The sequence below is a fragment of the Gossypium hirsutum genome, chromosome A02 (genome assembly GCF_007990345.1).
Source record: "Gossypium hirsutum isolate 1008001.06 chromosome A02, Gossypium_hirsutum_v2.1, whole genome shotgun sequence".
In the NCBI taxonomy this organism is placed as follows: Eukaryota; Viridiplantae; Streptophyta; class Magnoliopsida; order Malvales; family Malvaceae; genus Gossypium; species Gossypium hirsutum.
The window spans coordinates 99,724,869-99,796,957 of NC_053425.1; the positions used below are offsets into that span (position 1 = coordinate 99,724,869).

The 72,089-nt window shown below is 33.4% G+C and overlaps 3 protein-coding genes and 1 non-coding gene across 10 annotated transcripts; 2 read left to right on the forward strand and 2 right to left on the reverse strand.

The window, feature by feature from the left end:
• The first annotated feature begins 13,007 nt into the window (after nucleotides 1-13,007).
• LOC107951653 (stress enhanced protein 2, chloroplastic) lies at nucleotides 13,008-14,324 on the forward strand. The gene is made up of 2 exons (XM_016886780.2): nucleotides 13,008-13,673; nucleotides 13,781-14,324. The coding sequence occupies exons 1-2, from the start codon at nucleotides 13,365-13,367 to the stop codon at nucleotides 14,051-14,053; spliced, it is 582 nt and encodes a 193-aa protein (XP_016742269.1). The 5' UTR covers nucleotides 13,008-13,364; the 3' UTR covers nucleotides 14,054-14,324.
• A 17,981-nt stretch (nucleotides 14,325-32,305) lies between these two features.
• Nucleotides 32,306-38,717, forward strand: LOC121210124 (4-alpha-glucanotransferase, chloroplastic/amyloplastic). 2 transcript variants are annotated; one of them, XM_041082244.1, is made up of 16 exons: nucleotides 32,306-33,022; nucleotides 33,133-33,183; nucleotides 33,538-33,626; nucleotides 33,719-33,779; nucleotides 33,853-33,931; nucleotides 34,871-35,007; nucleotides 35,115-35,273; nucleotides 35,365-35,441; nucleotides 35,902-36,041; nucleotides 36,132-36,163; nucleotides 36,245-36,319; nucleotides 37,061-37,133; nucleotides 37,253-37,341; nucleotides 37,900-37,944; nucleotides 38,024-38,176; nucleotides 38,446-38,717. In XM_041082244.1, exons 1-16 carry the CDS (start codon nucleotides 32,678-32,680, stop codon nucleotides 38,548-38,550), a joined length of 1,710 nt encoding a protein of 569 aa, XP_040938178.1. In that variant the 5' UTR covers nucleotides 32,306-32,677; the 3' UTR covers nucleotides 38,551-38,717. The 2 variants fall into 2 exon arrangements, with proteins under 2 accessions (XP_040938178.1, XP_040938182.1); XM_041082248.1 differs by lacking the exon at nucleotides 38,446-38,717 and having other exon boundaries at nucleotides 37,892-37,944.
• A 446-nt stretch (nucleotides 38,718-39,163) lies between these two features.
• On the reverse strand, nucleotides 39,164-43,028 carry LOC121203111 (uncharacterized). Of its 6 annotated transcripts, none has more exons than XM_041082260.1 (10): nucleotides 42,673-43,028; nucleotides 42,108-42,203; nucleotides 41,855-41,929; nucleotides 41,288-41,356; nucleotides 40,829-40,905; nucleotides 40,655-40,743; nucleotides 40,441-40,570; nucleotides 39,749-39,839; nucleotides 39,592-39,657; nucleotides 39,164-39,471 (listed from the first exon to the last, which is right to left on the reverse strand). In XM_041082260.1, exons 1-10 carry the CDS (start codon nucleotides 42,874-42,876, stop codon nucleotides 39,388-39,390), a joined length of 981 nt encoding a protein of 326 aa, XP_040938194.1. In that variant the 5' UTR covers nucleotides 42,877-43,028; the 3' UTR covers nucleotides 39,164-39,387. The 6 variants fall into 6 exon arrangements, with proteins under 6 accessions (XP_040938194.1, XP_040938187.1, XP_040938199.1 ...); XM_041082253.1 differs by having other exon boundaries at nucleotides 39,164-39,507; XM_041082265.1 differs by having other exon boundaries at nucleotides 39,782-39,839; nucleotides 42,673-43,023.
• Nucleotides 43,029-53,043: 10,015 nt separating this feature from the next.
• LOC121217618 (small nucleolar RNA R71) lies at nucleotides 53,044-53,150 on the reverse strand. Its single transcript, XR_005913774.1, has one exon. It is a non-coding gene; the product is annotated as a small nucleolar RNA R71 (small nucleolar RNA).
• Nucleotides 53,151-72,089: the final 18,939 nt, after the last annotated feature.

Genomic DNA, 72,089 nt, shown 5'->3' on the forward strand with positions numbered 1-72,089 from the left:
GGATATATGGATGAGGTAACCACGAATCTTTTCCATGGACTTAGTAAGAGGGTTACCTCTGTCCCTGCAATATTGGCAGAGACATTCAGGTCCTTAGGCCCATGTAGGAAAGCTGGCGCAGGCAGGTTTGTTGGTTGTGTACAATTGTTTCTAGCTTGGTTCTATAGTCATTTTCGGTTGATAGATAAGGTCGTTTGTCCAGTTTTCTTCGAGGATTACTCACCGCTGAAGGACATAGTCGCTTCTATTAGGAGAGTTGATATTCCAGAGGAGAATTGGATTGTACTACTTCAAAATCTTCAGTCGAAAGATGTTGAATGGAGAGCTCCGTGGATGATTCCTGGTGAGGTTCTTTACCGTTGCGGCAGTTTCAATTGGGTCCCTTTATTGGGAATTTAGGGTGCCATTGGTTATTCTCCTTTGCTCGTGTTAAGACAATTCGGTTTGAGGCAGTTCGTGCCAGCAACTCATGGGCTAACTCAAAGTGAGTTCACATATAGAGGAGCCGATTACAAGAAAAGGGTCGGTGAGATCTCTAGCGCTTGGAACAAGACGTGCCGATTGAAATGAGTAGCTATTGGCCCTGCTACGACTCCAGAATATGTTGAATGGAGAGGTAGAAGGATCAATGATAACATTCTTGAGCCAAATATGGAAGGAGCTCGACCGATGAAGGAATATCTGCAAGTGATGCCGTCGGAGTTAGAAATTATGAAGCAAGAATTTGAGAGGAAAAATATGGAGCTCGAGAAAAGGATAGCAAAGCTTGAAAAATAAAAGATGTACTTGAGTTTAGATATTGATGTCCAGAAGATAGAGGTTGAAAAAGAAAGAAAGGAAAAAAGGAAGATTGAGGAGGATAGAGATGACTTGAAGGAACACTACAAAAAGGCACAGGTATCCTTGAGAAGAGCGAAAGTAGGAGGATCTTTAGATCAGTTGCAGAAAGAGGTCCAAGAATGCAAGGCTAGAGCTAAGCACTGGGAGAAGAGGTTTCAGGAGATGCAATCGCGGAATTTGGCATTAGAAGAAGAGAATAAAGGATTGAAGTCTAAAGTAACTGAGCTTGGAAAATCCCTTCGTTGGCATCGCAACCATGATTCTACGGTCGAGTTAAAGGAGCTAAAGAGTAAAGTTGAAGATTTGGAAGCAGCATTACAGGAAGGTAAACTTCAGATCGAGCAACTCGAGACGCAAGGGGACTATCTAAAGGGAGAGCTTTATCAGTCTAGAGGACAGATTAGAGAAAAAGATCATGTCATGGAAGAAGCCATAGCTCAGATTCTAGAGGTTGCTAAATATGTGCAAGACTTGGCTGTACGAGCCGACGTGTTGAGTATGATGTGTGAGTCGTCGTCAGACATAGGAAGAGAGTTAGCCCTTTTATTAGATAGAGTTAAAACTTTGGGCATTAGGGCGAAAGCATACTTGTAATCCATTTATATGTAAAGATATTCTTTTTCTAAATAAAGTTTTCTAAATGAGATTGAATCGAGATTGATGCCTTTGCTGCATTCCTACATTTGCATTACATCATATTATATGCATTTAGGGTTATAGAAAGACTCTAATTAGTTAAAGTTTCTTTATAAAGGTAGAAAAGAAAACTAAAAATTACACATCCTTACGGCACTCGCACTAAAACTAAGAACATGGATCAAAGGTTTGAGCAGTTGCAAAAGGATATGCAAGAGCAGTTGCAAGAGCAGTTGGCTAAGATGCAGAATGAGATGAGGGAACAAATGATGGAAGCTCAGAGGAATATAATGGCCGAAATGGCTCAGTTACTGAAGGCCACTGATAAAGGAAAGGCTCTTATGGCCATCATTGAAGAGGAAAATGAGGGTCCTCCTTCAGGTTTTACACTGCCGCATGTATCATTGCAAACTGAGGCACCTCCTAGAAGGCCATCTACTACTGTGAGGCCTCAGCATGGGCCAATTGATGCTGGTGTCCATGTGAATTTCCCGATTGGTTCAGGACTTAATATGGGTGACAATCTTACTAATCCTCTTGTTCTCGATCTAGATATGGTGGAAAAGGAAGATTTGAAGGTCGAAGCTGCAAGGCAATTGGATGAACGCTGCAGATAGTTAGAAGAAAAGTTCAAGGCTTTGGAAGGCACTGGCAATAATCATGGGGTTGATGCCAAGGACTCAAGTCTGGTCCCAAACCTAGTATTACCTCACAAATTCAAAATGCCAGAATTTGAAAAGTACAATGGCACTACTTGCCCAGAGGCCCACATCACAATGTTTTGTAGAAGGATGACGGGGTATGTAAACAATGATCAGCTGTTGATCCATTGTTTTCAGGATAGTTTGATAGGAGCGGCAGCCAGATGGTACAATCAGTTGAGCCGGGCTAGAATAAGTTCATGGAGGGATCTTGCACAAGCCTTCATGCAACAGTACAATCATGTAACAGATATGACCCCTGACAGGATTACCCTGCAAAACATGGAGAAAAAGCCTAATGAGAATTTTAGGCAATATGCACAGAGGTGGAAAGAGGTAGCAATGCAGGTTCAACCACCACTGTTGGAGAAAGAGACCACTATGTTATTTATTAATACTCTAAAAGCTCTATTTATTACTCATATGATTGGAAGCACTACTAAAAGTTTTGCGGACATAGTTATGGCAAGAGAGATGATAGAGAATGCCATAAGAGGAGGAAGAATTGAGGGGGAATTAGTCAAAAGATCAGCCCCAAGAAGAAAAGACAATGAGGTGAACAATACAAGTGGTTTTAATTCAAAAGCAGTCACAGTTAGCTAGCCCAAAGTAGCCACAGTTGGGCAACAAGACTCTCAAAAGCAGGAATCCAACACTAGGCACGAGAGGATGCAATTTACACCTATACCTGTGACGTATAGGGAGCTCTATCAGAATCTATATGATGCGCATGCTATAGCCCCTTTCCACTTAAAACCATTACAACCTCCGTATCCTAAATGGTATGATGCAAATGCCAGATGTGAGTATCATGCTGGAATATCGGGGCGCTCAATCGAGAATTGTACTGGATTCAAGAAAGCCGTAGAGAGGTTGATCAAGAATGGGGTTTTGAAATTTGAGAGTACCCAAAATACTGAGAATCCTTTGCCGAACCATGACAATTAGGGAGTAAATGCCATTGGTGAAGCCGTTGAAAAAAGGGAAAAGAAAAATGTTGATGAGATAAGGATGCCTATGATGGTAATCTGGGAGGAGATGATGAAGAGAGGTATGTTGACCTCTAAAAATACGAAAGAAAGAACGTGAGACTACGGTGAGTTCCATTAAGATTATGAGGAATTCAAGACCTTGGTGCAATGCTTCATAGACAATAAAGAGCTACAGGTTTATGAAGGTAGCTCTAGTAAAAAGCAAGTTTGTGTGCTGGAAAATGAACAGCAACGAACCGGTAGACCAAGGATCATTATCTCCCTGCCAGGGAATAATGAAATGGGGACACCAGCAACGCCCAAGGTTATTATCCATACACCTACTCCTTTCCCTTACAAGGATAGCAAAAAAGTATATGGAGTTATGACTGTAGCGTGACGGTGCCGGGAGAAGGAAGCATAGCCAGTGCATCTAAGGATGTACGAGATGAAGGTTTCCATACGCGGAGTGGGAAGCGTTATGATAGGGGGGACGTCAGAGTGGAGCCCACAAAACTCAAGAATATTGAAATTGAGAAAAAGAGTGAAGTATTTGTTAACGAACCAGTGAGGGAGGAGGAAGCTAAGGAATTTCTAAAGTTCTTTAAGCATAGTGAGTACAGTGTGGTCGAGCAGTTGCGTAAGCAACCAGCACGCATATCGGTTTTAGCCTTACTGCTAAGCTCTGAAGTGCATCGGGAAGCGTTGTTGAAGGTACTCAACGAGACATATGTTACTCATGATATATCTGTCAATAAGTTGGACCGGTTGATAAATAACATCAATGCTGATAATTTCATTTACTTCAATGATGATGAAATCCCACCTGGGGGCATAGGGTCAACTAAGACTTTGCACATCGCCACTCGTTGCAAAGGATACACGCTTCCAAGTGTACTCGTTGATAATGGGTCCGCTTTGAACGTCCTTCCATTATCCACATTGAACAGATTACCCATTGACAGTTCGCACATGAAGATGTGTCATAATGTGGTAAGAGCCTTTGACGGAACTGAAAGGAAAGTAATGGGACGAATTGACATCCCTCTAGAGATTGGACCAAATACGTATGAAGTTGACTTCCTGGTAATGGATATCAAGCCCTCCTATAATTGTTTGTTAGGGAGACCATGGATACACTCGGTAGGAGCGGTGACTTCTTCACTGCACCAAAAATTGAAGTTGGTGACAGATGGACGCTTGATAACCATCAATGCAGAGGAGGACATCATAGCAGCCGTCACTAGTAAGCCTTCTTATGTGGAGACAAATGAGGAGGCTATTGAGTGTTCTTTTCGTTCCTTGGAAATTGTTAATGCTACCTTCATTTCGGAGGGAAGCGAGGTGCCGGTTCCCAGGATGTCTAGAGTAACAAGGATGGCCCTGTAAATAATGATGGGGAAAGGAGTATTGCCAGGAAAAGGACTAAGAAAACAGTTGCAAGGAGGGATTCAAGTACCAAAATTGGTGGAGAAGAAGGATCGCTTTGGTTTGGGTTTTAAGCCAGACCATAAACAAAAGAGACAGGAGATGGAAAAGCGTCAAGCAAGAAGGAATGCACGTTTGAACGGAGGAGAAGTAGAGTGGGAACTGATGACATTCCCACCTATATCCAAAACCTTTAAGTCAAGAGGGTTGCTAGTAGAAGAGAGTCATCAAATCAATGTTGTACATAATGAGTGGTTTGGACAAGAAAACCTTGAGGGTATTCACCCTTACGAACCGGGGAGCTCTCTGAACAATTAGACTGCGGAGGATCTTCCTGTAGTCTTTAGAAATTTTTCAGAGTAATTCTCGAAACATGTTTATTACTCTAGGGCCTAGGAGTAGTAAGATTACATTTGCGAAAATAGGCTTATGTTTATCTATTATTATTCAAATAAAATATAACTTTTACCAATTTAAAAGAGTATTGTCTCATTTTTATCAACCAATATTCTTTTAAATTCTAACAATTCTTATTCTTTTATTCATAGCACATAAACGATCATTCTCAAATTCATTCATTCTTTGTATATTCTTTCATACCCCTCACAGGTCTCTAGATATCAATGATATGAGCGCTAATACTGCCGCTCCTGATTTCTCTTGTGAGCAAGACATGTGTTTAGAGGAGTCTCAGGATTTTGAAGATGTTCAAGATCGTGACGTATCTCTCGATCTATTAAGAATGGTAAAACAGGAGGAGAAACAAATCATGCCAAATGAAAAAGAGGCAATAGAGAATATAGCCTTAGAGGAAGGGAAGTAGGTGAAAATTGGAACACTGATCGCTAATGACACAAGGCGTAGCTTGATTGAGTTGCTTCAGAATTCAAGGATATCTTTGCATGGTCTTATCAGGATATGCCCGGATTGAGTACTGACATTGTAGTACATCGTCTTCCGATAAGACAAAAATGTAGATCGGTCCAACAGAAGTTGCAAAGAATGCGGCCAGACATTGTCCTGAAAATAAAAGATGAGGTTAAGAAGCAGTTTGATGCAGGATTTATGCAAGAAGTGAAGTACTTTGAATGGGTAGCTAATATTGTACCAGCCCCTAAGAAAGATGGGAAAGTACGAATGTGCGTTGATTACAGAGATCTAAACAAAGCAAGCCCAAAGGATAATTTTCCTCTGCCACACATTGACACTTTAGTAGACAACACAGCGGGATATTCGTTGTTCTCCTTCATGGACGGCTTCTCAGGATACAATCAGATAAAGATGCATCCAGAGGATATGGATAAAACTACTTTCATAACATTGTGGGGCACCTTTTGTTATAAAGTGATGCCGTTTGGGTTGAAGAACGCAGGGGCAACATACCAACGAGCCATGGTAAACTTGTTTCATAACATGATGCATAAGGATATTGAGGTATACGTTGATGATATGATTGCCAAGTCGCGAACAGAAAAAGAACACATTGAGGTCTTGAGAGGATTGTTCTTAAGGTTGAGAAAATTTCAGTTGAAGCTCAATCCAGCAAAGTGCACTTTTGGAGCTAGATCGGGGAAGTTATTAGGCTTCGTAGTCAGTGAAAAGGGAATTGAAGTTGACTCAGACAAGGTCAGAGCCATACAGGAGTTGCCTCCACCACGTACTCAAAAAGAAGTTCGAGGATTCCTAGGAAGGTTGAATTACATTGCTCGGTTCATTTCACAATTGACTGAGAAATGTGATCCTATCTTTCGTCTCCTCAGAAAGCACAATCAATGTGCTTGGGATGAATAATGCCAGAATGCTTTCGAGAAAGTCAAGCAGTATTTGTTGAATGCTCCAGTGTTATCTCCGCCTAGTCCAGATAAACCGTTAATACTATACTTGTCAGTGTTCAGCAATTCTATGGGATGTGTGCTGGGTCAGCATGACGAGTCAGGGAAAAAGGAAAAGACAATTTATTATCTCAGTAAGAAATTCACTAGCTGTGAAATGAGATATTCCCCAATCGAAAAGTTGTGTTGTGCGTTGATTTGGACCACACGGAGATTAAGACAGTACATGCTATACCATACTACTTGGCTCATATCAAAATTAGATCCATTAAAAAACATGATGGAATCAACGGCTCTAAATGGTAGAATGGCGAGATGGTAAATTTTGCTTTCAGAGTTCGATATAGTCTATGTAAGTCAAAAGGCTATCAAAGGAAGTGCGGTGGCAGATTTCTTGGCCAGTAGAGCTTTGGAGGATTACGAGCCATTGAATTTTGATTTTCCAAATGAAGAGCTAATGTGTATAGCAGCAACTGAAGATTCGCCATGGAAGCTAAATTTTGATGGGGCTTCTAATGCAGTCGAAAATGAGATTGGGGCAGTCTTGGTATCCCCGAATGGCGACCATTACCCGTTCACGTGCAAGTTGGATTTTGACTGTACAAATAATATGGCTGAATACGAAGCATGCATCATAGGGCTCCAAGCGGCCATAGAAAGAGGCATAAAAACCCTAGAAGTATATGGAGATTCTGCGTTAGTAATCTATCAGCTAAGAGGTGAATGAGAGACAAGAGACCCTAAGTTGATCAATTATCGAATGGTAGTTTTGGGGTTACTAAGAGAGTTCGATGACATCACCTTCAACTATCTCCCACGAGATGAGAACCAGATGGCAGATGCTTTAGTGACCTTGGCTTCGATGATTAAGGCAAACAAAGAGGAAGAGATGAGACCAATTCAAATGAGTGTCTATGAATTTCCAGCTAGCTGTTGTAACCTTGAAGAGGAAGAAAAGGGTGACAATCCTTGGTATCAGGATATATTACGATATGTAAGAGATCGTAAATATCCAACACAGGCATCTGAAAATGACAAACGAACCCTGAAAATATTAGCTTGTGACTATGTTTTGGACGGGGATGTTCTGTACAAGAGAAAGAAAGACCAAGTACTTTTGAGATGTGTCAATGTTGTGGAAGCCAAGCTAATTCTAGAAGAGGTCCATGAAGGTGTATGTGGTACGCATGCAAATGGGTTCACGATGGCAAGACAAATCATGAGGTTTGGCTATTACTGGGCCACTATGGAAGGGGACTGTATCAATTATGCCAAAAAAAGCCATAATTGTCAGATTTATGGGGACAAAATTCATATACCACCCTCACCATTACATGTCATGACGTCTCCATGACCATTTTCTATGTGGGGCATGGATGTCATCGGACCAATATCGCCGAAAACTTCGAATGGGCATCAGTTTATTTTCGTAGTGATTGACTACTTTACAAAATGGGTAGAAGCTGCTTCTTACGCAAATGTTACCAAGTCAGCTGTAAGTCGATTTTTGAAGAAGGAAATCATTTGTCGGTATGGAATGCCTGAGAGGATCATATCCGACAACGCATTGAATTTGAACAACAAAATGATAGCAGAGGTTTGCGACCAGTTCAAAATCAAGCATCACAACTCTTCACCCTATCATCCAAAGATGAATGGGGCAGTGGAGGCTGCCAATAAGAACATTAAGAAAATAGTGGGAAAGATGACTGAGACTTATAGGGATTGGCATGAAAAGCTACCGTTTGCACTCTTGGCTTATCGAACGTCTGTTAGAACTTCTATTGGGGCAACTCCGTTCTCGTTAGTTTACGGGATGGAAGCAGTTTTACCTATTGAAGTAGAAATACCTTCTCTCCGAATTTTAACAGAGATAAGGTTAGATGAAGTTGAATGGGTTCAGTCTCGATATGACCAGCTAAACTTGATTGAGGAAAAGAGGCTGTAGGCTATCCGACATGGTCAGATGTACCAGAAGCGTATGATGCGAGCTTATGATAAAAAGGTTCGTCCAAGAGAATTCCGTAAGGGGGACCTTGTGCTAAAGAAAATCCTTCCCATTCAGAAGGACTTTAGAGGAAAATGGATGCCAAATTGGGAGGGGCCATACGTCGTGAAGAAGGCTTTTTCTGGTGGTGCATTGATTTTGACAGAAATGGATGGAAAAAGCCTATCCAATCCGGTGAATTCAAACTCAGTCAAAAAGTACTTTGTCGAAAAGCGAAAAGAATCCAAGGTGAAAACCCGCAAAGGGCGCCTTGAAAAACAAAATAGAGAGGCCAAGGTGAAAACCCACAAAGGGCACCTTGTGGCCAAAGGGATTTTGAGTTGAAAACCCGAAAGGGCAGCTCAAATTTTGAAGGGCATACAGCAACCTTGCTATATTTGACTTGACAGAGAGTGAGGCACAGTGTACATTGGGGCATCAACAAAGTACTTTGGATCTTTTAAATACATGTCGAACTCAAGAAAGGCTTCAGGGAACTAATGTATAGATGCTCAAGCGGCGATATTTAGAGCATCTGATTTTTATCCTGTTTGCTATCTTTAAATTCATTTCTTCTTAAAGATATGCTATCATTCTTATTTCCTTTGTACTGTTAACAATTCGAATCCAATTATTCTCAAAGATTTACTCATCTCCCGATATTTTATGTTGCATTGAAATAATGATAGATGAACTAAAATATTTTCACAAATGAAGTTTTTCACATTACTTTGGGACTTTCTAGATGATACAAGAAACTAAAACAGGACAATTGTTCGAGAAATTTTCGTAAGTAAGGAATGAAGGAACTCGAGGGATTTCTTTCTTCCAGTTCAAAAAGAAATGGATGACGCAATTCTTACAGACATCTTCAGTAGATCATAGCATTGGAGGAAGGCCTACAAGCTGAGTAAGAATAAAGTTTTGAGAAAGAGAAATGAAGGAATGAATAATGACACCTGAGATAGGGGTCATATTCACAGCACTTTGCATCATAACATGTTAAAGGCATTCGACTCATTTCAATTATAGCATACTTAGGCATAGGCACGTACTCATCTTACAGGTCATGAAGATCAAAGATTTCAACATGGCAGTCCTGTGCTTATGGGAAACAAATTGAAGACAGCAGATCTAGACTTCAGACATTTAAGCTGAAGCAGATCCAAGATGATTTGGTTTTCTTGTGTTTACAAGGAACAAATCGAGGACATAGCAGATTTGACTCTCAAATGTTCTCAAATATAGCAGATCTAACCTTCAGATGTTTATACTGAAGCAGATCCAAGATGATTTGGTATTCTTGTGTTTACAAGGAACAAATCGAGGACATAGCAAATTTGACTCTCAGACGTTCTCAAATATAGCAGATCTAACCTTCAGATGTTTATACTGAAGCAGATCCAAGATGATTTGGTATTCTTGTGTTTACAAGGAACAAATCGAGGACATAGCAAATTTGACTCTCAGACGTTCTCAAATACAACAGATCTAACCTTCAGATGTTTATACTGAAGCAGATCCAAGATGATTTGGTATTCTTGTGTTTATAAGAAACAAATCGGGGACATAGCAGATTTGACTCTCAGACGTTCTCAAATATAGCAGATCTAACCTTCAGATGTTTATACTGAAGCAGATCCAAGATGATTTGGTATTCTTGTGTCTACAAGGAACAAATCGAGGACATTGCAGATATGACTCTCAAATGTTCTCAAACAAACTCAAGATGATTTGGCATCTCTACAAATCGAAGAAGTAGATTCGGTGTCTCTGTGGAGAGCAGGTCGAAAATATCAGCAGGATAGTTATAAGAAGCAGATTGAAGATCATGGAACAGATCAAATTTGGGTCTTTCTATGAGTTTTTGCTTGATTCCTGTTACACAGCAATAAGTAAAGACGGGCAGCTGTAATAGCCCAAATTTGACTGTGCTTAAATAAAGAAAAGAAATTAGATAAATAAATAAATTAAACAGTCCAGGTTACAAAAGCCCATACTTGGTTACAACCCAATAGCCAAATCAGTACCTAAAACTACCCAGCAGGCCTACTACCCAAAACCCTAAAATAGTCCCGTAGCCCAAATACAACAGATCCAGCAGCCAAAACTTGACCCTACCTAGACCAGCCTAACTTAAACAGACCCACCCGAAGGCCCAAATAGCGGGAGCCCAAATGAGTTTCGGATAGGGTTAGAAACCCTAGCTCTTCTTCTCTTCAGCGCCGCAATGAAGTTCTGGAAGCTTCGAGTCATCCCAAGCGTCTCGACCCTTCGATGCATTCCGTTCCAGTAACACCATCAGCGCCGTGATTCCAAGATCCGCGATCGGTGCGCAGCAAGGTCATTGCCGGATCCCTCACTCGATTACTTGCAAGAAAAGGAAACAAACAACAGATACGCGAAAAAGCAGAGTAGAAAATGGCAAGGAAATCACAGCACATCAGTCAAAGATACAAAAAATCAGAGATTTCTTTCCTTATGTAACAAATCAATAGGCTATAAAAAAGCCTTTGTAACCCTTGTAACGATTACACAGATACGAAAATAAAAAAATGAATACAAACAGTTTCAAAGGTGATAATCGAGTGACTTGTTCTCTATTTTTTTTTTGCCCATATATATGAACTGTTTAGCAAAATACTAAGGGTATTTGAAAAGGAGAAGAACTACCTGTTTTGGATCTTAAGAGACGAGGATTTTAAACCCTCCGATCTTCGTATACAGTGGCCCTTAGGGCGGCGCCCACGCATGGCGTACGAAGGCCAGGACCGGAGCTCCCTTCCTCTCTCTCTTTCAGAGAGAATTTTTTAGTTTTTTTTTAAATCGAGGTTCAAAATGAATTTTAAGCTGAGAAGGTAGCTTATATAGCTTGAACGAAACGGCGTCGTTCTACGACCCCCAGGATCCGCGTGTTGACCCGATTATCCGGGGAGGATCTGCGCATTTTTTAAAATTGGGTTAATTTCCCAATCGGTCCTTCTACCCTTTTTGCGTTTACAATTAAACTTTATTTTATTTATGATTTGGCCCAATTATTTTATTTTAGTTTTAATTAGGCCCTGACAGTTGTTAAATTATACTCTGAGAAACGTGGCCGTTTTGGGAATAGGGTATTTTGCCCAGTGAGTCCCTCTAATTTTACGCGCATTTTAAATAGGGCCTCAATTCAGTTTTATTTCTTTAAAATTCGCCTTGTAATTTTGTTAAACTTTAAATTTAGTCCTATATTTATTATTCTATATATATATTTTTTATTATTTGTTTTATTTTAATTTTACTTTTATATTATATATTATAAAATTATTTTATTATAAGTATTATTTTAATTATATATTATTATTACTTATTATGTATTATTTTTCTTAAATATTATTTTACATCTCTTTTATATATTATTATATTTTCACATATATTATATTTATTAATTATATATATTGTTTTATATGTTACTTTATATTATATCTATTATTTTTCTTATATGTTTATATTACATTTTATTATATAATCTTTATTATGTTTTATTTTTATATTATTTATTATTATTTTTATATATGTTATGTATATCATGTATTGCAAATTATATTATTTATGTTTATATTATATATATTATTTTAAAAATGTAAATTATTATTAAATCATATTTTTAACTCACATTATATGCACATTTCATTTTTTTATTTATTCACTATACATATATTATTTCATTTTTTGCTTTATATGTATTATTCTTTTATCGTAGTATTCATTTTTTTATCTACCTAGTACGATAATATATTATTATGATTTATAATGTAATACAATTCTCCACACATCTTTAAAAAGACAAGGCTCCAAAATTTTCAAAAAATATAAATGCAATGCTTGATGTTTGGAAATTTCGAAAAAGTAGTGCCCTAACTTATTGGGTTGCAACTTTTCTCGTTAAGTTCGAATAGTCAAGTATCCTTCTAAGTTTTTAAAGGTTTTCAAAATATAAGTGACTATCTTGGAATTGAAAAGTAATATGTCCTAACTTACTGGATGTAGCATTTTGCTGTTTCGAGTTAGGAATTTCTAAAACGCTAACTTATAGCCAATACTTTGATACAAGTGAACCCAAATTTTCAAATACTTTAAAGAGGATCACATCTTAAGGTTTTTTAAATTTCCGGCATTAAAGACATTTGATAATCAATTAGGTACCAATTTTTGGGCGTTACGAGGGTGCTAATCCTTCCTCGTACGTAACCGACTCCCGAACCCATTCTTTTATTTCGTGGACCAAAACTAATGATTTTAAAACAAAATGTTTTAAAGGTGATCCAATCACACCTAAAAAGATTGGTGGCGACTCCCGTTTTTGTTTTTCAAAATCGATTCCCATTTTCCAAAACTCGATTTGAAAATGGTTTCGACATAATATATCTGATGTATTATGTTTTTAAATTTATTTTTATATAAAATAATATAAAAAATTTAATATGAATGAAGTTAGGTTGGAATTTAACATTTTTTTTAATCTAAATCCGACTTAATGAAATTTTAAGTACATTTTCTAAGTTGGACCCAACTCCAACCTAGAAGCTGAACCTAAAATTTTGCAGTATGAGCAGTGAAGCAATAGAAAAGGGCAAAGTAAAGTAAAGCAATGATTGTGGAGCATGCTGGAAAAGTAAACACATCACTTTTATGATAAAACGATGGGTGGTTGAAGACAATAAAACCTACCAAGTACCAACAATGTTATAATTCCATCTCTGTGAAAGCCACGTTACCGAACCAAAATCCTCTCCTTCCGTTACGTAACTCACCAGCAGGCCCATTAAAATGTCAGATAAAATGACATTCGACGTGTATTCATAAACCACCACGAAGCTTCCAAATCATACGCTCCTCATATCATCCGCCAACATTCTAGGAATCATCAAAACCAAACCTCCCCCACACCATAACACAAAACACCGTTTCCCTTCTTTCCCATTCTGTTATGGCCACGGTGGCGCGTGTAATTCGCTGTGAACTACTGTCCACTAAACCTGGAGCGAACACTAGGAGGGAACAGGGTGATCAGGTTCAGGTTCAGAGAGTGAAAGCGGGTGAACCCGAGAATGGAAAGATAGTGTTGCAGCCGAGGTTATGTACGTTAAGGTCGTACGGTTCGGATCGAGTAGGGGTGATGAAGACCAGAAGGGAAGAAAACGATGACGTTTCACCCTTTTTCGAGACTTTATCGGAGTATATTGAAAGTACCAAGAAAAGTCAAGATTTCGAGATCATCTCCGGCCGTCTCGCCATGGTAATTAAACTTTAAAAAGCTTCGCTCACTGTTGGCCCCTGTTTTCTATTTTAACTAAATTTGAAACATGAATCTGATGGGGATTTACTTTCTTTTCCTTTTTGCAGATTGTGTTTGCAGCGACAGTGACAACAGAGTTCGTGACGGGAACCTCCATATTTAGGAAGATGGATTTGCAAGGGATTGCTGAAGCAGTGGGTGCGTGCTTAGGCGCAATGACTTGTGCTGCGGCTTTTGCTTGGTTATCGAGTGCTCGGAACAAAGTGGGTCGGATCTTCACCGTCGGTTGCAACTCGTTTATTGATTCGGTGATAGACCAAATCGTGGATGGATTGTTCTATGAAACTGATGGTACTAGTGACTGGTCTGATGATATTTGAAAGTAGGGAATGGTAAATTATATATTGATGTTTATATATAGATAGGATGGTCTCCCTTTGAGAGAAATGATAATAAGTGGAACTACATGACAAGGAAAGTTACAGATGGAGTGATTAGGTTTTGTTGCAACAAATTTTATTGAATCAGAAGGCATATATGTATACGAAGGGGGGATGGAGTTGATAGTGTCTGCCTATCTCATGTGAGATTATAGATGTTAACTTGTATAAAAATTACGAATTCTATATAGTAATCAACTCTGTTTGCTTATATAATCATCTGATAACTCTCTCGAATTGCATATGAAAAACTCTCCTATTGATCCTTCTGTCACTCGTAGCAACATCATCGAGGTGGAACTTATTGTGCACATTTCTTTATGACAACAATTTCATCTGATATATTCTTGGAGCTAACTGTCTGACTTTAGTTTTCAATAATATAAAGTATTACAAATGTTGCCGACATAAGATAGATCTGTTTGAATCTAAGTCGGATCAAAACATATTAAAACTTTCATCCATACAAGCAGGACAAAGCTAGAAGTTTGTTTAGGGGCTTAGATAAAATTTTAACATTTTAAGGGGTTAAAGTTTTAAAAATTGTTACAAGAATTTAAACTGAATTACTAATTTTGTGGAGAGACAAAAATGTATTTTTTTCATTAATCAAAGAATGAAAAAAGCTTAATTAACTAATTAACTATTACAAGAGACTATAATTGCAATTAAATTTATTTGGGTCAAGACTAAAATTTAAAATTTTAAAAAATATGAGGATTAAAATGAATTAAATTAAAGTTTAGAGACTAAATCCACGACACGTAGTTGAGAAACTAATAGCAGAATTTACTTATAGGTTTATTTGAGAAGTGATCCATATATTTCGTTAAGTAGCTTAAACTATTGAATGAATCTAGTTCAAGTATTTTATTAAAGATTTTATTTATGATTTAACTCCTAATTATATATGTGTTATTATATTGATATCTAAACTTTTTTTTAAATCTACTTTAATACTTGAACTATCATTTTACTCTAGTTTACCCCTAAAACTACCAGAGTGGACGGCATCATCTTCCATATGCCACATTTTTATTCGTTAACATTGAGGGATTTTTTTGGGTGAATTGAGTCAAAATAATCGTCTAAGTATCAAATTGAAAAAAAAACTTAGGCACCAAAATGCTAAATTAGGTAACATTAGGAGCTAAATTGTAAATTAAATCTTTTAATAATTTATCAAATAATTCATTTATCTAATTGAATTTTTTTTATTTTTTAATAAAAATAGGGTTATACCCTAAAAAAATTAGAAACACAACGCAAGCCTACAATGAAGATGAAATTAGATCATCTCTAACAACAAAAATAATCGATCTTGGTGGCAAATCAAACCGAACAACATCAACATGCCAGCTCGCAACAACCAATTTTGCCATATTATCAGCGGTACAGTTTGCCTCCCGCTGCACCTGTCTAAATTGTACTTTCCACTGTTGATTGCACAGCTCCCTTATGTTATTAATCACCCCCAACGCAGTTGAAGCTTTCAGAGAAGAATTGATACATGTTACAACATGGGCACAATCAGTCTCAAAAATGACTTTTCGAAAACCAGTAAACCAGGCAACCAACAGTCCCTCTCTAATAGCATGTAGTTCTGCTTGCAGCTCCGAGCTCATCCCCAGATACCTGCTGAATCCTGTGAGCTCGTTACCATGGTCATCCCATTTAAGACCTCAATAGAAGCTCCATTCGAAATTGGGTGTACAGTCCTGTCGTAGTTAAGCTTAACCCATTCAATATCTGGTGCTTGCTAGTGAGCAGTTAAACCCGAACTGTTAGCACAAACATACGTATATTGGTCTGCATTCAAAACATGTGTGGACAGACCATAACAATAAGAAATAATTTCCTCAGGTGGCACACTCTTCAGTAAAAATCAATTTGTTACCGGCATGCCATAGACGCCAAACCAAGATACCACAGAATAAGCTCAATTCCAAACCAGGCGTTACAATGTTAAGACAATTTCGAATGTTGCCAACTATCCAGTGCATCCCGGTGCAAAAAAGCTGGCCGCACAATGAGCAGGTAATACTCGAAACCTAATAGCCTTTGTAAACTCACAGTCACATAAAATGTGCAATATCATTTTTGCCCCCTCCACTAGAGGCCGGACAAGTTGGATCCAAATGCAATTCCATTAGCCGCACTTACTAAAAAGATTCTCATTCATCCAAAATACTTCAAACACAGCATGAGCGTCGTGGTGAAATTGAATTTTTATTTTAAAACATAAAACTTTATATTTTCAATTATTATTGAAAATTTCAATATCTAGATAATCATGTTTAAAATGTATATGAAAACTAAGTTTTTTATATATTAAAGGAATAAATCTTAAAATTTTACATAAACTTTGATTCAATGTGCAATTTGATAAATGAATTTTAATTTGGTGTAATTATACGCATGAAACTTCGATTGTAGTTCAAATGTAAACTTTAATTTTGATTTAATCATACACATTTGAAGAAATAAATATATGAGTGAAAAACAGAGATGTCTTCTACGTTACTCGTAATATGTAGAAGTATTGGCGTAATCGCATAGAGTCATTCGGGCTAAATGCTATATAAAAAACATAAGCTAGATGACAAAACGGGAAGAACTAGAATGTAGAAGATCTTAAAACGAGTGGTTTGACATGTTTAGATTCCTATATATCCACTCATGTAGTCTTCTTTGTACAATATATATGAATTATGTGATATATATCTATTTGTATAGATATCATCATCTACACCCGAAAAAGAATAAATAAAAGAAATAAAAGAGGGAAAATAATAAATAAGTAAATAAGAATGAAGTTAAAAGAATCCAAATGAACAAATGAACAAATTCAAATTTGAAAAGGATCTTTCTAATCATTTTTATATTGGATAAATATAATTATTTTTGTATACAAGATATAAACATAAAATGATGTTATACTAATAATTGTATTAATAATTAATGAGAATTGGAATAAATCAAAATTTCATGTATAAAATTACACAAAATCAAAATTCATATACATCTTAGCAAGCGAGTTTGGGCACTTTATTTTCTCAAATCAAAGTCCAAAATTTTCAATTGTAAATTCCAATTTGTGCTTGAACTTTTTAACTACTTAAACTCAACAAAATTTGTTAACACGATATTAGGGGTAAGGTGAAAGATGACAGTTTGTACAATGTTGCGAAGAGCTGATATCAGTGGTTTCAAGCATTCGGGTAAGGATTAGAGATGTTCTTGAGCTAAATACTAAACCAGTTTTGGACAAGATAATTTAGTATTTATCAACCTCTGATTGAGTCGAACAGACCCATTTAACTGTTTAAAAGTGAAAATGCATAAAAATAATTATGTGTTTTTATAATTAAATTTAAATAAAAAATATTTTTTTAAATAACAAAATGAGCCATTTGGGTGAATTGAGCTTGAGCTCAAACTTGAACTTTTTTTTGGAAATTGGCCTAGGCCCAACTCAATCAATGAACACCTCTAGTTAGAAGGCTATGGGCTTGATTTGTCGGGTTTTAATATAGAGGATTTGTAACACCCCTAACTCGTATCCATCGCCGAACTAAGGTTAAGAGGTATTACTGGACATCTCGGAACATTATAAAATCATAATCATACATCATCATATCATAGCAATTCATACACAAATAGTCCCTTTAGAAGGTTTACAAAACCTTAAACATGCTTTGGAGAAGGTTCGGGACCAAACTGAACACATACAAATTTTTTTAAAACTTAAATAAATTTTCTAAGTTACAGAGGTCACACGCCCGTGTGACCAGGCCGTGTGCCTCGCATGGCATTAGACACGCCCGTGTGTCTAGGCCGTGTCAAATTAGGGCATTCATACTGACTTAATCACACGGCCACAAGACATGCCCGTGTGCCTTGGCTGTGGTTGAAACTGACTTAGGTTACACAGCTAGCCACACGCCCGTGTACCTTGGCCGTGCTCAAGATTGACTTAAAATCGTAGGGTACCCCAAGGGACACACGGCCGTGCAACAGACCGTGTGTCGCACAAGGCTGAGACGCACGCCCGTGTCTCTGCCCGTGTGGACAAAAATAGGCCATTTGAAAAGCCAATTTGCCACCCAATTTGGGTCAAACTTAACAAGCATCAAACCAAACACATTTGCACTATAATTTCAGCCAATTTCAATACTAAAACTTACATCATTCATGCCATATTATTATCAACCAAATTCAAGCTTATAACTTATACTTCAATCATATCAAATCATAAGCCAAAGTTATATTAAATCATATGTTACCAACATCTCAATTTCTTATCCATCTTTATGCCAAACTTATACCAAATTTATTAATTGAGCACATACCAAATTGACCATTTCATTTAATCATTCATATGCATCAAATCATACCATTTTCTTATCACATAACCATAACAAAACCAAACCATGTTCACATCCTTTATCAAGCCATATCGCTTGGCAAAACATATATTTATATCTCAAAACATATTCACATACATATAGCCTATACATGCCACATAACCAAATCTCAAAACATTATTTACCAAAATGATAACCGGATAGTGTGATGACGTCTCCATCAACTTCCAACTCGAGCAAATCTCCGAAAATCTATAAACATAGGAAAAACACACAGAATAAGCTTCGAGAGCTTAGTAAGCCATAAGCAAATAAATCTTCACAACATCATGAATATAATTCAACTTGAATAAGCCAAATTTAGTTAAATTCATACACATATTCAATCACTTATCTTATATAGTCCAACATCACCACATTAAGTAACTTCATTAGGCTTATTTATCGGTGAACATATAAACCATTCTTTTAATTTCAAATAACGACCATTAGATTATTCATATAAATTAAGCTTGCACAATTTCATTACATAACCAACCGAAACATGGTCATTTATTACATTTCATGCATATAAATATATCAATTTCTTTTTATGCATTTCAAAACTCGAATTGTAATATCCCGATTTTGGGCCTAGTCGGAAAAGTGGTTTCGGGGCCATAAATTTGATGAAGAAAATTTTATTTTTATTATATTTTTATGGTCTACGATTTTACGGAATAATTTCACGAAAACCTTGTTCGAAAATTTTGACGTTCAGGCACTCAATTTAGTCAAAAGGACTAAATTGTAAAAGTTGCAAAATGTGTATTCTAGTTTACGAAGGTACTAAGTACTTGTGAGTAATGGTTTTTAAATTGGGGGTCCTTAAATGGAAATAGCCCATTTTGTAATTAGTGGACAAAGATGGACATGGCATGGTATGTTTTTATTTATTTTTCATTAAGGGTATTTTAGTAAATTGGTAAATAAAGCTAAAATAATTAAGAAAAAGATGTCATCTTCTTCATTTTTCTCATGCCATAACCGTATATGGAGATGGAAGACATGGCTAGGGTTTTTAAAACTTCCAAGCTTGATTGTAAGTCCATCTTTTCCCCGTTTTTAAAGTTCTTTACATTTTTGAAATCCCGATAACTTGTTCTACTTATTTCTACCATTAATTTGAGCTAAGGTTCATGTCTAAAAATTTACCCATGAATAATATGCATGTATTTTGATGTCTAATGATAGAAAATGAAGGTTTGGTGTTAGATAAACGACTTTCGCTAAGCGATTTTACGTGAAAACGAGTAAAATGACATAATCGGTAAAAATACCTAATGTTCATAAATACATGTTAGAGTGAGAATTGGATGTTGCTATAGAAGGGAAAAATGATCAGCATGTCATAAAACATAATAAAATAGGGTGAATTTTAATTTACGAGATTTGGGGCAAAAGTGTAAATATGTAAAAGTTTAGGGGCAAAATTGTAATTTTTCCAATATATGATTTTGGGTTGATTTGAATAATATGAGTCCTAATTAGGCTATATTTGAAATGATAGAGCAAGGATAATCGAAATTCAGGCTAAAATCAGTAAAATACCAAGTTGTGGACAAAATGGTAAAAATGACCATTTTCGCATACGAGGTAAGTTCATATGATTTTAATAATGCAATGTGTATTTTAATGTTTATGTTATGATATTATATGAATTGTAAGTATACATATATGTGAATAATTTGATATTATGTAAATGATGTAACATTACTATATGTTGTTGATGTCTTTATAATGGTATGATGATTATTATTTACGAATTGTTACATGCTATGATTATTGTTGAATTATTATAAAAATTATGTGGAATACTTGAAAAATATGAGTTGCCATCGGAGTATTGATATTGACATCACGAGAAATATGGCAAAGGCGTATGATCAAGGAAAGAGCCCGTTTGAACCTTAGGAATAGTTTAGGATACAAGTGACATGTCACTAGGAAATTGAGATCCGAACTCGTTGAGTTGTAGTCCGAGTTCGTGAGAATTATGAGGCATCCGAACTTGTTCAGTTGCAATCTGAGTTCACCTATGGATGCAAGCATCCAAACTTGTTGAGTTGTGTTCCGAGTTCATTATGGATGCAAACACCCGAGCTTGTTGATTTGTGTTCCGAGTTCATTATGGGTGAGATTATGGTAGCTTTGCTACATAAACCGCAGGCTATTGAGTTTGTCTAGCTGCGGGCTTCCGTGTATCCGATTATATTCCGAGTGTTCAACGGGTAATTTGACGGAGTATTCGATAATGGTCCCAATGAGACAAGCCATTGGTGAGTATGTTCTTAAGTTAAATTACAAGTTGTACAGGTATGTACACTAAACTTATGTGTGATGCCTTGATATATGATGTATATAGTATTGGTGAATACTATGAAAATGACATGATGAGGAATAAGTCTTGATACTTGATGACATTGAGATTATGGATCTATGCCTATGAAGCATAATTATGTGTTCTTTCCATGATGGATGAAATGATATTGTATGGATTTAGTGAATAATAGTTGTGATTGAGTAAATTTAGCCTTGGCAGTTTTGGGTTACTGCAGTGATGCAAAATTCAAAATTCACCATAAATTTTGGAAATTGAGTTAGAGGCTGAATAAAATATGAATTAAATCTCAATGAGTCTAGTTTCACATAGAGGAAACGGTACATGCAATTGAATTTTATGTTATGAGATATTTAAATTGTTGTGAGACAGAGTCTGAATGACTTCGAGATCCCCTATTCCTATTTGAGAAATTCAATAAAAATTGTGAAAAAATAATTATGAGTTATAATTTACATGTATAGATTCCTTATTGAGTCTATTTTTAAGAAAAATAAACGGCATAGCCCTTTGAATTCTGTACAGAGAGAAAATTGATTCGTAGTGAACAGAGGTTAGAGTAGCCAAACACTGAAACAAGGGAAACTTTAATGAATAAACTATACTAATTGGCTAAGTAAAAAATTCTAAAAATTTTATGGGAGAAAGTTATATGAGTCTTGTTTCAAGAAAAATTAACAGAACTTAATTTGAAGTTTCTTAGATCCAGATATAAATGATTTAGTAACTGTAACTCGATAAAATAGCTTAACCTGAACATGTGTAATTGTACAATTATAGTGTTTTATCTTGAAAAGCATGTTAGTAATTGCTTATTAATTTCATATGGACTTACTAAGCGTAAAGCTTACCCTTCCTCTCCATTTCTTTAGTATTGGCAGGTCGGCTCGGGGTTGAAGATCGTCGGAGGCAGAATCACACTATCAAGCTATCACTTTTGGAAGAATTAATTCAAATATTAGAAATATCAAGTGAGTGGCATGTATAGGAAGCTAGTTTTATGACATGTATTATTATTATGATTTGGCCTAACCTATTGATCTACGTTGTGTTATCGTATATGGCCATGGGATGTGGCCCATATTCACTATGGTTTGTAAGCTTAATTAATCATGTCATGTTCTATGTTTCTGGTGTGATGAGGTAGTTAGCTTTGTTTGTTGTGCATGATTGGTGATACATTAGGTAAGTTGAATGCATACCTATGGATCATGAATTAAATGTAAATAAGTAATAATGCCTTGAACATGAATGTTTAATGGACAAATTGGTAACCACAGTAAGATGGTATTAAACGAGAATAAGATTTGGCATATCTAGTTCTAGTTAATGTAAGAATGTACATTACATAAATAATGGTAGGCAAGTGGTATGTTGGTATTAAAATAGATGATATTGAATGTTATTGAACTCATGTATGTGCTAATATCTTGTGTTGAGGTTGATAGTCATGGATGTTGGTTAAAGTGAAATATGTTTAAAATGAAAGACTTGTTGTTGCGTGAAATTTTCCAGGTTTTCGTAAGTTCTCGGTTTAGTCCCGAAACCGTTCCAAAGTATGTTTTGGGCTTCGTAGACCCAAATAAGGGACGTTATGCATGTGTCTGAACAGTCTTGAATTAAATCAAATTTTAGGGCCGGTTTTCATTTGCATGCATGTTTAAGTCCGGTAATGCCTTGTATCCGGTCCCAACGTCAGACACGAGTAGGGGGTGTTACACGAATAACCGTAAAAAATCACACATCCAAACCATGTTCCATTTTTCCATAATTCTCATGTCAGAAACATAGGACCACAATTTCGTATAACGAGTATATATAACATATCGTTCATTTGAATCATACTCACATTTCATATCAGAATTTCATATACAAATCACATGTACCTGAATCATATATGGCAAAACACAATTACAATATCACATTTTTCATATAATTCATTTAATCATAGTTCACTAGCTAGTATCCACATCTCATTTTCACATAGATCATATATCAACTGATCATAATCATACTCACTTTCATTGCTTAATTTCATATACATCGCAACATACCTGATTCGGATGCACATTCATATACTCATTTATTTCTCGAAATACCCATTGAACCGTTCGGAATCAATAAGGATACTCGGATAGCTCATAAGCTCGTACAATGCCAACGTCCCAGACGTGGTCTTACATGTAATCAAATATTGATGCCACTGTCCTAGATAGGGTCTTTCACGAAATCATTTACGATGCCAATGTCCTAAACATGGTCCTACACGTAAATCACAAATCGATGCCAACGTCCCAGACGTGGTCTTACACGATAACACATATTAAAATCCTATGTCATTACATATGTATCCTAACTATTCCTATGGTTCGTACGAGACTTCTCGGACGTTGAAACTTTGTCGATTCAAGCTTGTAACTAGTTCTCCAACTCTCAATTCAATTCGGCATATACACATATATTTATTATAATTCAATTCGGTACATATAACACATATACATTTGAATTTAACAACATTTATTTGCTTATGAACTTGACTCGTACTAACACGAACGGACTGAAACAACTATTCTATAATTTTCGACTTTCCCCGATCCAAATCGGATTTTCTCATTTCTTGATCTAATTCAATACAAATTCAACTTATTTAATCATATATTCAATCAAATTCATCTAAAAACACATAAATGGGCTAATTACACTTTTGCCCCTAATATTTCATATTTTTCGCAATTTAGTCCCTATTTCACAAAACACAAAATACACAAAATTTCTATACACCCATGCTTAGTCGAATATTTATGGTGTTCATACAAGCCCACATATTTCATTTATTTCTCATTTTAGTCTCTCAAAATCTCATTTTTACAGTTTAGCCCAAATTACACAAATTCATCAAAAATTCAAAGACAAAATATATCAACCCAACACATATCTTTTATTTTCCAACAACTAACATCACAAAACTCACAATTTCAAAATCATCAACAAAATCAGAAATTGAGACATGGGCTTGATAGAACACTAAGCAACGATCACAAAAACGTAGAACTTATCAAAAACCGATCAAAAACACATACCTATTTAGCCAAGATAAGTGTCAAAACCCTAGCAAGCTTTTTCTTTTCTTTTTCTTTGATATTTTCGGCAAGAACAAGCATTAATGGACTAATTTCATGCCTTTGTTTTATTTATTCATAATAATATATCATTTACCTTTTTAAGCTTCATTAAAAACATATAATAAACACATAAATAATGGCCATTAATGTCCATTAACTCTTTCAATGGTCTAATTGCATCATAAAGACCCTACATATATAAAGACATAGCAATTAAGCACTTTAACAAATAGAACACATCTTTTATATTTTACGTAGGGGTGAGCATTCGATCGAATCGAATCGAATCGAATCGAAAATTTTCGAGTTAATCGAGTTTTCGAATCTTATTTCATCATCCTAACTTTATTTGAAATTTTCTCGAATCGAGTCGAGTGAGATGGAATTCGAATCGAATCGAATCGAATATATTTGTTCGAGTTAAGTTTTAAAAAAATGACTAGCGTTATTTATTTTTATGTAATTTTTCAAAAAAATAATTTTCTTTAAAGTTTTTAAACATGATCATACAACAAAAAATTAAAGTAAATAAGTGAATAAATACAAGCAACACAACATCAACCCAAATAAACAACAAAAAACAACAAAAAAAATACAACAAGATTATAATAAAAAAACATAAGTAAAAGTCAAAGTAAACAACATGAGTCGAAGTAAACAACGACATTATAATAAAAAAAAACATAAGAAAAAGTCCAAAATACAATAGAAACTTACACCACTCCAAACAAAAAAAAACACAACAAAAGTTCAATTAACCAACGACAATAACAAACCAAACCAAACTAATAACAATAACACATAAGCTCAAAAACCATTATAGAATAGTTTAAGTTTCTTCATGAGTCCAAATAAACAACAAAACAATACAACAACATTGTAATTAAAAAAAACATAAGCAAAAATCCAAAATACAATAGAAACCTACACCAGTCCAAAAAAAAAAAGAACACAACAAAAGCTCAATTATCCAACAACAATAACAAACCAAACCAAACCAAACTAATAACAATAACACATCAGTTCCAAAACCATTATAGAATAGTTTAACTTTCTTCTTGTGCTTCAATCACAGTTGATAATCTTGAAACATCTAGTAAAAGTATTGATTGAGTTAGTTAAATGATAAAAAATGTTTGCAAAAATAAATTAAATAAACATTTAACTTTATAAACTAATGCTAAGTATGTTACCTTCTTGATCTTCGGGTATTTTGAATAAATCTAGCAAATTTAAAAACAAAAATGTTAGTTAAATTATGGGAATGCTTACTAATATAAATAATACAAAAACTTATTTTATAAATTAAAATTTATATATTACCATCTTCCATGGTTTGAAGTTCATCAACATAATCTTTAAGATTGATGGCATCATTAGATTTTCGAAGCCAATCTTGTGTGCAAACCAAAGCCTCGACCATGAGAGGAGTTAGAGAACTTCTAAAACTATCGAGAACACGTCCACCCGTGCTAAATGCACTTTCTGAGGCAACTGTTGAGATAGGAATAGCAAGAATATCTCGAGCCATTTGTGCAATAATAAGGAATCTAGGACTATTCATTTTCCACCACAATAGTAAATCAAATGAACTTGAATTGTTTACTTCTTCATCCTCACCCAAATATCTATCCAACTCAGATTTGCTTTCTAATCCAACTTGTTTCTTCTTCTTAAGGTATTTTTGTTTGGCCAAACCCGTTTTCATTTCTGACTGATCTATTTCCATTGAACTGCAAAGATTTGTTGAAGAACTAGACTACCTTCAAACAATTCAATTCTCCCTGCGTTAGAAGAATACTCATTGAACAAGCAATGCAATTCTTTATCAATCATTTTCATAATTTCATTAGCAACATTAGGAAAAAGCAAGTTGACCCCAAAGTCCAAAAAACTCATTTTACATCGCGGATCAAAGATGACCGCCAAGTAAACTAGCATGTTGATCTTGTTTCCTTCACCCTAATACTTATTATATTTCTCTTTCATTTTGGAAGTCATAGAAATTATGTCTAGATCTCCACAATCTTGCCACCCATCAAAAAGACAATGTACATCCGTCAATACTTCAAAAAGTGAATGAGAGGTAACATGCAAAGATCCGGACACCTTCAATGTAAGATGATAAAAAGGCTCCAATACTTTTATAACTCTTCGAACAATTTCCCAATCATCAAATGTAGGAACTCCATCTCCAGCAGTAAGATCAAGAAAAAAATTATGGTCATCACGTACATATGATTCAAATGCACGCTCGTATTTTTTAGCCACCTTTAACATCATATATGTTGAGTTCCATCTAGTAGGCACATCTAAACACAATTGAGCCTTACTATCTATCATTTCTTCTTTTACCCGTTGGTTGAATTTTTTCAACCTCGATGGTGATGCTCTTATATACCTCACAGCACCTCTAACTCGATCCACAGACACAGAAGCATCCTTAATACCGTATTGCACAATGAGATTAAGAATGTGTGCAACACATCTCATATGAATAAATTTTCCATTTGCAATAGAAGCATTTCGATGATTGAATTTCTTTCTCAAATATTCAATGGCAACACTATTGGCGGATGCATTATCAACCGTAATAGTGAAGACCCTTTCAATCCCCCAATCTCGAAGACATTTTTCAATGGATTGACCTATGCTTTCACCTCTATGAGCTGATATTGGGCAAAAATTTATAATCCTTTTTTGCAACCTCCACTCATCATCCACCCAATGTGCTGTTAAAACCATATAAGATATCCTCTGCAATGAAGTCCAAGTGTCTGTAGTTAAACAAACTCTACTTATATCTTTTTCAAAACAGTTCTTCATCACACTCTTCATGGAGTTAAATAAATCAAGACAATCCCTTCTAATTGTCCAACGAGATGGAAGACTAAACCGTGGGCATGCTATAGAAAGAAAGTATTTGAAACCCTCTCCCTCTACAATTTTAAAAGGTTGTTCATCCACAATTATCATACGAACTAATGCTCTTCTAACAGCATCTTTATCAAACACCCAAGTTGATAAATCCGTTGTTTCTTAGCTAACCTTCACAAATGCTAATTCTGATTGCTTCGGATTAGAAATATTACCTCGAGGTCTTTTTAGGCATGTTTTCAAATGGTTATTCAAATTTGTTGTAGAACCCGAAGTTGATTCCATGGTGTAAGTAACATCACAGGTATTGCACCTTGCTCTCTTCTCCCCCTCTTTAGTCACAAATTTGGTGAAATGGTTCCAACAAGCTGATCTTGGAGTAATCTTTTTTCGAACATTTTCATTGGTTGTTGTTTGATCATCTTTACTTGGGGAAGAATTTTGTGAACTTTGAGTTGAACTATCTCGCTTTGGATCACTCATCTACAAGTAAACATTTGTTGCAATCACTAACCATGACCAATAATTGATTTAAAATCAAACTTAATAAATTAGTTAAATTAAAAATTAATTAATATAATAGTATAATAGCATAAATTAATTAATATAATAGTACAATAGCATAAATTAAAAATAGATAGCACTTAATAACACATTATAAGGATACTAATTCATATTTGTTAAGGGTTATTGTACATCAAGTGGAATAGTGGATAAAGCTAAAATTCCCTGAACCCCCATCATCGCCCACTGCTGTAGGTTTTTTCTTCTTCAATCATTGTAAATAAATTACATAATATTATTAGAAAATAGATCTCACTTGAAGGGAAACTGAAGCGATACATTTTTTTTGGTTTAAATTCATATTTTTAGTATAAATTTTTATTCAAACTTGCTGAAATTTGAAGTAATTATTAGACAATTTTATATAACAGTATTATGACTACAGTTTGCCAATGAAAGACTGCTTTGAAATTTAGTGTTACCATATAGCTTTGGACTTGAAAAGAAAAATAAATGAATTAAGATTAGAATTTAAAACATACGATACGATTATATCACTTAAAATTTAAATAAATATAAATTACTGTGGTTATAAGAAATTATATATAAATGAAAAGAAATATAAAAATTTATAGACGCACAATAACCGGATCCATGAGACCAAAAAGGTTGGAAGAATCGGTTATAAAATTATCTCGCACTTTGACTCGAGGGTCTAATATTTTAATACTAATTGATTTCTTCCAAAATGTTCTTCATACAAAATGAATTAAGATTTCCTCACTTTTCAGCCAAAACAAAATTATATTGAAGAAATAAGAAAACAACTTCTACAAGGCCTCAACAGATCAAAACTTTTGTCAATATTCCAACTCACCACGTTTGATTAGTTCTTCCTTTAGTGGTTCAGGTATTTGTCGAATAAAACTGGCCTTTGCATCTGCAATTAACTTCTTCCTGCACAAAAGTAGTTGAAGGTAAGAATCAAGGTTTGACATTTATGAAGTTGATACAAATTGTGGGGATATTATTGCAATAAAAAGAAAAGGAATTAAAAGAAAAAAAAGAGTGTGTAGTGCATCTAGCAAAGGAAATAGAAAGGCCATTTGTTATGTTTTACTCCTGGAAAATTCAAAAACTTGCTGCAAAGAAAAGGGGCATACAAATTGAAATCTATGGTGAAAGGGAACCAGACATCACACAGCATCCCTCATAAAACAAACATTACATCTCAAAATGACCATTTATCCTAAAACGATACATTATGAACAAAACCTGCAGCATTTTTGCAGGCAAGAAAGCAAACTAAATTCTTACAAACTAAACATAAGCTCAAATTAGTTTAATCACAGAAACACTTCTATCTCATTATCCAGGTCCATGTATGCGCATGTTTATATCAAGGTTGAGTAATAAATAAGCCTTATGTTTGAAAAACAATGCTTGAAAGCATTTTATTGACTCAAAAGCTCTGGGGAACCAAATCAGCCTTGGCTTGGAAAAAGAAAAAAAAATTGTCTTTCTTTGCAAGTATATGCTTCTACAGAAGTTTATCATACATGCCAACAATTTACACCATTTTGATGAAAATTTACAGCAAGAAGAATGCATCAAAATTCCTAAAGAAATCATGCATGCAAAGTAAACATAAAAATTAAATTACCCATGCATGGGCGTATTACATAACAGTTCAACAAAGACAAAGACTTACTCGATTTGGAGTAAAGATTTTAATTTGAAGGTTGTAATGAATTAAAAGAAGAAGAAGGATTTTAATTTTAGGGTTTTTTTTAGAAAAATAAAGTTTAAGGTTTCATGGAAATGGGGGTTTGAATAAAGAGTTTAATTTTAAAGTTTCATTTCATACAAAACAGAGTTGGGGGCAGGGAGAATCAGATAATAAGAAAAATAATTGGAAATTGGAATTGGCTACAGCTGGGGTATGGGGGGTTTGAATTGATTTGGATTTGGGGGAGGAATGGGTTTTGGGAAAATAATATTTTGGGCAAACGGGCTTGGGTTGGGGTGGGGAAAAAATGGGATAAAATAAATTAATAAAATATTTGGGCTTGGGTTTATAATTACTAAAAGCTTAAAATCTAAAAAAATTTAAAAATATAGTTTATATTCAGTTTATTCGAATTATTCGAGTTATTCGAATTCGAGAATTCAACTCGACTCTAACTCGAAATTCGAAAAAAAATTCGAGTTGATTCGATTAACTCGATTAACTCGATTCGAATAATTCGAAATTCAAATTTTTTTTTCGATTTTTTCTAATCGAATCGAATTTTGCTCACCCTAATTTTACGTGATTAGGTCCTCTTCACAAATTAAACACTCAAACGATGAAATTTTCATATGAAAATTTCACAAATATCAATTCACATACTTTAAGCATGAAATGTAATATTAAAATATTTTTTGACTCAGATTTGTGATTCCAAAACTACTGTTCCGACTAGGGTCTAAACCGGGGTGCTACAGAATTAGTCTTGATTGGGTCTAATTGTTGGAGAGGGCTTTTATTTTTCTATACACCCATGCTTAGTCGAATATTTATTGTGTTCATACAAGCCCACATATTTCATTTATTTCTCATTTTAGTCTCTCAAAATCTCATTTTTACAGTTTAGCCCAAATTACACAAATTCATCAAAAATTCAGAGACAAAATATATCAACCCAACACATATCTTTTATTTTCCAACAACTAACATCACAAAACTCACAATTTCAAAATCATCAACAAAATAGGAAATTGAGACATGGGCATGATAGAACACTAAGCAACGATCACAAAAACGTAGAACTTATCAAAAACCGATCAAAAACACATACCTATTTAGCCAAGATAAGTGTCAAAACCCTAGCAAGCTTTTTCTTTTCTTTTTCTTTGATATTTTCGGCAAGAACAAGCATTAATGGACTAATTTCATGCCTTTGTTTTATTTATTCATAATAATATATCATTTAACTTTTTAACCTTCATTAAAAACATATAATAAACACATAAATAATGGCCATTAATGTCCATTAACTCTTTCAATGGTCTAATTGCATCATAAAGACCCCACATATATAAAGACATAGCAATTAAGCACTTTAACAAATAGAACACATCTTTTATATTTTACGTGATTAGGTCCTCTTCACAAATTAAACACTCAAACGATGAAATTTTCATACGAAAATTTCACAAATATCAATTCACATACTTTAAGCACGAAATATAATATTAAAATATTTTTTTGACTCAGATTTGTGATCCCAAAACCACTGTTCCGACTAAGGTCTAAACTGGGCTGCTACAGGATTAGTCTTGATTGGGTCTAATTGTTGGAGAGGGCTTTTATTCCTCCAAGTCGAGTTTTTTTAGTACATATATCTTGTTACGAGAAGCAACCAGCTGGGCGATAGTGAGCCTGTAACATTTGCACTAAGATGTGATTCAGAGGTTTGTTGTCATGTTGAGGAGTCCTCAGATGGAGTCAATGTGACTTGGCGCTTGTCTATGTGTTATACATGAGGGAGATTGGTGTCAATCAAGGGAACAACTTAGATTTAATATATGAAGATCATGTATTGTTTGATGAGGCTTATTCTTTAGGCTAGTTATTTCTTGAAGCCACTTTCTTATTGATTTTGGACAAATCCTTGTTTATCATTGTCTAGGCAAGGGATCTACTCTCATTGTTTGGGTGAGAGGTCTCTTTCTGTGAATTCCTTCCTCCTCTTTCCCTTTAGTCAATGCAGTTAATTTAGGCGAGAGAGCTCTATATAAGAATTGCATCTCTTGATTGAGTGAAATGTTATTAAACGTTTTTTTATCTGATATTTAATTTGATGACAATGATATGATCTAATGAGTTGAAAGAGTAAAATTTATATGAAATAAGATTGTTGAAGGTTCATTTCATATCCTTAATTAGTGTGTATATTGCATTTGGTAAACACTTCTTAGCTTTCTTTATAGCAGGGGACAAAACTTTGAGGATGCCTCATTCTTCAACAATATTCAAATATAACAATATCTTTATGTTATCAATATGATGCTCAAACAAAATTTAATCTACACTTTTTTTATTTATTTATAGAAAATATACCTACACCTTTCCTTTTATTAATAATTGTACTTATACTACAAATTTTGTCTCATTTAATTCAAAAAGTCAATGATTATGTGCAACATTCTTATCGGTTTGTATTGTGTTCTGAGATAGAATGAAATGAAATTGATAGTTTAGGTATGACTTTTGATAAAAAAAAATTTTAAGTATCTAAGTGAAAAAATGGTATAATTTGAAGGCTAATTTTGCGTTTAACCCTTAATAAAATGTTGTGTAGCATTAGATTTGATTATTATAAATTATAATGTTCAGATTATGCTATTAGTCCTTATGCTATGCATAGGTTGTGGATTTAGTCCCTTTCTTTTTGCATCTTAGAACTTCATTCTTGACCTTACAATAATTGTTAAATTCGTTAAGTTAAATTTTGCTATCTCTAATGTCTAAAGTGACAAACAAATTATCACATATGCAATACCATGTCAATTTGTTATTTTTATGTAATGTTCACAAAAAAAACCTTTATTTAATGGTTTTAATGGTTGTCATTTGAGTTAAGACTAAAAATTCAAAATTTTAAAAGCATAGGAACTAATAATGATCAAATCGGAGAACAAAGATTGATCCACAACTTTTGGAACCAATAACAAAATTTGACTTAAAAGATTTAACTACTATCATTTATGTCAATATTGAAATTTTAAACTTTAAAAAGTACATGGACTAAAAATGAGAAAATATAAAAAATTAAATTTGACCAAATTAAAGAATGTGCACATAGTGTAGGGACTAATAGAAAATTTTGACCAATTATAATAAAAATTTAGAAGTGAACTCTAATTTTCCAATCCCCATCCCAAGATTCATTGGGCATAAAAAAATGATATTTCTTTAATCAGCTTTGAGAGAGAGAGGAGATGGGCGTGTAGGGAAATGTTCAACCTAAAATCAGACAATTTGAATGTCATTTATCATGTGATAATTTTAGTTTTTACAAGATGTGTGTTTTCGTGCACTTATGGCGCTCGGCGTGACAGCTTCACGTGCATCCCATGCTTTTGATTTTGGCCTAAACCTTGCTGAATCTACCAAGTGCCACCCCCATCTGGCTGCTGCTTCCCACTAATAATTGTTACAATTATTTTGCTTTTCTGGCTAAATATAGATCGTTGGTTTTAAAAATTCACTGTATGATTCCTCTCTCATATACCTCTTTCCCCAATTCACCAATGTTTGCAAATTTTCATGGCGATTCCTATCCCTCTCTTGTTCTCTTCTCCCTCTTTCCTTTCCTCTCCCAAATCCTTACCTTTATTCTTCAAACCCAAAATTAACACCTCCAAATCCTTCAATCTTCACTTTCATGCTAATGTTGCCTCCTCTTCCACTTTGACTGCTATGGAAGTCGGTGAAGATTTACCGCTTGATTATGGTGATTGGCTTCCCAAACCCGATCCAGACCAGCGCCGAAGAGCTGGCATTTTGCTCCACCCGACCTCGTTTAAGGGAGATTATGGTATTGGTGATTTTGGTGAAGAAGCTTTTCGCTTCATTGACTGGCTTCATTTAGCTGGCTGCTCCGTTTGGCAGGTATATATTGTTTCAGTTAATGTAGTTGGTTTAACGCATTGCATCTTGTAATGATAACGATATTTAGTATCCTAATCCTAATTTTGGAAAATAATTGATTGTGAATGTAGGTGCTTCCCCTTGTTCCTCCTGATGATGAGGGATCACCATATGCAGGACAGGTGCTTCTTCACTAATATCTTATTAAATTATTTTTTTCTTGTTTCAATAAGTAATATTAATCGATTCTCCGGATTTAAGAATGAAAAATCCTGAAAGGTTTTGGTCAATTTAGTAGGTTTTCTTTTAATTACTTGTTGAATGTATATGGGAGAGATTCAGGGTAAAACTAAGCAATTTTAAACATTTTCATAATTTTTTGTACTATTAATATTTTAACAATACAACCGTTGACTAAAGTTATGAAACTACTTGAGTTTAACACAAGGTAAGTAAATCCCTCTCTTACATATATATATATATACTCTTAGTTGCTATATGGCATTGTATGATTTTCCTTGATGATTATCATTCAGGATGCAAATTGCGGTAACACTTTCTTGATTTCACTTGAAGAGCTTGTTAAAGATGGTTTGCTAACAAAGAAAGAGCTTCCACAACCAATGTGAGGAGTGTTATATATACCATTATATTCAGCTAAAATTGTAGTATGACAATAATGTTGACACTTACAATCCTACTATATCATTTGTTCAGTGATTGTGACCGTGTGAACTATTCTATGGTCGCTAAGCTAAAGGATCCACTTATAACTAAGGTAAAGCATCTACCGAACATCACTTCTTTATTTGGTTGCGGTGCCCAGTTCAACTCACATCATTATTTCTTAGGCTGCAGAAAGGCTACTTTCGACTGATGGAGAACTTAAAACTCAGCTTGAGGCTTTCCGTAGAGATCCTACCATATCGTGTGAGCTATTTATTTTCTATATAATTGCACTAACTACTATCACTTTCCTGTGTACTTCTAGTTTAAATATCCACCGAGCTTCAATCTGCATTACTAAATGAATTTGATGAATATGTGGAGTTTGAGAAAGAAAGGTTTTTGGTGGAAAAAGAACATTGTTTTTTGCTGGGATTGAAAGGGTTTGACTCTGTTTTAAAGATCATTAAGGGTTGACAAAGGTTTTGGACTTACAAGTTTTTAGCATATTTACTTTCTCATTCTTAAATCATGTACTAGCCATTCATTTGGTGCAGCTAATTATGGTTTTTTTTTATATAAAAATAAAATTGTTTTCCTATGTTCTCTCCATTACTGGAATGAAATTACTGTAACCAGATGAATTTTATACAAATCTGTTGCTGGTAGCATTTGAAGTTAGCTAACAAATTAAATTCAATACCTTCTTTCACCCTAATTTCTCTGAATTTGCTTTGCAAAATCCTTGCCATTCTTTTTATGAAAGTTTTACTTTGGTGTCCTGATCCTTCCATGCCCCTTTGTGTGTCTATCTCTGTATATAATATACAAAATCAACTGCAAGCTTCGTTGATGATGCAGTGTATACTGAAATATTTCTGGCAAATAATATGACTGCATCTCTATATGTATAGAGCCATTCATTTATATATGTAGCCTGACAGTTAAAGAAATCTCATGGGGAGTTGTCTACAGCAGTAAATAATTTTCAGAGAAATTTCACTTGCGTGCATGTGTGGCGTTATAAGAAGTTTTACTTTATCCTAATTAATTAAGTAATGCTCAGGAGAATTTTTCCTTAAAAAACACGAAGGACGTAAAGGTAGATGTACTGATTTATCATGTTTCTTTGCATTACCTTTGAATTTAATTTGTGTGCCATTGGAGGCCTTTCTTCATGTTTTTAATTTTAATTTTTTTTAGGCTGGCTTGAAGATGCAGCTTATTTTGCTGCTGTTAATGACAGTTTAAAAGCAATCAGTTGGTATGATTGGCCTGAACCTTTGAAAAATCGCCATCTTGCGGCCTTAGAAAAAATATACGAGGAAAAGAAGGATTTTGTATGATCTGAACCTCTCTTGTTAAAAATATTGGCTCCGTGGTATCATACATTATCTACCTAATTTAGATGCTAATATTGCTACCTGCTGTTGCTTTCACTTGGCAGATAGACTTGTTCATTGCTAAACAATTCCTGTTCCAAAGGCAGTGGAAGAAAATTCGCAACTATGCACAGACAAAGGGAGTCAGCATAATGGGAGACATGCCTATTTATGTTGGTTATCACAGTGCTGATGTTTGGGCAAATAAGAAACATTTTTTGCTGGTGAGGACTTTACTCATGAAAGAGAACTTGGTAATAATTTAACTATGCTCTGAATCATTCAATTGTTGTTGTTTCCTGTTCTCTTTGGCAGAATAGGCATGGTTATCCTATGCTAGTCAGTGGTGTTCCTCCTGATGCCTTCAGTGATACTGGTCAGCTCTGGGGGAGGTTTGTACTGACCAGAAACAAGTTTACATGCATGTTCTGTAAACAATCTAATTTTCATAAATAATGTTACCTGTGCTAGTAAAAGCAAGGTATTGTTTCATGTTCATTCATTTTGGAGACGCATCATAAATCCAATTGTATGCAGTTTTGAACTTGACGATTGTTTTGCATCTTCTTTTTCCACATTTCCTCCCCTGTTTTTTTTTTTTTTTTTTTTGTGCCATGGATGTCTTTTCGATCTTCTAACAAGGATAGGGACTTAGGGGCCTTTTATTTAATACTTTTTGACAGTTGGCTAAACTCACATTATTTTAGTCATAGCCTGTAAACCTATATATGATGTTTTGCTTATCCAGATATTCTGCTCTTATTTTCTCGTAGGGTATCTTTGCAGTTTATATTTTTTATGCTAGTTTCATGCTGCACTAATCATCTTTAATTAATGTATGCTTTATTTCAGTCCTCTATATGATTGGAAAGCCATGGAGAAAGATGGATTTTTATGGTGGATAAGTCGCATTAGACGTGCACAGAATCTATATGATGAATTCAGGATAGATCACTTTAGAGGATTTGCTGGCTTTTGGGCTGTCCCTTCTGGTGAGATGTTGTAAACTATACTGAGCTTTTGGCGCTTGCTAGAAATGTGAAACACTGAAACCATGTTATTGACACAATTAATATATGCAGAAGCGAAAGTTGCAATGGTTGGACGATGGAAGGTCAGGTTTCTATTCTGACCATGTTAAAATTTTCTTCAACTGTCCTATTTTCCACTACTGATGTTATTTCCATGATAGTAGGTTGGTCCTCAAAAATCTTTGTTCGACGCCATCTCCAAAGCAGTTGGAAAGATTAATATCATAGCTGAAGATCTGGTGCGTTCTGCTTGATAGAATATGAAGAACTTATTTTATCATTTTTCTTTCTGTAGCTTTATTTGCTCATCTCTTCTTCAAGGGAAAGTAAGTATAGATACTTGATTTTTCAATAAGCTTGACCTGCCTATGATAAAAGTTCTTCTGGGGGCATTCAGTTACTTTGTAGATATTGAGTAAAATATAACTTGTCTTTATAGTTCAATGTTCTTGCTTATATCTGCTGAAACCCCTTCTATGACGTGTTCTCCCCCACAAACGGGAGGAAGATCATGTGAGCTAATGCACGAGCTAGTTCAGTGTACACTGAGCGCTGGTTTGATAATTTAGTTGATTTTGAATAGGACAAAGTTGCAGATTTTGCTGCTTGTAATTCTAGTTTGGCATTGTTTGATGCGTCATTGCTATTTCATGCTTAATTGTTTTTCTGTCTGTATGCTTAGGTGTTACATAAAAAATATAATGAGTGAAAAAGGATGGCAATCTAGATAAATCATAGTCATAATGACAATTATAGATCAAGTAATTAATTATAAAACTAAACTTGTTTTCTTTTAATTCCTACATTGCATGCACCACTAAACAAATCGTTGGTGTCCTTGTGCTGCTTGTTTTCTTAAATAAATAATATATTTAGCAGGGATGCTGAGGATTTTTGGGGGTCCAGAAGAATGTTTTGTTTGACTCCTTAGTTCATCTTCTTCTTTGCAAACTCTCATCTCATTGGGTGTCACATGGCAGGGAGTTATAACTGAGGATGTAGTTCAGCTCAGGAAATATATTGGAGCACCTGGAATGGCCGTTCTCCAGTTTGGTAATATATTGCTACTAATCAGCTGTGATATCATCTTTTTGAACTATCATTTTTGACTGATGGCCTTTAATTTGGCATTCTGTGATATTGTAGTTTTGTCCCATTTTCTCTTGGTTTAGGTTTTGGTAGTGACTCTAGCAACCCTCATTTACCTCACAATCACGAGCACAATCAAGTTGTGTACACTGGAACACATGACAATGACACGGTAAATCTCCTTAAAGATTCTTCATTGATCTCTTTATTTTTGGTTTCATTGTTGCTTGAAAGTTGGAATGCTACATGCTAGGAAGAATAGGTGCTTTTGGGAACTTTATTCTATCTGAACGAACTTCATTAATCAAATGCAATTTTAAACAAAACAAGCACAATTTTTTGGATATGGAATGATGGAAATCACAATAACCATCGAGACAAAACCAGTGAAGGCAAAACTCAAAAAGATATGCCGGTACCTCTCTCTTTCAATTTTCAGGAAAAAAATATTGAAAAAAGATACGAACAACAATGTCAGTAAGGTAATCACCCTTGTCCTGAATACTAATATCTGGAGCAAACATCCCAATCTAGAAAATTGTCTGGCTCTGAATATATAATATGGAGGAAGAAGAGTAGGAATGAAGAATGAAAGAGAGCAATGAGGTGTGAAATTTGATGTTACTAGTCATAAATTCGAGCTAAAGGCATATTGTGGTTTGGTTTGAAATTTTTATTTTACCAAATGCTTAGATATTGCATGCTAATAGTTCTTTTGATAGTCTCATAGATCCAAGGTTGGTGGAGCAATTTGATGGAACAAGAGAGGTCCAACGTGAGTTTTCTTTGTTATGCTAAATCTTCCGACCGGATTTATCATCTTGTATTTGTCTTACATAATAAATTCATCCCAGGTATTCAAGTATCTTCGTATCACTGAAGAAGATGAGATCTCATGGGCACTGATCCAAGCTGCAGTTTCTTCAATTGCTCAAACTACTATCATAACCATGCAGGATGTTCTTGGGTTGGACAGTTCTGCCAGGATGAACATTCCTGCAACACAGGTAAACATAATTTCTTCAAATGCGTGCATATGACAATGGTCTGTAGCATGAGGTAGTTCAGGTTCATGCATCTAGAAACCTGTTGATTAAGGAATAGATCATTAACTGTGGTCTAAGTTCTGATGCCATATTTCAGAATCTTCATTGCTATTTTAATCTTTATTATGGGAAAAAAGAAAAAGTAATTTGTGTAATTTAAGCGGCTCATATTCAAACTAGGTTTTCACACATCTCACCGTAACTTTTTGTTTGGTAACTACTATGTGCAGCATGGAAACTGGAGTTGGAGGATACCTAATTCCACGAGTTTTGATAGCTTGGAAAAAGAAGCGTTAAGATTAACAGAGATGCTTTCCATGTACGGTCGAAAGTAGTCCAGGAAAGCTTCATATCTTTCTTTTCCTCGGTCATTACACATGAATTTAGTGCCACCCCCACCATTATGTGTCTAGTCTAGCTTTGAATAAGTTCTTTTGCTGATGACTGAGGTTTTAGAGTTGAATTTTATTTATAAACTAATAAAAAGCTTGATACCCTTTCATTTCGTTCTCGTTAATTTCTTACTTTCTAAATATATGCATGCCTATTGCCATGTTTGCTACTCAAGAGTAATGAAATCAGTCTCTAGCTTCATTGAGAGCGCTATCTGTCTAATTTGGTAAGTTTTCAGCATCTACCCACTAGCAAGCTGTGATGAGTAGAATCATGTTGGTTGAAGTATTTAACCAGTCCCTTTATCATAGATAAAAGTGCAATTTAGTCTATGCACTATGAAACTGAATATTTTAATCCTATACATTTGATATTAAGTAAATTTGATAGTATTTTAATGGAAAATCCATCTCAATGTTGATTTGAGTTCATGCAATTTGACAATATAGGAACTGTAAATAAAATTAAAGCAGCAAAACCAATTTCTTCTATTAAGAACGTACACTTTTTCTTGTTTCAGATGCACAAAAGATTAAATTACTCCAATGGATTAAATTGCCTTTTTACTTCAACTCATGATGTAGAGAGCATAGAAAACAGAATTGAACTTGAACTTGATTGTTTTCCTTTTACAATCATTTTGGGTATATAAATTGAATATCAAGATTAATGGTATTGAAAATGAAATTAATAATAATAAAAAGAAAATCAGAAGAAAATTTCAAGGAGTGAATTCTTTCCCGAATTTGGGCATATAAAATGGAGCACCAAGGTAAAACCTATGCAGCGTTCTCAATTGCTTGGATGCATTCCAATACAGTTGCCTTCTTTGACATTGCTGATATCAAGGCTTCATGAATCACCTTGTTGTTTTTCAACAGAGATCCAGCAAACAGAACCTGTGTTAGTTTCACCTTTAACATTAGCTTTCATTTATCCTTTAATGGTAATATGAAGCTGAAAGGAAACTTTAAGTAACTTACTGCCCATCTAGTTAGATTTTGCTGCTGATCATTGCCCAGTTTTGGTTGGCTCCTGTTTATGAATCTCTGCAGAGAATACAGACCAGAGTTAGTTGCTGAATAGGTAAGCAACTAATGAAATCTAGTTCAACTTTGGCTAAAAGGGCCGTTTTAAAACCTGAAGTGTGAAAAGATCAGCTGATTGACCCACCACTTTGTCATATTTCAAACCCTCTGCTGCAAGTCCAGCCATGGCAACCACTGCCAACCTGAGATACACATTGCAGTTGAGTGAGTCTCCTTTTAATTTCAAGCTTCTATAGTTGTTGTTATCGCCCCCATTAGTTGCTTGTGAGAAGTGGCCCAAGCACATGATACCATGTTTTTGTATGCTTATCATTAACTATATAACTAATAACCGGGAATGGCAAATGATATTGTTGAGGCCCCATGCAGGTAAAAGTAACATGAAAACCCCTCTATTAAGAGTCAGATTACATTTTGTCTCCTTTAATAAAAAAATGGGTAAATGAATCTCTGTATGTTAGGTTAAAGAGCAAATTGATCCATTCTTTTGGAAATAAAAACTGACATGGTTGACTAAATAATCAAATAATTACACATGGCGTGCTATGTATACCTGATATTGATGTATGAGGACTAGTTTTTAACAGTAGAAATATATGAATGTTTTAACAAAAGGACCCGTTTGCTCTTTGATTTAACATACATGACAAATTTTCTCATTTTTTGAGTAGAGGGAGTAAAACACAATCTGGCTCCTAATACAAGGGCTTCCGTGGTACTTTTACTGCTTCATGCACCATATAATATACTATATGGAAGCTTTCAGATTATCAAGATTAGTACCTGTCAAGCTCTTTAGCATCAAGCTGTCCACTATATATAAGCTTTTCCAGCTTTTCATCAATGAGATTGACATGTTCTTTACCAATATCCAGTGAATACCCCAGGATAGGAAGGCCCAACAGATAACCAACTACATACAAAGAGAAAAGATTATGAATGAATATATACATGCACAGGCACACGTCACTAGATTCTATACGTGATTAGGGATTACTTAAAAAATGAGCTGCTTCATGTCTAACAATCCTTTCTTGGTAATCAGGGAAAAATGATGAAAAGCCTCCAATGGCAGCTTGAAGAAGTCTGTAGGAGCAAATGAATGACCGTTACTTGTAAACCAAAATTGTTGGAACCATGGGATAGGAAAAATTGCATTAGACTTAATTACCCTGGTGAAATGCTCCCCACTGCCAAAACGACCAAAGAAATGCTCCCAATTAAATATGGTGTAAAGAAACCCCAATCCTGTAGGCAAAGTGTGAACCGGAAAACCAGTTAAAAGCAAGAACTTCTCTACTTTTCTCTCTTTTTTTTTTTCATACATATTACCACCTTGGAATCTTACAGCTCCATCAAAGAAAACAATGCCAATACAAATATAAGTAAATAATGCTATTCAAAACTTAAATATAATAGTTGAATTATTTCTTAGTAGTTTAAGTTTTTGGGATAAAAAGTGTAAGGCTATTCCATGCATAAGTGCACTTTTTTTAAGAGTAAGAATTATGTGTTCAACGCATAATTCATATTTTAAAAGCATTATTTTAAAAAAAATATAGGCAAAAGAAAAGTAAATGAAAAACAAAGATAAAAGAGAACATATATATATATATATAGCTAAAATTACCCCAGGAAGCTGGCCAGCAAGAACTCCCAAAAACCCTGTTGTCCCAACAACTGTGAAAAGAAATGCTGCCTGTTACAACTGAAACATATCAAATACATGAACTGCAATTTGAAATTAATGTTTTAACCATGTGAAGATTGCTTTATGTGATGAAATTCCGGTTAGACTAAGGTGTAAATGAGACATTGTGTATTCACACGTCTTTCGGGTTTAATTTGAAAAGCTATGCTCCAAAAGTTCGAGTATCTTAATACTTGATTTGAGTAGCTTGCAGCTTTTCTTTTTAAATCATTTTTACTTAATATTCAAAAATCTCTCAAACTCAAATAATCAAGTTGACATTTAGTTTTGGAATCAGATTCATTTTTTACTAAGAAAATGAACTTAATTTGTTTTTATCTCAAATTGAGTTCCAAGTTCAGAAATAAAACTCGATTAGGTGAAGGATATGCATTGTGAGAGCTTCTCAGCCTACTGACTCCAAAATATGAGGAAGGTAAGTAGAATGATATTATCCTGAGTAGAATGATATTATCCCAACTAGAAGATGAGCATTGTGATACTTACATCATTTCGAACACTTGGAATTGCAAGGTTTTCTGCATTTTTAATACCAAGGCTGGTCAGCTCCCTAAGAGATGTCTGATGCAAACAATCTCAAAGTCAAGCCCCTTTAATTTGCTCGGTTAAATATTTATATATACAGCAATGAACAGATAAGATGTATGGTATACATGTACACGTATGCATATGAGTATGCAGGGTAACATTTGAGTGATCACTTTTTCCCATAACTTCAGACTTGATATCAGAGACTGACCATACGACGTGACACATACGGCTGTGAACTCCATTTCTTTGCCCATCCAACTTCACTCAGCTCATTAAGTGCTTCTTTCACAGCTTCACTGTCTTTCTAAACCAAAACATATACATACATATCAAACTACCTTATAAAGGATTTACAAGTTCAAACATACACATATCCTAATTTGCAAAAAGAGAAAACCAGTGTATATAATTCCAATCTCATATATATATAAATTCGATTGATATAGGGTAAATTCCAATAGATTTATTGAAGGGTCCCATTAACGTGCATTTAGTAGGAATTAAACCTACGAATTTATTTCAATTATAAGTTGAACGCTTTAACCAATCAGCTATGGATGCTTAGTGGGTATCCTCTTACATGGTGAATATATATATGATTTGTAAATGATACGCAATCTCAAATAGTTCATCAACCATCAAATGATAATGACAAGCAGGTTAATTCATTTAAAAAGAAAAAAAAAACTAAACCCGAAGTTAAACACCCAGTTTCAAATAGTTTCAAGCCAGGGCAAAGAAATTGATAAAAAGGAAAGAAAAGAATAATAAACCTTGGAAATGGCAGATTCAAGGGTGTTGAGATCAACATCAGGAGCAGCAGCTGAAGAAGAAGCCCTTATAATTTGCAGTTGCAGCTCTGATTTCCTGGGTGTTAATACCTTAAAACACTTGCTGGAATGCTTATTATAATAATGGAAATATTGAAATGGAAGCTTTGAGTTTGACAGAGAAGCCATGCTATTCACATTCAACATTGTCTTTGTTGTTGTCTTTTCTTTATTCTTCCTTTTTCCTTTTATGTTTCACTTAAGAACTAAGAAATGAAAAAAAAAAGAAAAGGAAAAAATGCTGCAGTGACTTACAAAGAGTGGATAAGATTCGCTGGGTTTTAGCGCAAGGTAACGTTATTTTTGCACCACGTTGGCTAAGCTTAATGGCCCTTTTTTTTTTTTTCATATTCGTTTCAACATTTTTATCAAAGGCCATAAAATATTTTTAGGTTAATATACATTATTGTAGTTTGACAAAATTTGAGATTTAGTTAATAACATATATGAATGATAGAAAATAAATATGTTAGTATTTTTCTTTAAAATCTTTCTATTTGTCTTCTTCTTATGACATATGATTCATAAAAATAAACATACTAAGTTAGAAATTCTGACATAAACTATCAATGACCATGATGATTTGGACGAGGACTTTTCAATTGACTAAGTTATAGGATTGGATTTTTAATTTTAAAAGTACATAAATTAAATCTCAAATTTTATAGAAGTATAGGGACTAACTACAAATTTTGACCTATTTTTATATAACTATGGGTATTGAGATTTGTTTTATGGTCTACAACTAATTTTGTTTGGGTCAGAATTATATTTATTTTCAAAAATAATGATGATCTAAGGATTCAAACTCAATTTAAATACTTGGAGAAAAAAATGACATTTCTTTTAACCACCTACTAGTTAACCATAATAATAACAATTAGATTATGACACACCATAAAATATGACGTTGTTAGGAGGGACAACCATAAACCCTTAAAAAATTAATATTTCATGAATTGTAAAATAAATATGAATAATACATTGATTCTACCAAAAAATAAAATTTAAAAAATAAAGTGGTAGCTATTTACAAAAAAATAGTTATTCAAGTTTTTTTGTTGCTATCCAAACAATTTCGTTTTCAAAAGTTAAATTTGAGTTTTCCTTTAAAAGTGTAACATGTCTTTTCATTACAAATAACTTTTGTAGATTAATTTTAAAAACAATAGTAAAAATGAATTTTGGTTTGTTATAAAAAATAAAGGATAAATTTCACTATTACTATGGGTAAATTTTCATTTTGGTTACTAATGTTTTCACTCAACCTTTAAGTAACACTTTTTTAGTTGGTATAATAACAATTTTAGTCCTCAACTTTTATATTCTCTTTCAATTTGACCCTAATTCTATATAAAAATGATAAAAAATCAAAATTATTTAAAAAATAGAAAATACTATATAAAAATTCTAGAAAAATAAAATTTCAAATATTTTTTTGTTAAAGAACTAATATGTATGGGAAATAAAGACCATTATCATTCTATAGAATTCAATAACAAATTAAAAACAAAACAAAAAAAGGATTAAATCATTACAAGCTTTTTCAATGTTTCTCAAAATCAAATTAGTAATATCTTCTAGTTGAGTTTCATACCTTTGAACAACATCTAGAAATGATATTACATAGACGTGTGCAATTGACTTTCATGCTATTTATTTGCCAAAAAATATCAAAATTTTTCCTTTTATTTGACTCAATTCAAAATTTCTAATTCATTTAAATTATTTTTCCAAAACCCAAATTTAAAAATAAATTATATTTTGATTTTTTTCGTATAACGAAAAAGCTATGTCAAGAAACATAAGAGATAACAAAAACAAAGAATGAATAATTTTGCTTAATGTCTTCAGTATTTTCTATGTTTTTTAAAGAATGGATATTGGATATTTCTATACAGACAAAACAGAGAGAAATTTTAGAGGGTCTAGAAATAATTTTCCCTCAGTTTCTCTCACTTTATCTATATTTGAAAATTTAATCTACTTTCATTTTATTTTTAATTTTTAGAATTTTTTAAAATTTTAAAAAGAATTTAAATTTTTTTTATCATTTTATATATAACCAGGGTCAAATTGACAGATAGTATAAAAACTAAGGACTAAAATTATTATTATACCAATTAAAATAGTGTCACTCAAGAATCGGGTGACCAAAAAAAATAATTTCAAAAACATTAGAGACCAAATTGTAACTTTTTAATGAAATGACCAAAACAAAAATTTACTCATAATTTAGTGATTAATGATATAGTTTACTAAAAATAAATAAAAAGTTTTTTACTTAAAAAGATGGTGGGTTATTTTCAAGAAAAATGAAAAATTAACATATACAAGCATCTCTATTTCATTTTAAATATTATAATTTTATACCTTTTTATTTGTAATTTCATGAATTGAATTATTCTCGCTTAATTTGTATCACTGAATTGAGTCAAATATATTATAATTAGTATAAATAATAAAAGTATTCCAAATATTATTTTATATAAAATTAAAATTTTGATTTGACAATCAAATGGAAAATGGCATTCCTAACAAAGTAGTTGAATTTTGTTATATTAAAATTTCTTTATTATATATGTTTACCAATATTAAACTGTGTTTGGTGTCATAATTCAATCAAACATTAACTCAATTGAATAATAAAAAAATATATTCTTATTTTATAAAGTAATATATATTATTCCATGTTATATCGTTTATATAGAAAATAAAAATAAAAATAAAAATAATATAATTTAAACTCAAATGTTTAAAGTTTTCATTCAATCAAAGTTTCATTTGTTATTTATATCAAATTTTTTATAAATATATTTATTACATACTTTTATTTTTACCCAAATTGTGAGTATGCCATAATCTAGTATACTTTTTATTTGTTTTTAATGATAAATTCAAGGTGATATATCCAACCGTCACGAAGATTAGTTATATGTGATATGGAGTTTAAATGATTAAATGTTAATACCACAAATGTATTTCTATTTTTATTAAAATCACCTCATCCCTTAACCGTAACCATGAGGTTGTAGGTTCTATCCCTACCCATAAAAATAGAGCACATTTCATGGTCAACCGTTTACCTATTTAAAGAGTATTCAGGACAAGGGAATTAATCATTTTTATTAGCATTGAATACTCTGGTTTTAACAAAAAAAGAAAGAAAAAACAAAGTTAAAACTTATAAAAGCATTTAACAACTAAAATGATTTTTTTTATAATGAGAATGAGGAGAATCAAAATAATTCCAGCCTTTATATCATAGATTTATATATAAGAATATCATTTGTAATACCTAAAATTTTAGTTTTTAAGAAAAGACAAGTATTTTCAAGGTGAATTAAGAATTTGGAAGAAAGTATGAATAATGAAATTTAATAAAGACTAAATTGAATATTTTTGAAAGTTGGAGAGCTAAAATTGTAAATTTACTATTTTCAGAAAGGATGAAAATTTTCATAAATATGATTTTTAGGATGTGGCATGAATATGTATTCACAAATATAGAAAATTGAGTTAGTGACTAAATTGAATAAATTAAAAAAGTATATGAACTATCCATTTTATGGGAGAGGGACCAAATTATAATTTTATGATTTTAATTAATAAGTAGAAGCATAATGATGATATTACAATCCCAAAGTATCATATACGCAAAGTTTAAGGAAAAGGTAATGATTAATGGTGGAAATATGTTATTACATGATTGGTAGTTAAAAAGTTATATAATAAAAATTAGAAAATGAAAGAAAGATTTAGATAATTCTTATTTTTTCAGAAAGAGGGACGACAGAATGAGAAAAAGAGAAGAAAGAAAGAAAACGAAGAGAGAGAGAGAGAGAAAAGGAAGAACAAAATTTCTCATTTATTTTTCTTGAGTTTTTCTTTAAAATTATAGTCTAATTTCATGTTTTAAAGTGTTATGAGGTCATTTTGTAACATTAAAAACAATTAGTTGAAGGAGAAAATAAAAGAAAATAGAGAAAAGTGAAGAAGAAAGGTTGAATTCAAGTGGAAATTAAAAAAAAAAGTAAGTACTTAATTAAATTTAAGCTTGTTTATTTTATTTTGAATGTTTTGAGTATTTAAAATTTTAATATGAAAAAAGAAGAAGATATGATTATGAATATTGAATATATTAGTGAATATATAAATAAATGTATGTTAGTAATGTAAGAAATGGTAAAGTGATAATTTAGTGATTAGTGAATTTCATGAAACTAAGGATTAAATTATAAAGAGTTAAAATTTATTTATCTATCATAAATTGATAAGTGAATAGATGTAGTATAGTGAAATTACTATAGAGAGGACTAAATTATAAAGTATATAAAAGGTGTTCTGTGGAACCAATATTGTGATTAAAGACTTAAATGAAGTATTATGTGATAGTAATGAAGTGTAAAGTGATATAATAATTATTGGATTTTTATAAATTTAAGGACTAAATTGTAAAATATTCAAAAGTTATTATGTGTGCATAAAATATTTAAGTGAAGTGTTATAAGAAAGTAAAGTGCTTAATGATAGTGAATTGAAATATAAAGTGCTAGGTGTTGCGAATATATGTTATGTTTGTATTTTTATGAATTGTGAATATGTGAAATAAAAATATAGCGAATGTGTTTACGTAATTCAAAGAGAATAAATAAAATGATACAAAGTGGTATATGTGTGATATATTAAGTATGTTATATCTAAGTAATATGAGAACAAATGCCTTAATGAACTTAGAGGAAATATAATATATGATAATGAAATGATTTTGGAATTGTGAGGGGTTAAGGGTGTAACAGCCCATTTTCAATATTGTTAAAAACAATAGTTTTAGGACCACAATTCCGGTAAGTAGATTATTATTTTATTATTTATTATAGGTCTATGAGATATTATTAAGGTCGTATTAAAATATCATTAAGAAATTTTGATGTTTAAATAGTTAATTAAGTGAAAAGGACTAAATCGTAAAAAGTAAAAAAGTAGAGTTCTATTAGCTAAAGGGGTTAAATGACTTTGAAAATGAAATTTAATGGACTTTAATGGTAAATAAACCATTTAAATGAGATAGTGGATGTATATGGCAAGGTTTTATTGTAATTATGATAGTTTTCAAAGGTTAAAATTGTAATTGAACAAATAAAACCTAAATTAAACAAAACAAAATTTGCTTCATCTTCATTATTCATCTTCTCCACCAAAATTTGAAGGAAGAATAGCCATTGCTAGGGCTTGAAGGCTCGGTTAGCTTATGTGTGTGCATGTAAGTGATCTCGAGCCCCGTTTTTAATGATTTTTATGTTTTTGAGATTGTTTTAACTTTATCTATCTAGCCTGGGGGTTAATATGCAAAACTGTTAAAGGTTGAGGGTTATGTCATGGATGTTTGTTGAAAAATAAACAAGTTTTGTTAATTGATTTTTGATCAATTTTGTAGTTAGGGATTAAATTGTTAAAGGTCTAAATTCTAGGATTTTATTGTGAAATGATAGTAAATATGGGTTATTTCAAGGTCCCTTGTATCTATGGTTAACATGGATTTAAGTTAAAATGGTTAAATTGCAAGATATGGACTTAAAGACTAAATTGTAAAAAGTTAAAATGTTAGGGGTAAATTGGTAATTTTGTATAAATGTGAACTATGGATTAAATTGAATATTAGGAGTACTTTATTGATTGAACTGTGGATCAAGATAAACCACGTTCGGACCTAGATCAAGGTAAAGCAAAAGCTTCAGATTAGTTTGACTTTGTTTCTACGCCCCTAACTGTCGAGGTAAGTTTGTATGAACTGTAACCATTTTCAATGTTGGTTAAATTTGAATATTTATTATGTTGTTGAGATATAATGAATTGAATTATAAACGTATCAATGTTATGACAATTGACGGACATCGAGTCCCAGTTGAACCTTAGGAATTCTTGGGATACAAATGACATGTCATTAGGAATTTTATATTTCGGGTATTGGTCTTGAATGTCCAACCGATGGCTGAGGTCCTGCATTTGTTGCGAATACTCCGTAGCTCGTGTAAGCAGCATCATGTAGCTTACATTCCAACCATAGCTAGTGTGAGCAGGCTTATTTCACAACTTGTTTGAGAAATTATGTAAATGAAAGGTTACGGTTATATGTAAAGGAACACTTTGTGTGAGCTTTCCCGTGTATCCGATATAATCCTAGATGGTTCAATAGGTATGAAAAGGAACGAAATGGTAAGTGTTCAAATGGAATGTATCATGAACTTATAAAAAGGGAATTATGAACAAAATTATGAGTTTATATGTGCAAATCTACTTGTTTATAAATGAATTCATTTGAACCATATACAAGAGTACTAACTTGTGATTTTGATGATGTTGTATAGGCTTATGCCAAGCTTATGGTTTTAATTGATTTATACTTATGCTTTATATTATGCAAATGAAATGGTAAGTTATGTTTTGGTTTATATGAGCTTACTAAGCATTATTTGCTTACGTAGTTGTTTCCCTTTGTTTTATTGATTATCGGAAGCTCGTCGGAGATCTGTCACACTATCTAGCAAACAATTCGATAGTTTTTAAACGTTTTGGCGAAGGTTTATAATGACATGTATAGGATGTTGTCTAATGGTGTGTTGCTGAACATGTAAATGGTAATTTGGTCTGTTTGTGTCTTGATGTTTAAGTACGATTGAATGACTTATAATATTTGTTTAGGTAAGTTCTTTTGGTCACTTTTTTATGATTGAAGTATATAGTATTTTGGGTATGAGATGTTGGTTTGGAAATGTTCAATATGTGGTATGTTTTGGTAAGAAGTTAAACTAGGTTATGATGATTGAAATATGGTAAAGTTGACTTGTTTTGGCATGTTATGTTTTGGTATATTGTGGTGTCTTTGAATGGCATATTGGTTGGTTGAAATAGGATATTGAAATGGCATTTTGACGTATGGTTGGTTGAAATAAGATTCATGTGAATTTGCTTCTTATTTCGTCCGATTGTGAGTCTTTGTTACTGTGTTTGTCTCCCTTTAGACGTGAGGTGGTCTTCTGGCCGGTGTTCGGTGCCTGCGGGTTGATGTGAAAGAAGTTGCGTCATTGTCGAATTTTGGAAATTAGAATTTGAAGAAAGTTGTGTCTTCGTGTTTCGATGATATTTTATCTTTTTTTTTTCAAAATTTTGATTATCTTTATTGTTGACAAACTGTTGATTCTTGACTATTGCTTTATCGACGTGCATGGTTTGTTCATGAAAATATGCATGGGTTTCTTAAAATGGTATACATAGCATTAATTGGCCAAAAAACTGGATTTTGAATTTTCCATGATTCTTGATGAAGGAAAATAGGTTTTCTTCGTGTTTCTCTTTATTTTGATGCATTTATTAAGTTTCAATTGCATGCATGGTTACCCATTTAATTAATGTATAGTAAATCATTTCTTTTTTTCCTTGGTTGATCTTTCTATTCTCTGGATCACTGTTCATCTTCTCGGTGAGGATGATTATTGCCTTTAAGATTGTTTAGGTTTGGTTTTTTCTTGTTTTTACATGGGTTTTTTTTCTTCTTATTAACCTCGTCTTTCTATTCTTTCTATTAGTTTTTTTTCTCATTTTTTCTTGAACCTGTCCTATGTTATTTTTGGCAAAATTTTCTATTTTCTCTGTAGAGTTTTAATTTCGTTAAGCTTCTTGTATTTGTTCTTTTATTTGGGTGCTTAGATTTATTTTCCTTGTCTGTTCTTCTTTCTTAAGATTTTTGTTACTTCTACCCTTGTTTCTTGCGTTCTCGTCTTCCTGTTTTGCTTATGCTTTTATTTGTTTTCGCCAAGTTGTTTGTGGCTTTGGCTCCTGAGACTCTTTTTTCTTGCGTTCTCTTTATAGGTGGTCTCGCTTTTGGTTGTTGGGTGACCTGTGGGGGTGAGGAATCTTGTTTTGATAAGGATCGTGAGGGCTGATGATTTCAAAGTGTTGTTACAAAGTTTGAAGTTTTCGGCTGAAGAGTTAGTCAGACGATACATAGGTGGGGGGCAGGAGAAGATAGCTGGATAATGTATCACCCTGAATGGCGGCGGCTGGCGACAAGCTCTGCAACGAGCAATGAAGATCCTATGTTGGAACTGCTGTGGGATTGCAAACCCTGCGACAGTTCACAAATTGAAGCAACTTCTCGTTGCAAATGACCCTAAGGTTATTTTTCTATGTGAAACTGATAAACTGTAAATTACACATATTTTTACCCCATGTTTAATGCATTTTATAGATGATTTCTAATTAGAATTGGTGAATTCGATACTCCTAATGCTTTAATTTTATGTTTTGTACTCAGGAGAGCACCAAGAGTCAAAAGGAGCCAAAAACGAGCCAAAAAAGGACAAAACGGACCAAATCGAGAAGATGACAGGGCCTAAGCCTTGCCACACGGGCAGCTCACACTCCCGTGTCTTTTGAGGGTGTCGACCAAGGCTTTCACGATTCACACAGCCTGGTCATTGACCCATACGGTCGTGTGCAGTTTAACGGATTGAACACGGCCTGGCAATCAAGTCACACGGTCGTGTCACACGGGCGTGTCCCTGCCGAGCCCAAGTTAAGTCCAATTCAGAAAAGGCTACTTTTGAGGGTTTCTAGGTATTCCAAAGCCTATAAATACACACTAGAGGAGGAGGAAAAGGGAGACGAAGAAGAGGGGTAAGGAATTACCTCAAGGAAGTCGATTGATCTATCTCAGAAGCCAGATTCTTCATCAAGACTGAAGATCTCTCCTCAATTTTCCCTTCAGGAGTTTTGGGTTTTCTTTATGTTTTGTATTCTTTATTCTTCTGAGATGTTTTCTTATTTAGTTATGAACTAAATCCCCTAAATACCTAAGGGGAATAAAACCTAAGACGAATCTTGTTATTATTTTCCGAATCGTATGATAAATATTTAACTTGTTCTTAATTATGTGTACTTAATTCTTGTTTTGATATCCAAAGATACTGATTCAAGACATGCTCTTATTCAGAGGACGAATAGACCCTGCCTAAGAGTACTTTTGTCGTAATTAAGAGGAGTTGATTGCGCGCCTAGAAATAGGGTGACAAGATTTTGCCGGATTAGGGTGAAACCTAATAAGGGGATCATAGATCTAGTTAATGCAACCCTAGAGTGTTAATTAGAGAAAAGTCTCGGTTATTCAATTTAGGGATTAGATGTTATTAGTCTTGAATAGGGATAATAACATAACTTAGGGATCTCTAAGGAACAAGTTGAATGAATACATCGTCCGGTTCGGAGCTAGAATAACAGGTAAAGTCTAGGTGGATTTTTCCTTAGGTATTGTCTCAAGTCAATCGATTTTCCCAAAAACAATTCCCCAATTCTTTTCTCTATGCGTTCTTAGTTTAGATAATTAGTTAATTAAAACAAAACCCCATTATTCTTAGGCTAGATAATAAAAAGACAGTCATTACTAGTACTTTTGGTTCCCTTGGATACGATATCCCGGTCTTTCCATTACTATACTATTGTTCGATCGATAGGTGCACTTGCCTTTTCGTCGTGATAATAGTTAGTCTAGGTTTGATCTTCATTAGAAATATTTATTACTTGTTACGAATCACGCGATCAAGTTTTTGGCGCCGTTACCGGGGAACTAAAATATTAGGAACGCTAAATTTTTATTACTTTAGCCATTTATTTTTCTTGCAATTTTATTTTATTTTATTATTTATTAATTTACTTTTTCTCTCTTTTGGCAGGTTTTTATAATTTATGACTAGAAGAAACCCGTCGGGACCATTACTTTTTGATGAAGAAATCGATCGTACAATTCGCAAAAATCAAAGAGAAATAAGGCGCAGCTTAAGATACACAGAGAACGAGAAAGAAGACAATACTCAACCTCCAACCGACGAGATGGCTGAAAACCAAGGCAATCAGCTACCTCCTGCAATTGCGGCTAATCAAAATCCTACTCCACGTACTATGTATGATTATGCTAAACCTTCTTTAACAGGAACTGAATTTAGCATAGTTAGACTTGCTGTAGCTGCAAATACTTTTGAACTAAAACCTAACACTATTCAGATGATACAACAATCCGTTCAGTTTGATGGTTTGCAAGATGAAGATCCCAACGCTCATTTAGTGAACTTTCTGGAATTTTGCGATACATTTAAAATCAATGGCATTTCTGATGATGCCATACGTCTTCGGTTGTTTCCCTTTTCACTGAAAAACAAAGCTAAACAGTGGTTGAACTCGTTACCACGAGGGTCTATCACTACTTGGGAACAAATTACCGAGAAATTTTTACTAAAATATTTTTCGCCAGCTAAAACGGTTAAATTACGTAATGATATTTTTTCTTTTATGCAGATGGATTTAGAAACACTTTACGATGCATGGGAGAGATGTAAGGACTTACTGAGAAGGTGCCTTCACCATGGGTTACCACTTTGGCTTCAAGTACAAACATTCTACAATGGTCTGAATCTCTCAACTCAGCAAATGGTTGAAGCAGCTGCTGGCGGAACCATCAATAACACACCGAAAAATGCCTATGAATTTATAGAGGAGATGTCACTGAATAACTATCAGTGGCAAGTTATGAGGATAAAGCCAACAAAAACAGCCGGCGTTTATAACATCGATTCGGTCACCATGCTCTCTAATCAGGTAGAACTTCTCAATAAAAAGATTGACGGTTTACCTGGTTCTACGCAGATACATCTAGTAATGAGGTGTGACTCAAGTGGCGGAAGATATGCAGGGCTACTGGAGGGATAATACCAAAGATATTCGCGAGGTTGCCAGGGAGTATTTTCAAAATTTATTTAGGTCAAGTTTACATACGAATGAAATGTTAAATCTTGATATATTGATAATTGTGTTTCAGGAGAGATGAATGACAGACTGGCGATGGAGTTCACTGATCTTGAAATTAAGAAAGCCTTCAAGCAAATGAGCCCGAGGAAAGCCCCAGACATCGATGGTCTATCGAGAAATTTCTATAAAGAAAATTGGGACGTGGTGGGCGATGATATTATAAATCTGTGTCATGAAGTCCTTAGAGGCGATAAAAGTGTGGATTGTCTCAATGAGACCAGTATTGTTCTTATTCTACAAATTAAAGAGCCTATTGATATGTCTAATTTCTGTCCTATTAGCCTTTGCAGGGTGGTATACAAAATCGTAGCTAAAGTTCTTGCAAATCAAATGAAAGATACTCTTCCGAAGTGCATTATCCAAAATCAAAGTGCATTTATTCCCAGACGTATAATTCACGACAATGTTTTGATCGCTCATGAGTTGGTTCACTACCTTCAAAGTGCTAAAAACGGTCCAAATAAAGGCTTTGTGATCAAGCTTGATATCAGCAAAGCATATGACAGGTTGAATAGAATTTCATCAAAGAGGTAGTGAAAAGAATGGGCTATACGGAGTCTTGGGTGACTAAAATAATGAGCTGCGTTCGTTCAGTCCATTACATGGTCAAATGCAACTCAACCCTTTCTGAAACTATTGTGCCTGAAAGAGGCCTCAGACAAGGGGATCCTCTCTCTCCTTATCTTTTTCTCTTTTGCATGGAAGCTTTCTCAAAACTATTAATTCAAGCCCAAAATAATGATAAGTTAAAAGGAATTAGAGCTAGCATTAATAGACCGCGTATTAATCACCTATTTTTTTTGCCTATGACACACTTCTTTTTATTCGTAACCAAAAAAAAAAGGATATGGAAGAAATTGTCAATATTATAACAAAGTTTACTTGTGTGTCTGGCCAAAAAATTAATAATAATAAATCCATGGTTATGCTTAGCCCGAAAACTCATTTGACTCAAAGGCATCTTTTTTGCTCCATGCTAGGGATGCGTATGGTTGACCATCTTGATAATTATCTTAGGTTACATTTGCCTATGAGTAGAAAGAAATCATGTGCTTTTACTAATATCATGAATCGTTGTGAGTGTAGGATCAATAGTTGGTCAAAGCGGCTTCTTTCTTATGGAGGAAAAGAGATCTTTATAAAAGCAATTATTCAGGTTATCCCAACCTACGCTTTTTCTATCTTTCTTGCCCCAAAAGGAATCATTGAGAACTAACACTAGAAAATGTGCCAGATGTGGTGGACGAGCAATAAGAAAACTCGGGGTTGGGCTATGATGGCTTGGGAGTGATTGTGTTATCCGAAAGGCATGAAAGGCATCAGTTTTCGAGACATGCATTTGTTTAATATTGCCCTCCTTGGTAGTCAAGTTTGGAGGTTTTTGAAATTCAAGCACACTTTCTGTTTTAAGGTGCTGAGTGCGAAATATTTCCCGGAGGGTGATGTGTTTAGGTCGAAACACTATGATAAACCGTCTTTTACTTGGTCTAGTATTGCTAAAGCGGTCGAAGCTGTAACACCCCTATCCCGTATCCGTCGCCGGAATAGGTAAAGGGGCATTAACGGACTTGAAACTCATATCCGAACAGTGAAAATTTTGAATATTTTTTTTATAAAGAACGTTCATTTAGGTAAATACTAAAGACAGTCAGGGATACAATTTAACTTCTATAAGTACACATTCAAAAGATGCCATTTTCGCATGGCTTATATACATTAACCTAAATATTCTTCGGCCACTGGTCTATTCTTTACATGCCATAAAATAATTCAAAACATAACAGTAACAAGCAGTGGATAGTGATAGTGTGACTAGTTGCTGACGATCCCCGAGCCTGTAGCTTCCAAATGAGATCTATAAAACAGAGGAAACAAAGTAAACGGAGTAAGCATTACAATGCTTAGTAAGTTTTAAGCAGTGTCAACAGATAACAATCAAATTATAACATAGTTGTTCGTATTTTTATTTCACTCTTCCTTCGGGCATACCATCCCTTTACCGAATATGCACATCTCATCATATATAATAGGCAGATAAATTCTCACTTGATAGTGATCTCTTATAAACATAGGTACATTACATATTTTCACCTAACTTTCCACATTGACCAAACGCACAATAATCATAGAACAGTCTTATTGCTTTACTCACATATGCATCACATAACGACCTTGTGATTTAGTCCAACTCAAGCTTAAATATAATCTCAAAATACATACCTGACCAGCTTAACGCATTGAACGTATTTATTACCAATTGTTACTGTGAAGTCGTATAATCTTATGCTTTACTCGAATCTTCAGCGAAACCTTTAGCTTGAATAGTCCCCACACGTAGTTATCGGGTCTTACCCGGACAAAATCTCCACACGTAGTCATCGGGTCTTACCCGGACATAATCTCCACACATAGTCATCGGGTCTTACCCGGACATAATCTCCAAGTTTCATGTACATTTAATCACATGTTACAACATTCACATCGACTGTCATATTTGTAATTCATTTGCCTCATCAAATATCTAATAATACACACCTTTCACATTTGGTCATTCGGCCACAATATACACACATCTCCTACATATTTCACACTAGCCATTCGGCTTTACCACATATACATATCTCATATATATTTCACATTAGCCATTCGGCTTTACCACGTATACATATCTCATACATATTTCACATTAGCCATTCGGCTTTACCACGTATACATATCTCATACATATTTCACATTAGCCATTCGGCTTTACCACGTATACATATCTCATACATATTTTACATTAGCCATTCGGCTTTACCACGTATACATATCTCATACATATTTCACATTAGCCATTCGGCTTTACCACCTATACATATCTCATACATATTTCACATTAACCATTCGGCTTTACCACATATACATATCTCATATATATTTATCTTGTACATCAATTTCAGCAATAGCTTATAAGCAACTCAAATAGTTTCATCAATGTTTACAACAAATTCACATATTCACTACAAGCTGTTTTCCTGAGCAATAGTCACTAAATTATTTATAACTGGAGCTACAAAACTCAAACTCAATTGCCGTTAATTTTCCCTGAATATAGACTCATATATCTTCCATCCATTAAATTTTCAGAATTTTAGGTTTGGCCAATCAATACCAGATTTTTCTTAAAGTTTCCCCTGTTTCACTGTTTGACTAATCTGACCACTCTTCACTACGAATCAAATTTCTCATTGTACAGAATTCAAAATATGTTCTATTTGATTTCATTTGAAACTATACTCATTAAGGAGTCTAAGAATATAAATTTTATCTTATAACCATTTTTGTACAAATTATAATTATTTTCTAAATACAGAACAGGGGATTTCGGAGTCATTCTGACACTGTCTCACACAACTTTAAATATCTCTTTATAGGAAATTTCTTTGCTTACACGGTCTCTTTTATAAGAAACTAGACTAATTAAGCTTTGATTACATATTTTATTCGGCCTATAATTCCACACCAACAATTTATAGTGATTTTCTAAAATCACGTTACTGCTGCTGTCCTAAGCAAATTATTACAATTTGCTCTTAAAATTTCCAAGTCCAAACACTTATGAACTTACCATTTGAGTTTAAGACATATCATGGCCACATCATATCTTATTAAATCAACTCATTATGTCCTATTATGATTGAATTTACTCAACGTTTAATCACTTAAAACTTACCTCGGAAGTTGTCGAACGATTACGACGGCTATTCGATCACTTTTTCCTTTCCCTTATCCAACTTTGATCCTCTAGGCTCTTGAGCTAAATCAAAAATTTACTTCCCAAATTAAACATAGTCATACGACATCCATATACATTTTATACTAGCCGAAATGTACCATCAAGATATACTTTACTCAAATAATTTACCTTGGCCGATCATGTATAATGTTTTGTAGTTTAATAAATTTAACATACATTATGTATTTATAATATTTGTGCAGCCAATTATCCATGGTCATACACACACAATCAAAAATAAATACCAAATTTTCATATCCTTTATGCCCTAAGCCGAATACACTTGTCATGTTCACCTACATTTTTCAAGTACAACATTCTCATATTCGGCATTAATATCAAGCATAATAGCCAATTCTTCCCACCTTGAATCTATGCATCTATTTAATCATAGTTTGTTCAAGCACTCATACAACAAGATACATCCAATTTAACAAGAAACAAAAACCTTATTTCTCCATAGCTACTATGGCCGAAAGTTCTAGGCATCTCAATACCGAAATTTTTAACATGGGTTGCCTAAAGAACTTGGTGATGAGTTCAAATTAATCTAACATTTCAAGCAACTTAACACATCCATATAACTAAAAATTCTAAGTTTAAACACAATACAACATTTTAGCACCATGGCCGAATACTTCATGAAGTTGTTAAGACCCATCCTTTTTATTAAGCACTCAAACTCAATCATCTTCATCAAATAGCAAAAGAATTTAAACCAACATCTAGAAATATGCGTGAATTTCATGGAATAACATCAAACATACCTCTTCCTAAACATCAACCAACCGAACATGAAGCAAGAGAATCCTCTTCTTCTTCCTTCCTCAAGTCACGGCAATGGGGGAGCATGGATGAGACAACTTTGTTTTCATCACCCCTCCCTTTTCATTACTTTATTACTAACCTTTTATTTTATTATTTCTAACATAAAACATTAACACAAAATGTTTATAATATGCTTTAACCCATAGCATGGCCGGCCACTAACTAAAGTTTTGGGTAATTTGACATGCAAGGACAAGCATTTTCTAACATGCATCAATAGGCCACTTTAACATTTGCCTAGCACATTTCTAAATTTTCTCACACAAGTCCTATTTAATAAAATTCACTTACAATTAACAAAATTCAAACATGAAATTTTCACACATGCCTATATATATATAATAAGCATCAAATATGACGGTTAATTATTTTTATGACTCGGTTTTGTGGTCTCGAAACCACTTTCCGACTAGGGTCACATTAGGGGTGTAACAGAAGCTCTCAATGATGGTTTTCTGTGGCAGATTGAAGATGGAAACACAATAGACATTCGAAGGGATCACTAGGGTATTGAGGGTCTTAATGGGGATTCTGTTTGTCAGTCGTTGTTAACAAATGAAGAAAAAAAATTCAAAAATTTGTGGGACCAAAATCATAGACGGTGGAAGAAGGTCAGGGTTATTGAATTATATGGAAAAATGATGGGGGATCATATTTGCAATTTACCCATTATTTATAATGGGATAAATTATAGCAAAACGTGGACTTAATACCCTCATGGATTCTATACGTCAAAATCTGCTTTGTCGTGGTTATCCTTTAGAAAAGTTGGTTTCGGTCCTCACCGATTATTCTAGAGAATTATTTGGAAGTTAAAAATGCTCCCAAAGATCAGAGCCTTCAGCTGGAGAATTAGCCAGAATATTTTGCCTACCTACGACAATATAGCCCGCATCCATCAAAATTTCTCGACAACCTGTCCTAGATGCAAAAATGGTGATGAAACTCTTATCCATGCCATGAAGGAATGCCCAAAGGTATGTGAGATCCTCACGATAGGTGGTCTAAACAATAGGCTGCTTGATGGTAAATATGAGCGCTGCATTGACTAGTTGGAAGACGTCCTTCGTGAGCTTGACACCAAAGCTGCTGCAGACTTTTTTACTCTCCTCTGGAACTGCTGGAATGATAGGAACAAGATAGTCTTTCAGGGTAAGGCTGATACGGCTATGGTTGTGTGGGAAAAAGCGTAGATCCTTAGCAATAAATTCAAAATTTTTAACTTGGCCAACCCTCCTGTTCTCCCCCAAAATCCGGTGCGTAAAGGCTGGACGAAATTCGAATTATCCGATGAGGCACTGTGTGCCAAACTTATGTATTTTGGTTGTATCTGTGTATCCATCCGAGTCCGAGTAGTGTTAATAGGGGTAAATAAATGAATTGGCAATATGAATGATTTTGAATATGAAATTAGAATGGGATATGGAATGGATATTGATATTGAAAATGAATTCTGTATCCTATTGAGAAAAGTTATTTGAATAGTAATTATGAGATTGAAATAGTAATAGATGAAAATTGAAATTGTTATGAATGATGTGTTTATGAAATTGATTATTTGTTTGAATGATCTTTGTTATGTGTGATTAGATATATAAATATTATAAATTCTTGCTTAAAAAGTATTCAAATTATAGAAATACCACTGAGTTTATACTCGGCGTACGGTGTGTTTTTCGTGCACATGTTAGGTATTTAAAGTTGCTCATCGAATTAGCATCCACACCGATAATGGCATGTACCTAGGATGTTTTATGTTGGTTATTTTGAAAAATGTTTGTAAATGATATTATAAGATGTTATTGGTTGGTTATATACAAATTTATATGTTATGTTGAGTTAAATATGTGGTATATTTAAGTTGATACCTAAATGGCTATGAAATAGGCAAAAACAATTAGGGTTGAAATGGTATGAAAATTTGAGTTAGCTTGAATTATGTTTTAATGGTTTGTTTGGACAATATATATGAAGTACCTATGAGTATAAATTGGATAGGTCATTAGGTTAATGTTTTTGACATGTTTTAAAGATGTTTGATCGTGTTTTAAAGTGATTGAATGATTGGTTTTTGAGTTACTTGTTGTTTAAGTTGCAGGGTTGGTATACTTGATGTTTAAGGTTCATTTTGAGTCCACATGGTCAGACACACGGCTAGCACATGGGCATGTGCTCCAGCCGTGTGAAATTTACACCTAATTTTTGAAAAATAAATTGACCACACGGCCTAGCACACGGACGTGTAGGTTAGCCATGTAATGTAGGTTAGAGAGTTACACGGGGTAGGACACAGCCTGAAATATGGGCATGTCATAGGGTCACACGGGCGTGTGAGCCTTGCACCTAGGAAAAATTTTGAGGTTTTACGAAAAAATTTTAGAGAACCCGAATAAGTCTCGATTTGTTTCTAATACATATTTAGGGCATTGAGGACCCAAATAAGGGACAACATGATTAATTTATAAGGTGTATTATTTGAAATTTTTTTATGTTCGTATTTGGTCTGAAATGTCTAGTAATGCTCCGTAAACCTATTCTGACAACGGATAAAGGTTAGGGGGTGTTACACCCTACACTTTCCACTTTATTTAATTTAGCCATTCTTTTGATTTTTTAACTCCTCGTTTCAATACATCTCCATATCACATTCATAAAAAATATTTCTTCAAACTTCTCCCCTTTTCAAAAATGGTAAATTTGCACTTTTAGTCCTTCAATTTTCAAAATTTTGCAATTTAATTCTTACTAAATTTCATCATTCATACTTTCTCTCCAAATACTTAATTCACCTTTAAAATATTTATCCTTTCTCAAAGACTAAATTTTTTTGGTACAATTTTTTATTATATATAATTTTTAGCCTAATTTCCTTAATTGTCATTTTCAATTTTCACCTCACTTCTGCAACTGCATTTGAATCCAAACACTTATTCATTGATGATTTAATCTCATCTCTATAGTACTCAATCTCATTGCCTTAGGTATTTTTAATCTCACCAAGCTAATCGCACCGCCCATCCAAAAGGAGCCTTTGTCTTTATACTATGCGTAAGTTACAGACTTAGTCCATGTACTTTAATTTGGTCAACGTTAATTTTTTTTACTTTTCAAATTTTACAATTTAAGCCTTGATCAAATGGTAGCTTTTAAATTCATTAAATTTTAGCTTTCAATTTCCACATATTACTTACAAAAAAAAATTAAAAATAGACTTAATGGCTATCATTTACATCAAGACTAAAATTTCAAATTTTGAAAAGGATAGAGACTAAGAATGCTAAAATTGAAGAACATGGACTAAATCTATACAACTTTACGCATAGTACATGACTAATAGAATTTAACCAAACATATTTAATTGTTATTGTTTGTATCAAGGATGAAATTTTAAAATTCGAAAAATATAGAGATTAAAATTGACTAAATTATAGTACATGAAGTGAATCCACAACTTGCATATAGTACAAGGACTAATAATAAAATTTGAACTAATAAATTACATGGTTTGCATTGGTTTGGGTTTAACATTTTCCCTTTTTGCCCATGGCTTTAACCTTTTCTACATTTTAGCTTAGGTCCATCAGAGATGGATCTATATGGGGGCCTTAGCCCAGACTCTTTCAACTTCTGTTTAAGCTTAGTCCAAATTTTAATTCTTGAGCCCTACATTTGTCCCAAAATTTTTTTGATCCTCTAAAATATAATGAGCTTTTTGTTTTTTCTAGGTTAAATGTATTCATGAAAAATATCTCATTTTGAGTAGAACCCATTATCCTATTATTAGATGCCTAGATCTAATCCCACGTAACATTGAACTGTTTTAGGTTGCATTATTTAAAAAAAAAAGAGAGAAAAAGAATTATAGTCCGGTTCCATGGTGCAATGTACTTGTTAATATCTCTCTATATAATAACATAAATAATATACTTGCAAATAATTAAATAAAAGTTCACAAACAATGCGAGCACACATCTCAATATAAACACAGAGTAAATGCATGTATTGTACTCGACAAAATGGATCGAAAATCTTATGTCTGTTTATCCAACCTTACATTGAACCTACAACCTATTAGATTTAATCTCTTAATTTAGGAATGGAGTGGATCTCCTCACTTTGCATATATTTCCTGTATCCCTGCAATTTTTATATTATAATACTATAGATTTGATGTCCTCCTAGTGCACGTAGGGCACAGTTAGGGAGTTTTAGCTTTATTGGTTAAGTGGAATAATAACAATTTTATTCAATATCAAATTCTTAAAATTTTATTTTCGCCCTCCAATATCAAATTTTATTTTACTATAAGTGCATGAATCTCATATATCATTAATGAATTATAATCCGTAATTTAATTAATTATGAAAATTTATATTTTTAATTATGTTTAAATGAATTTAATATATTTATTTGTCTTGCGATATTTTTTTATTTTATTCATTAATAATGTGATAAATTATGGTTCATTGATGGTGCATAAAACTCATGCATTGACAATTCATTATATATATTGCAACTCTCTTCGCAACTAGATGCAATGCAACTTGCCTATCGGCATGTTTTAATAATTAGATTGCTTTAACTATTTTTGTGCATCTTTTTAAGGAATTGGCAATTTTTGTGGTATTAAATTGGTAAATATATTTGGTCAAGCAATGATATTTTGAAGAGTTCTAGTATGATTCATTTACTTTGTTTATACATATTTAAGATTAGAAGAAATTTAATTGATGAAGGTCTCTTTTTATCACATACCATATTAAAGAGTTTTAATTGGGAAGAAACTTCAAAGATTATTTATGTTTGTACTAGTTCATTTACGAATGACTACAATGCCTATTTAAATATTAGTATTTCAACTTTGATAAGAGATTAAGAGAGTACATTCCAATTTGTGTAGGGAGCTTTTATTAGTGCAAATTACTTGTGTATATACTACTTGAAGAGTATTGGCTAAGCTTTTGATGGAAAAAGTCTTTCCTTAAATTTTAATGAAAAGAGTAATCTTATGTGAATATATGAAAGTGGAGTTGTATTAGCGAAAGAATGATCTTAGTATAAAAGTGAAATTACAACTTAATTTGAATTTAAATAACGACTTATACAATTAATTAACTGTAAATTATTCTCTAAGATTATCAAAAGATTTAAAACTACAAATTTCTGTTTTTTATTCTTTTAATAATTACGTAAGTTGTAATTTAACTTGCATTAACACAAATATTTGATAACTAGAAGTGGACTTATGGACAGTCGGTCGTCAAACAAATTAGAGTCAAATGCGTTCATGGATGCACGTATGCTTTTAATTGGTCTATGGCTGTCGTCCACCGACGTTTTTGCCCACAGCATAATTGCCTGAAAAAATAAAGGAAAACGTGGGGCGTATTGGATTTTTGCATAAAATAAATAGAAACAAAGAACACGATTCTAGAGGTTAAAACTGGGGTCGTCTATATATTTTTTATATTTTCTCACACCATTTGCACTATTTTTTTCAATAAAATCTTCCAATCTGTAAAGTACAATGGAGGCCGACCATATTGTTGGGACATGTAGAGTACCATATATATATATATGCGAAGTTGGGGCTTTACCTAAAATTAGTAATGCGGTTAGAGGACAAGTTGAATTACTACAATGATTGCATCCAAAAAAAATTACTATCATTTCATCCGATGATTCTTCGATACATTTTAAATCTAAATTAAAGTCTAGTAATAAATGATTGATTATGCTCAAAATTAATGATGGTTGTTTCTCTTCTCAGTTTAAGATTAGATTAGATTGACTATATTGATTGTTAAATATTTTGATTTAAATAAAAATTAAATATGAGTGTAGTTATTTTCTTTTATCAATTATTTTTATTTTTGATCTTCATTTTTCCATTTGAGGGGTTTACATCATTTTCATGCTTAAACAAACCAAAAAAAAACAAATGAGTCATAAAGTAAATTCCGTCACTATATCAGGTTAATCCTAAACCCTAATACCAAATAGAAAAGTCAAATTCTGTGATTTTTCTTTTTAATCACGCGAATATGATCAAGAATAGGTAAGAAATAAACATATTTTTCCAAAACCTACAACTAATCAATGACTTTAAAAAAGTTTTGTAGTCTTTTTACCCAATTTCTATACAAATTTTGTATATATATATATTTACAATATAGGAAGTTGAAACTCAATGCTTAACCAGATCGTCGACTTCAGCTTCTTTACCCTTTATCTTGCGCCAAACCAACTAGAACCACTTGGGGCGGGTTATCAAAAACATGAATTAAATCGCGCAACATCGAACCCATTTAATCATCGAATCAGCAACCATATTCCTCATTCTTGGAACTTGTCTTATTTCTACCTTTCAATTTCGAATTTCCAAGCTCAATTTCGATAACCCCACCTCTACAGCCCAAGTTTTAAATCAGCAACAACCGTTTTTATTTTGCAATCACACTCAATCAGCAACAACCGCACCCTTTTATTCCCAACTGTTTTTAGACCATCAGCAATCGCTTGAAGCTCAACATCTAAGACTGAACTCACACCTATATTTCGCCCATAAACAACTACCCACTCTCCTTCTGATCCTCTCACTAAATCCCTCTGCTGTTGCATTCCCAGAATTAACATCAACTCTAACATAAGTATTTAGTTTAAACTATCCATTTTAAGGACTTTCCCAACACTTAGAATCATGTCGTTGTGCGTTAGTTACCAAATTCATTGACACCTAAGTCCAATACCAACTGGCCATAACTACATCATCCATAATTAGATGTTGATCAGTAAAAATAGTCAAGTTTCTGCCTTTCAACAATCTCCATACAACATTCATAAACATAATTTCCCATCTTATCCTCTTAACCAGCAGGTTTGCCGCATTCTTAATATTAAACATCAACCAATTCTCAAAATCGAGTGTAAAGAAATCATTAAAAAAAATCACGAACTAACCTTTTTCCAAATAACATGCGCTGATGAGCATGCTCTTAGAACATGATCAATACTTTCCAACATATGGTCATGTAGCACGACGCATCATCCGTTAATCCCTTTTTTGCATTTTTCTTTATTGGCTAGCACTTTACCATGCATGCATAGCCACATGAATTGTCTTATCCCTTGTGGCGCCTTGATTCTCCAAATCATTCTCCATTTCTTATTCACCTCCAACCAAGAAACCTGATTAAGAGACTTATAACCTCTTGTCACTGTATACGTACCAGACTCAGCTGTTTTCCAAAAACATATATCCCTGCCTTAATCTTCTAAATTTGGACTTGATTCAACAAGCAACTGAATTTTCTGATGTGGTAACTCACCTATGAGACACTGCCAATTACAATCTCCTTCTAGGGTCACCAATGCAAAAAGCATAGCTTCTATAAAGGTTGGTATTGACAAAGTGCAATAATCAGTTAGTGGTCCCCAGTCCTTAAATCATGTAGCCATCCAAAACTTCACATCCTGACCAGTAACAACCTTCCAAGACATATTTTCTTGTATATCCTTCCAAATGCATACCATCAATTTCCAAGTGTAACTGCATTGGTCTGATGATGCATTATTTGGAATGCGGTTAGCCATATTACATTTAGAATGTAAATGTTACACCCCATACCCGGTCCGGTCACTTGACCTGAGCTATAAGGTATTATAACTATTAAACATCATTATCATTCAACACTTCAATATAAATAATCAACCAATCTATAAAGTAATATAAATACAATTATTCAATCATATTCAATAAAAAAACAAACCTCAATCGAGCTTACGAAGCTCTTAAAATAACTCAGGAACAAATCAAGACTAATCTGAAACTTTTATGAAAAGATAGGTAAAAAGTGATATGCTAATGTCAAGTGAAGTCAAATGACATGGCCGTGTTGCCTAACTGTGTAACAGACTGATGCCATGTAATCCTCGGTCACACGACCGTGTCACCAGGCCGTGTAACAAACTAATGCCATGTGAACCAACGTGTACCTAAATTCAACAAACCATATGGTCATGTGTACCTAAACACGCCTTCTAAACCAAGCAATCACACCAATGTTCACTTAGGTTATAAGTCATGCCATACCAACCATTTAACCTATTCAAAATACATCAAATACCTACCTAAATTCACCATATACCATTCAACCTAAGTGTCTAACGAACATGCCATCATTGGCACCACGATTCACACATTAAACATTAATCGTTCAAGCATAAACAACCTAAGATTTCATGTCCATTCAATCATCAAATATACTTCATTTTCTCATGACTACATTTACCAAACCAAATTCACCAATTAACCAAATACATAAACAACACTCCTAACTAAGATAACATGAAAGATACCAAAAAGGCTTATACCAACACAAGCCACCAAAACATATAAGTAGTCATTATATCTTATATCCAAATACATGATTCATATCCCACATGGCACAAAACATAACCAAAGTGATCATAAACATATATTGTCAAGCCCTATTTACATGCCACTTATAACCAAGCCAAAATAAGTAAATAACTACCAAAAGAGTTGACAGATAGTGTGATCTCCAAAGATGATCCAATCAACAGATTGAATCCGACAATCTACAAGGAAGAAAATGAAACAAGGTAAGCTTACTTAAAGCTTAGTAAGTTCATTAATTAAACATCGCATACCTGTTTTTTAAAGCATACAATTTAAAATTTACATATAGGTAGAATTCCTTGCCAAGTTTCACATTTTCCTACCATACCAAATGGTTAGGTATGAACATATAACATCATTAAGATTTCAAGCTAACATAACTCACATACCAAATCACAATCAATAAGTACATACCTTTCATGCCATAAGATTTCATTTTTATACATTTAATTAATTGTTTTTCCTTGAGAACTATAATAAATTAACTTTGGATACACGGGAAATAATCCTCACGCAAGTTGACAATCGGGACATTAACTAATACACGATGCTGCTCACACAAGCTGACGAGAATATACAACAAATGCTAGATTCTAGCCATCAGTATGGTATCCACCACCGGTACATAGTACCTGATAATATATCACCGGCACAAAATGCCTAAAATTTGTAACACCAATACAAAGTATTAGATAACTGTAGCCATCAGCACATAGTACTTGAAACACCCTAATGACATGTCATTTGTATTATAATCATTCACTAAGCTCACACGAGCTTTAACTCATATTCCATAACCTTTTCATGTTTATAACATTATACCATGATTGACTTGATTACATACATTCCAGAGGATAACATAGTTCAATTCAAACATGTACAATTTCCATACTTTACAATTCAGTCCCTTATTTCCACTTTCAAGACTTACTTTAATTAACCATGCTAATTAAACACATATGAAATTTTAATTCAAACCAATAATAAGCATAATAACTCTAATACAAAATTACCTGAATGAAGCAGCTACCAACACCACAACGAGGACTATTTCCTGCGATTATCGACCGATTGATCTGTTTCCTAATATATATATATATAATAATTTAGCTCAATTAACCAATTCAGTACCTTAAAATATCTAAATTCATGTATTTGATCCTTCAATGACATTTTACATTATAACTTTAAACTTTTACCTTTTATTCAATTTAGTCCCTAAAACCAAAACTTACACATTTATCACAATTAAACTAAAACCATGCTATTCGAATTCTATCCTATACATTTACAGCCCATAATTATTTAAATTTAAAAATAATTTAATGTTAAATTTATTATTTTATCATTTTAGTCCCTAAACTTAAAACTAACCAAATTCACTATACAAAACATTCCTATTTAACAACCAAGCTTATAATCCTATCATCTAACTTCAAGAAAATTGAAATAATTCATGGCACATTTTAAAACCTTTAATAGTTTTACAAATTAATCTCTAGGTTAGCTAGATTAAGCTACAACGACCTCAAAAACATAAAAGTCACTAAAAATGGACTTGAATTTCATACCATGCAAGAAGAAATGGCTTGGTTGAACTTTAGTGTTCTTCTAGCTATGGATTTTTCATGAAGAAGGTTGAAGAAAGTGAAAAATAAAATAGTTGTCTTTTGGTTTAAGTTTTAATTCATGATTAAATTATTAAACATTATTTTATTACAAAATTTTACACCTAGCATGCAAAGTGACAGGCCAAAATAATCCAACATGATCAAATTGCATCATAAAACCCTCCAATCAAGTTTTTATAACCTTTAAGCACATATAAACTAATAATGATTAACTTTTGAAGCTTTTACGATTTAGTCCTCTTTCCTTAATTAACTATCCAAACGATAAAATTACCAAACCAAATTTTAATATGACACTCTAATAACATTGTAAATATTAAATAAATAATATTTAGTGGTCCATTGGTTGAAATTGTGGTCCCAAAACCACTATTTTTTACACCACTGAAAAACGAATTGTTATAGTAACATTTTCACCCAAAAAGCCTCGATATTGTTAACGAAGTTAATACCCAACTTGAGTATAAAAGCTTTATTTTGGCTATGAATATGTCAAAACCCAACCTTTATTAACTGGCATACAACATTTGTCTTAGCCCATCAAAAAAATCTTACTGTTATTACTCGAAGCACCCCAAACAAATCTCTTTATAATCTTCTCAATCTCCAAGCATAGCCTTTTTAGAAAAAGTGTTGTTTGAAAAAAGTAGTTTGGAATTGTAAATAATACCGATTTAGCAAGTGTTACCCTTCCAGTAAGAGAATGTAGCTTGGCATTCCACCCACTAAACCTTTTCTGAAACTTTTCAATTATGAACGAGTACGTGGCATTAGGACACGTTTATGCAACACCAGGACACCAAGATATCTGCTTAAATCTTCAATCCGTTCCACCCCAATTATACCTATGATTTAGTCTACTAAGTTATTTCCCATTGTATCCGAAAAGAAAAATTGGGATTTAGATCTATTTACTCTATGCCCTGAACATCTTCCAAATTTTTGAAGGATGTTAATCACCATGATGGTATATTGTACATTTGCCTTACAAAATAGAACTAGATTGTTTGCAAAAAATAAATGTAAAATACTGAGCCCATCATTAGATAACCGTATCGACTCCTATTTTCCTTCATCAATAGCATGTCTAATGCAATGACCTAATCTTTCCATTCAGAGTACAAATAGATACGATGATAGAGGATTACCCTGTCAAACCCCTTTTGAAGGACTGTACTCACTTGTATATTCCCAATTTCATGAGATCTGTATGGTTGAGCTCGTAATGCAGTTCATGATCACAAAGATTAAATGGGTTGAGAGTTATGCCTACCTCAAAGTTTCCTCAAGAAAATCCAATCTAATCCGATCGTATGCTTTTTCGGGATCAATTTTAATTGCCATCCACTTTGGTCTTCTCCTATTCGTTCACATTGAATGAAACTCCTCTTGCATCACCATAACATTATCTATAATAGAATGACCCATCACAACACTCACCTGATTTGGTGCCACCAGTAAAGGCATGATGAACTTTAGCCTCCTCAAAATAGTTTTTGTTATAATCTTGTACGCCACAGATCACAAAACTTAATATTCTACTGGTTCCATGATTTTGGTCTCTCCACCTTCAGAAGTAAAAACCAACACAGTTTAAGTGATTACCAGATCTACTGACCTACCTTCAAAAGCTTTAACCACCATTTGAAACACCAATTCTTCAACAATATCTGACTAACTTTGATAAAATCTATCATGAATGAACCATCAAGTCAGTGTCACTTTAATCTCCTCTTTAGCGAGTTTGAAACTCAAAGCTTCTTTGACAACCATGGGCAATTCTTCAAAGAAACCAGAGTTTGGTATCTAATCCCTATCAAAATCGTCATTTGAATATAACTTCTGAAAGAATCGAAAGAATTCATCTTTTAACCTATCCTCATCAAAACATCATTCTCTATTATTTAACTTCAAACCCCTAATTGTGATCCACTTTTTCCTCGAAATTGCACGATAATAAAAACATTTGGTGTTTTCATCTCCATCCTTAACCTAATCACTCCTCGATATTTGTTTCTATAATAATTCCCCCAAATCGAGGATTTACTGTAATAGCCTAAATTTTCAGTGGTGTCGGAATAGTGATTCGAGATCACTAAATTCGACAAATGAGTAGAAAAATATTAATAATTTAGTGAATATAAGTTAAATGTGAAGTTAGGAAAATTTTTGAAATAGCGAATAGTGTACTAGAAATAAATATTAAAAAAAATTAGAATCGAAAATGAGGTATCGGGAGTTTGAAATTTTAAAACGAGTCATAAATATTTTTATAAATATTTATGGAGTGTTAATAAGTTAGTATTAAATTTTGATCAAGAAATTTTAAAGTTTCGATGGTTAATTGAATAAAAAGGACTAAATTGTAACAAATGTAAAATTATGAAAAATGATTAAATTGCTTAAATGATAAAAGAAAGAGGGTTTAAAAGGCAAATAGACCCAAGGTCTATTTGGGCTGGACAGCAAGGGGTTTGAAATCAGCAGGAAAATTGATGAATTAAGGGCAAAATTAGAATATTGCAAAATTAACTAAATAAAGCTAGGACTAAATAGGAAATATCTAGATTTCTCTTCATTTCTCTTCAATTCCAGCAGCTAAAAATGCCATAGGAGGGTTCTATAAGCTGGTATTTCATAATTGTTGCACCAAGTGAGTTAATCCTTGCCTTTTTCTTGTAATTTTTGTGTTTCTAAGACTTTTACAACTAGGTCCTACTATTAAATTCATTAGTTTTTGATTTCATGGATGAAATTGAAAGTCACCATGGTTGAGTACTGTAAGTTTATGATGAAATAGAATGAAATTAAAGCATTAATTTATTTATGAGATGATTTTATTAGGTAATTTCAATAGAAATTTATTTTTAGGACCTAATTGTGAAAATGTTTGGAATTAAAGTATATTTCTGAAATTTTGATTCCTAAAGGTTGTAAACTAGTTAAAGGTGATAGAATAAAGTGTTAATTGAGAAAAATCAGGTCAATTGACAGGCTAATTGAGTAGGGACGAAATTGTTATTTATTAAAAGCTTAGGGGAAAAATGATAATAAACAGCTTGCACTAAAACAGTTTGGACAGCAGCAGTAGACTAACTTTGAAAAATCACCATAAATTTTAGGAATTGAATTAGAAGATGAAAAAAATATGAAATTAAAGCTTATTGAGTCTAATTTCTCATAGAAGAAACAGTGTAAGCAAAGAATTTGTAAATCATGAGATATAATGAATTTTGTGAGACAAGGTCAGAATGAATTCAAGTTCCCCTATTCTGGCTTTGAAAAATCATATAAAAATTGAATAAAAATAATTAGGGTCTTAAATTTATATGTACAGAATCTTGAATGAGTCTATTTACAAAATAAAGAAACGGGAATATCATCTGAATTCTGTATGAAGAGATAATTAATTTTTAGTGAAGAAGGGTTGGAACTGTCAGACAGCAGAACGTGGGTGACTTTAAAGAATAAACTGTAATTATTGGCTAAACCAAAAATTATAAAAATTTTATGATAAGAAGATATGTGAGTCTAGTTTCAGTTAAAATTAGCTGATCCTAATTTGGAGTTCTTTAGCTCAAGATAAAAATAATTTAGTGACTATGACATGGATGGACAGCATTGAATATACATAGGTAAATAGTAAAATTGCAGATAGTGTTACTTGTAAGCGGGTTATAAACATTAAGGATGTGAAATAGAATGAATGTGAAGTCAATACTGATAAGTGAAAATTTTATATTATAGATCAAGAAATTGAGGATAAACGAGGAAAAGAGAAAATTCTGAAATAGTTCAAGAAATCTCTACAACTACTGCAAATTGTTCCGAGTAAGTTCGTACG

What these genes read in the sequence shown, in the direction of transcription:
- LOC107951653 (XM_016886780.2), top strand. Translation starts at nt 13,365, where the DNA reads ATGGCCACGGTGGCGCGTGTAATTCGCTGTGAACTACTGTCCACTAAA. An exon ending in TCTCCGGCCGTCTCGCCATG is followed by an intron (nt 13,674 to 13,780) that starts GTAATTAAACTT and finishes TCCTTTTTGCAG; the next exon opens with ATTGTGTTTGCAGCGACAGT.
- LOC121210124 (XM_041082244.1), top strand. Translation starts at nt 32,678, where the DNA reads ATGGCGATTCCTATCCCTCTCTTGTTCTCTTCTCCCTCTTTCCTTTCC. An exon ending in TAGAGATCCTACCATATCGT is followed by an intron (nt 33,932 to 34,870) that starts GTGAGCTATTTA and finishes AATTTTTTTTAG; the next exon opens with GCTGGCTTGAAGATGCAGCT. An exon ending in GAACACATGACAATGACACG is followed by an intron (nt 37,342 to 37,899) that starts GTAAATCTCCTT and finishes ATAGTCTCATAG; the next exon opens with ATCCAAGGTTGGTGGAGCAA.
- LOC121203111 (XM_041082253.1), bottom strand. Translation starts at nt 42,876, where the DNA reads ATGTTGAATGTGAATAGCATGGCTTCTCTGTCAAACTCAAAGCTTCCA. An exon ending in CGTATGTGTCACGTCGTATG is followed by an intron (nt 41,930 to 42,107) that starts GTCAGTCTCTGA and finishes TGTTTGCATCAG; the next exon opens with ACATCTCTTAGGGAGCTGAC. An exon ending in GTGGGGAGCATTTCACCAGG is followed by an intron (nt 40,744 to 40,828) that starts GTAATTAAGTCT and finishes TTGCTCCTACAG; the next exon opens with ACTTCTTCAAGCTGCCATTG.